Raw genomic sequence first — 72,089 nt, 5'->3', positions numbered from 1 at the left:
TCGTACTTATTATTTGACTTAACGGTATCATGGCTGGAACACAGAAGTCTGACCAGTGGAGGTGGACTGCAGAGGTTTTGTGGCAACATCTACAACCAGACTGCTTAGAGACCTGGGAATTAAGGGCCAGAGCCAGCGTTCGGCAATCAGAGCTGTATCGGAGGCGGCAGAAGGCAGCAGTCAGTGGCTCTGGATGAAGAGGAAAGACCCCAGCTGGGCCCCAAAGTGAGAGGGCCAGGAGGTATGCAGTCAACAATGCTTGACTCAGGGAGGAGGACGCCCCTGCCATGCATAGTCCCAACAAGGCAACTCCTATGACTAATTGGGAATGGGACGCAAGCATAGGATTGATCACCCTGTCGCTGGCCGCCTTTGGGGAGGGTGTATAGTATGAAAGGCCGAAACACCCTAGGAACCAAAGGTTCACTACTGACGATGCGCTCCCCAAATTTCACCAGGCTCACTGTTCATGAACTCTTGGAAGTGCTTGCACAAAGGATAGTAACATCTCATCCTGTGTTCTTTGAAATCTGAATTTGACTTAGCCTGTTATTATTTTATCTGATATCCCAGGGCTAGGGAATTAGTTTTTTTTTGGCTTAGGAGCGACCCTGACTGCCATAATTATTTTTTGATGCTTCGGCCCGGCTGCGTAGAAAATTATTAAAGGGAAATAATGTCAGTATGGAATTAACAAATGTGGATTCACGGCCCCCTGGTGCAGACTGTAGTCTGGTTTACAATTGGAGCGAGGATAGATAATGTTTGCTTAACCTTCATGGCTAAGTTGGTAACTTGTATAACTAATATGGCTCCAAAACCCGTCTGTGCTTTGTTGTTGCCAATGCTATTTTTTTTAGCCGTTAAGAATATAATTATATATTCCTCGTGGCGCCTGTTTTTTTTGTATTGTGAGGGCCTTTTGAAGTGTGGGTGTTATCCTAACCCCCGCTTGCAATTCCCCCCCCCCCCTTTTTTCTCTTGTGAAATTCGGGGAGGTTTTATGACATTTGATGGCTGTCTCTTTCATGCTTTCTGGCCTTTGAAGCGGGGTGTGCACGCATCTGTGGTGGAAGTTGGGAAACGGGTTTTCGCTCGTCTTTGTTTGCTCCCAAGTTGCCCCGTGTCTATTAAAAAAAAATATGTTGGCAGAATTATTCTTAATATTAATTTAAAAAAGGGGTATAGATACAACAACGGGCTGGGTTCTAACATCACAGGCTTGGTTCTAGAATCATGGGCTGGGTTCTAGTATCACAACCTGGGTTATAATATCACAGGCTTGGTTCTAGTATCACGGGCTGGGTTCTAGTATCACAGCCTGGGTTCTAACATCACAGGCTGGTTTCTAGTATCACAGGCTGGGTTCTAGTATCACAGGCTGGGTTCTAGTATCACAGTCTGGGTTCTAGTATCACAGGCTGGGTTCTAACATCACAGGCTGGGTTCTAGTCTCACAGGCTGGGTTCTAGTATCACAGGCTGGGTTCTAGTATCACAGCCTGGGTTCTAGTATCACAGGCTGGGTTCTAACATCACAGGCTGGGTTCTAGTCTCACAGGCTGGGTTCTAGTATCACAGGCTGGGTTCTAACATCACTGGCTGGGTTCTAGTATCACAGGCTGGGTTCTAACATCATAGGCTGGGTTCTAGTATCATAGGCTGGGTTCTAGTATCACGGGCTGGGTTCTAGTATCACAGGCTGGGTTCTAGTATCACAAGCTGGGTTCTAACATCACGGCATGGGTTCTAGTATCACAGGCTGGGTTCTAACATCACAGGCTGGGTTCTAGTATCACAAGCTGGGTTCTAACATCACAGGCTGGGTTCTAGTATCACGGGCTGGGTTCTAACATCACAGGCTGGGTTCTAACATCACGGCATGGGTTCTAGTATCACAAGCTGGGTTCTAGTATCACAAGCTGGGTTCTAACATCACAGGCTGGGTTCTAGTATCACAAGCTGGGTTCTAACATCACAGGCTGGGTTCTAGTATCACAGGCTGGGTTCTAATATCACAGGCTGGGTTCTAACATCACGGCATGGGTTCTAGTATCACAGGCTGGGTTCTAACATCACAGGCTGGGTTCTAGTATCACAAGCTGGGTTCTAACATCACAGGCTGGGTTCTAGTATCACGGGCTGGGTTCTAACATCACAGGATGGGTTCTAACATCACGGGCTGGGTTCTAACATCACGGACTGGGTTCTAGTATCACAGGCTGGGTTCTAGTATCACAGGCTGGGTTCTAACATCACAGGCTGGGTTTTAGTATCACGGGCTGGGTTCTAACATCACAGGCTGGGTTCTAACATCACGGGCTGGGTTCTAACATCACGGGCTGGGTTTTAACATCATGGGCTGGATTTCGACTTAAAGCTTTCGTGACTGCAGGGATTCATCTTCTTGGTTCTTTCGGTAAAGTCACGTAGAAGGGAAGTAATAAAATAATAAAAATAAGACATAATAAAATAATTCTCACGACGTTTCGGCCACAACGCAAGCAGCCGTCCTCATAGGCCGCTGTACGTGAGCTGTATCGTTCAGTTTCGTTCCGACAAACGGGGCACTACTTTTTATTTTGCTCAATATGTTCAACGTTAATAAAAGGTATCCAAGCAAAAAGTTCTCCACACATTATCCTGCAGTTGATGAGAAAAGTGTTTCAACCAATCAGCATCGAAAATGTAAATAGGTCTGAGCCAAAATCAAGCCAATATCACTACGCACATGTAAACATGGAGGACGTAAGCAGTGCAGCTTCATCTGATAGTGGCGATCAAGCTCGATTTAGGTGAGTTCCACACAGCCATGTCCTTTATGGCAGTGATAGGCAAACGTTTCAAAGAAGCAGGACTACAGGATATGCTGATTGAATCAAATGTGGTAGCTGTTGGTTCAATAAATGGAGTCATTAGTGGACATCACTACAACCGTAGCATTCGTGCACACAAACTCCTATTTGAGGCAATGCATATTTTGCGGTTGAGGTCATTTTTTCAGTCCCTTCCTGAGCAACAGCACACTCGTTACATATCAGCCATGGAAGATCTAGTACGAGAGTACAAGTCTGAGGCAGGATTTTCATCTAACTCAGTGTCTGATATATTATCAGATATGCTGTCCTGCTATGATAGATATGTACATGAGATGAACTCTGTTAATCCCACCTTTGGACTTTGGAGCTCATACATTGAAATGGTTCAACTGTTACTGAGTTTCATCAGAGCAACCAGAGACTCTGACTGGAGCCTTCACTTAGCAACAGTGAGACATATGCTGGCATGGTATTTTGCATATGACCGCCAAAATTATGCAAGGTACCTATCAGCATATTGGGTCGAGATGATCAATCTTCCAAAGACTCATCCACACTGCTATGAAGAAGTTACTGCAAAAGGAAACTGGACAGTACAGCGTAAGGATGCTAACAGGTTCTTATCCATAGCTTGTGACCAAGCAATAGAACAAACCTGCAACCGTGATTCAAAGACCAAAGGCGGCATAACTGAGATAACATTGAACAGAGGTGCCGTCCAGCGATGGATACTGTCTCATCCTTAACGTTCTGCAATCACAAGGCAGTGTGAAATGATGGCTGGAATGCAACATGAAGAGAGGGGTCATAAAGAGTTGGATGCAACAAGAATTGCAAAAGACAATGCCGCTGTTATATCTTTGGTTTCAGCGGTTGAGTTTATGATCAATCCCTTCCTGCCTCGTGAAGATCTTGTATGTATTAGCTCTGGTGTTGTTGCTACAAAGACTGTCAGAGATGACATACAAAGTGCTTGTGATAAAGGTGAAACAGCTGTGAAAATTTTCATCCAAGATCGAGTCCAGTCATCAAAAACAGACTTCTTCTCTCCAATAAAGTCCTTGAAGCTCACTACGTTTGGGGATCAACTGAAGAAACCATACAAGACAAAAGATGGAAATCAAGTCATTCTAAAAAATTACAGGAGACTCTTTGCACGACTGTTAGTGATAAGTCAATCCCGGTCTGTAAACTTGAAAGAGATTCTGACATATACACTTGGCAATATCTCATCCCCGCTAGCAAGCACTGATGGTTCATTAGCCAAAACAAATAAGGCTGCTCTTCTAGCTTGTTTAGAATGAAAGAACAAGGACTGTCATGTGAACAAGACTATTGGTGATAATGGTGCCCTACTGATAGATGGCATGGCATTGATCAGGAGTCTCAAGAATATACCAGACACATTCGGTGAGCTTGCTGATGATCTTCTTCAACTTATGATTAAGATGGGTAGAAAGTTCAGTTGTCCAAGGGTCGATTTTGTCATTGATCGCTACCCGGCAGTGAGCATCAAAAATGCTGAACTATCAAGACGTGCTGTTGCTGGACAACAATTACTGCAAATATACAGCATCAAGCAGAAGACTCCAAGTCAGTGGACCAAGTTTCTAGCCAGTGGTGAAAATAAAGAAGCCTTGACAGACTTTCTCTTTGAGACATGGAGAACTGTGCCTTTACAAGCAGCTGGAAAAAACATCGCTATCTTTTTGGCACACAGAAATGTATGTCATCAACTCACTCTAAAAGATGGCATTATGTCTGTCAAAGAGGTAGAATCTTTGACTTGTGACCATGAAGAAGCTGACACGAGGCTCTTACTTCATGCAAAACATGCCTGGAGTGAACTTTATAACAAGATACTCAGCCAGAGTCCTGACACTGATGTTGCTATCATTTCACTTTCAATAATGGCTAAGCTTCCCTCAGCAAAGATGTACTTTCTGACAGGAACAAAAGACAGGCAAAGAATGTTAGTTCTCCAGGCTATTGGTTCTGCTTTGGGTCCTTCACTAACAGAGGCACTGATAGGACTACACACATGCACTGGCTGTGACTCATCTAGTTCCTTTTATGGGAAAGGAAAAGAGAAACCACTAAATATAGTGTCTGGAAATGCAGAGCACATCAGTGCATTTGTTGCTCTTGGGAGGCAATTTGAAATGGACAGCACCACATTTGTGACCATAGAACGTTTTGTGTGTGAGCTGTATGGAGAAAAGGTATCAGATGTTAATTTGGCCAGATACAATAGGCTCTGTGTCCAGGCCTCTTCCGAACAGGCATTACCTCCAACAAAAGATGCACTTACAGAACATTTGAAGCGTGCTAACTACCAAGCTGCAATCCACAGGAGAGCATTGGATCCTTTTATAAATGCTCCCAGTCCAGACGGCTTTGGATGGATTTTCAAGGATGGTGATCTTATCATATCATGGATGACTTAAGATCCAGCTCCTCAACAGATTTTGGGGTCACTCCACTGTGGGTGTAAGTCTGGTACTTGTACAGGTGGAAGGTGCTCATGCCACAAGGCTGGCCTGGCCTGCACTGACCTATGTAAATGTGTTCATTGTGACAATGTGAGATTAACTGAGGATATTGTTTCATGTGAATCTGATAGTGAGGACAGTGATCTTGATATTTAGTGATGTGTATATGATAATAAAATTAATATAGGACATATATATTCAATATAAATCAATCAAAATTAAATCTTGTTTACAATAATCATTCCTGTGAATATGTACATGTAGTGCAGTTACTGCTCGTGTATGCGAATTGACAATTCACCATTAAATGTGTTATTTTGGGTTCTAGTATCACAGGCTGGTATAAATAGCTGTACCGGGGGAATTTCCATCTGGTACAGATACAGGCCGCTGTCGGTAGCCTAAAAGAGGCCTAGAAATAGGGTTTCGTTCCACCATTTGGGGCACTACCTACTTTTTTCATATTTAACATCAAAAATATATAGAGATTCCTTAGGAAAAAGTTCTCCGCACACAACCTTGCAGTTTTTGATAAAATGATGCTAAAGGTGCCCATTTAGAAAAAAAGGGAAACCATAGGGAATTTTGCACTTTCAAACCTGTTTATCATATAAACCCAAAAATGCAGAATTACCACTTGAAGTACAAAATAAACCAGTTTGAAATGTGTGATATACCTGAAGTTGCTATCTATGCACAGTAAACATAAGAGTATCAAGAAAACTTCTACTGTAGCATTAACATCCCAATTACTTATGATTATGTTGTTCCAATTCAAAGGTAATATTTGAGGTAAAATCTGAATAACAAATAGAATTAATCCAAAATATAATATATTAAAAAAACACTTTTCAAAATAACACATTTAATGGTGAATTGTCAATTCGCATACACGAGCAGTAACTGCACTACATGTACATATTCACAGAAATGATTATTGTAAACAAGATTTAATTTTGATTGATTTATATTAAATATATATGTCCAATATTAAGTTTATTATCATATACACATCACTAAATATCAAGATCACTGTCCTCACTATCAGATTCACATGAAACAATATCCTCAGTTAATCTCACATTATCACAATGAACACATTTACATAGGTCAGTGCAGGCCAGGCCAGCCTTGTGGCATGAGCACCTTCCACCTGTACAAGTACCAGACTTACACCCACAGTGGAGTGACCCCAAAATCTGTTGAGGAGCTGGATCTTTAGTCATCCATGATATGATGAGATCACCATCCTTGACAATCCATCCAAAGCCGTCTGGACTGGGAGCATTTATAAAAGGATCCAATGCTCTCCTGTGGATTGCAGCTTGGTAGTTAGCACGCTTGAAGTGCTCTGTAAGTGCATCTTTTGTTGGAGGTAATGCCTGTTCGGAAGAGGCCTGGACACAGAACCTATTGTATCTGGCCAAATTAACATCTGATACCTTTTCTCCATACAGCTCACACACAAAACGTTCTATGGTCACAAATGTGGTGCTGTCCATTTCAAATTGCCTCCCAAGAGCAACAAATGCACTGATGTACTCTGCATTTCCAGACACTATATTTAGTGGTTTCTCTTTTCCTTTCCCATAAAAGGAACTAGTTGAGTCACAGCCAGTGAATGTGTGTAGTCCTATCAGTGCCTCTGTTAGTGAAGGACCCAAAGCAGAACCAATAGCCTGGAGATCTAACATTCTTTGCCTGTCTTTTGTTCCTGTCAGAAAGTACATCTTTGCTGAGGGAAGCTTAGCCATTATTGAAAGTGAAATTATAGCAACATCAGTGTCAGGACTCTGGATGATTATCTTATTATAAAGTTCACTCCAGGCATGTTTTGCATGAAGTAGGAGCCTCGTGTCAGCTTCTTCATGGTCACAAGTCAAAGATTCTACCTCTTTGACAGACATAATGCCATCTTTAAGAGTGAGTTGATGACATACATTTCTGTGTGCCACAAATATAGCTATGTCTTTTCCAGCTGCTTGTAAAGGCACAGTTCTCCATGTCTCAAAGAGAAAGTCTGTCAAGGCTTCTTTATTTTCACTACTGGCTAGAAACTTGGTCCACTGACTTGGAGTCTTCTGCTTGATGCTGTATATTTGCAGTAATTGTTGTCCAGTAACAGCATGTCTTGATCGTTCAGCATTTTGATGCTCACTGCCGGGTAGCGATCAATGACAAAATCGACCCTTGGACAACTGAACTTTCTACCCATCTTAATCATAAGTTGAAGAAGATCATCAGCAAGCTCACCGAATGTGTCTGGTATATTCTTGAGACTCCTGATCAATGCCATGCCATCTATCAGTAGGGCACCATTATCACCAACAGTCTTGTTCACATGACAGTCCTTGTTCTTTGATTCTAAACAAGCTAGAAGAGCAGCCTTATTTGTTTTGACTAATGAACCATCAGTGCTTGCTTGCGGGGATGAGATATTGCCAAGTGAATATGTCAGAATCTCTTTCAAGTTTACAGACCGGGATTGACTTATTACTAATAGTCGTGCAAAGAGTCTCCTGTCATTTTTTAGAATGACTTGATTTCCATCTTTAGTCTTGGATGATTTCTTCATTTGATCCCCAAAAGTAGTGAGCTTCAAGGACTTTATTGGAGAGAAGAAGTCTGTTTTTGATGACTGGACTCGATCTTGGATGAAAATTTTCAGAGCTGTTTCACCTTTATCACAAGCACTTTGTATGTCATCTCTGACAGTCTTTGTAGCAACAACACCAGAGCTAATACATAGAAGATCTTCACGAGGCAGGAAGGGATTGATCATAGACTCAACCGCTGAAACCAAAGATATAACAGCAGCATTGTCTTTTGCAATTCTTGTTGCATCCAACTCTTTATGACCCCTCTCTTCATGTTGCATTCCAGCCATCATTTCACACTGCCTTGTGATTGCAGAACGTTCAGAATGAGACAGTATCCATCACTGGACGGCACCTCTGTTCAATGTTATCCCAGCTATGCCGCTTTTGGTCTTTGAATCACGGTTGCAGGTTTGTTCTATTGCTTGGTCACAAGCTATGGATGAGAACCTGTTAGCATCCTTACGCTGTACTGTCCAGTTTCCTTTTGCAGTAACTTCTTCATAGCAGTGTGGATGAGTCTTTGGAAGATTGATCATCTCGACCCAACATGCTGATAGGTACCTTGCATAATTTTGGCGGTCATATGCAAAATACCATGCCAGCATACGTCTCACTGTTGCTAAGTGAAGGCTCCAGTCAGAGTCTCTGGTTGCTCTAATGAAACTCAGTAACAGTTGAACCATTTCAATGTGTAGGGGTGTTAGAGAGAGAGCCGTTATGCATGGCAGCTTATGGGAAACAAACACAGTGGGCGGGGCTACGTGAGTGCACGGGGGGGGGGGGTGCTCTCAACGACGTCCGCACCAGGCAGCCCGGGGCCCCACCCCTCAGCGGGGGTTGAGTATAAAGGCGAATGTGTCAGAGGGCTCGGGGCAGAATGTTAAAGCTAAACCAGTGAAGACCGAAGATCGTCTAGCTAGAGCCCTGGACTCCCCTGGGACGCCGCCCTTGTCAGGGCCGCGCAGGACCGAGCCAGCGGCGTGGTCCCGAGAACCAGAGCTAGTGCTCTGGGACTCCGGGTACCGTAGCCCGACTTACCAGTGTCGGGCCAGACAGCCTCCCCTAGCCCGTTAGTGGAGGACTAGGAGGTAGGTCAGAGATAGCTAGCAGTGTATTCCCAGCTAGCCGGGTGAGGGGGCCGATACCCCCTCCAGTATTGTATGTCCGCGGTTGTGACAACTGTTGCGGAATAAATACGTGTGCCTCAACCCCGGGTGTCCAAGAGTCCTCAACGGTATTACATCTGGTGTCAGAAGTAAAAATCTATGAACATGGACACGCGCCGGTCAGCTCGGGTCAGGATACCGGGGGCGGAGGACACCACTGCAGTTGGAGAGCCCGGGACGGGTGAAGAGAGCACGGAGCAGTCGGGGCCAGATACGGCTACGCCGCAGCAACAGGAGGGTGGAGAGGTGTCGGCAGAGGGGCTGAGGCAGGTGCACGCCAAGCTGATGGAGCTGCTGCATGCCGCTGCCAGCATGCTGGACCACATCACTCAGCTGGGGGCTGCTGGACCGCCACGGGGCGACGAAAGCCGACGACCACAGCGCCTTCCCGCCATTTCGGCAGAACACCAATTTGAAAATCCCGCCATCACCGCAGCTGCAGTTGAGGGCGTGGCCGGCCTGAGCATCGCGTCCAACGGCGGGCATAGAGTACCTGCCGCGTCATCGCCAACGGACGGGACGTCACCACGGGTGCGACCGGCGATGCCATCGGTCGTGCGCGCCGAAGCAGAGCCGGGTGAGGGGGACGAGGAAGGGCGACCTTCTGCGGCAGCCGCTGCGCTACATCAGCGACTGCCTCCACTCAAAGAATTTGTGGGCGAGGAAGGCGACTGGGGCGGCTTCCAGCGGCGCTTCCTCGCTCACCAGGAGATGGCGAAGTGGACGGACGCCGAGGCTCTCCGCGCGCTGCCAGCACTCCTCGACAGCGACGCCCTCGCCACTTTAACATCGGCACCGAAGGAGAGGCGCTCTACGCTGCAGACGGCGATGCAGGTGCTGGCTGCAGTTTACGGTCCGCCGTCAGACTGTCGCCAACTCTTCTACGATCGCCAGCGGGGGGCAAAGGAGTCGCCTCTGGCGTACCGCACAAGCCTCCTGGCACTGGCATGGTTACAGAGAAGATACTCCTGCTGGCGGACGACTTGGAGATCGTCATCGTCGCACAGGACGACGCGGAGATGTGCTCCCTCCAAGCAGCACGACTCCTCCACGCAAACCTGCTCGCGCAACGACGCAAGGCCAGCAAGGCGGCGAGCGGGCGTACCGTGGCCGCAGCCACCCTCCCGGCGGAGGAGATCTGCGCCATCGACCAACAACGGCGGCAGGGAGCGGGAGTACAGGCGGACCGGGGCGGCTCGAGCCATCCCGATCATCCGTCGTCGTCACCAGCGCTCCCGCGCTGCTACAACTGCGGCATCCGGGGCCATGTTGCCTCGGGGTGCCGCTCTCCTCGGCAGCGCGGGACGACACCTCGACGGGACGCCGGCCCTCTTCCCAAGCTCCATCATCATAACCCGGCGAGTCGCGGCACCTCACATGTTTGGCCCACGCACACACCCGCCACACACTCATACACCGCACCGATTGGGGGGCCAATATCGCGCACCATCGCACCAACACGCACCACTCTGGGTACTCAAATTGAACCCAGCCAGTGGTCCGTGTTGGCCCATCGTGTTGTAGCCGCGTCGTCGGGGTCGTCGGCCGTTGTGGAGCACATCGACGGGGTCGAGGTGCGCATCCTGGTCGATACGGGAGCATCGGCGACCATTATTTCGGAGTTAATTTACAATATTCTCTCTGCCCAGAGCCGTCCTTTGATGCCTGTTAATGTGCCATTCTTTGCTGCTAACGGGGGCTCACTTGGCATCATCGGACAGATTCGAGCCCTAATTTGTATCGGGGATATTAAATTGTCTGGGCCGATTTTAGTTTCCTCCTCGCTGGCGGTTCCGTGCCTGCTGGGGACAGACTTCCTGGCCAAAATGCCGATTAGGATATTAATCGACCAGGGATGCATTGAGCTCCCGTCGGGCCGACGCATGGCGTTTCTGCCATCCCCCGGTACGAGTCGGACGGCGTTCGCAACGGTGCCGGCGTTTGTAGATAGAACGGTGCGCGTTCCTCCGGGGGCACAAATGTTGGTTCCTTTGAAACTTCGGCGGCCCTTCGCTAAGGGCATTGGGGCCCAAGGGGTTCTGCTGGGGCCATCTAGGGCCGGGGTTAGTGGACCTCATTTACTTCCGGCCCAGACCATAGTAAGAGGGGACGGAGACCCCTTCATCGCGGTCCTCAATGTGGGCTCGCAGACGGTGGTGGTCCCGCAGGGGACCGTGCTTGCTCACGCAACGCCGGTGCCCTGTGAGGAACCCGTCGCGAATCACGTGAGTGCTGTCCCTGCGCCGCGACCACATTCGGACAGCGATGAAGGGTGGCTCGAGGCGCTTTGTGCGGGATCGACGGACCTGTCAAATTCAGAGCGTCAACAGCTTAAAACGCTACTGCGGGAATTTTCCGACGTTTTCAGTCGGGACAAATACGATTTGGGTTGCACTCATCTGCTGCGTCACCATATTGATACAGGTGACAGCGCGCCAATACGCCAGAATCCGTTTCGGTTAAGTCCCGCCGAAAAGGACCATGTCAAATCGGCTATTGATGACATGTTAGCCGCCGACATCATTTCTCCTTCCACCAGCCCTTGGGGAGCGCCGATCGTCCTGGTTAAAAAGCAGGACGGCTCGTTGCGGTTTTGCGTTGATTTTCGGCGCCTTAACAAAATTTCGGTTGCCGACGCATACCCGCTCCCACGGATGGACGAATCGCTGGACGCCTTGGCGGGAGCGCGATTCTTCTCCACATTGGATTTACTTTCGGGATTCTGGCAGCTTCCTCTGGACGATGATTCAAAGCCTAAAACTGCTTTCCGTACACCGCACGGCCTGTTCGAATTCAACCGGTTGCCGATGGGACTCCACTCAGCGCCGGCAACTTTCCAGCGTTTGATGGAATTGGTTTTGGCTGGATTGCAATGGGATTCGTGCCTGATTTATTTGGATGACATTATCGTCTTTAGTAAAACTTTTGACGAACATCTCCAGAGGTTGCGGGCGGTTTTCCTAAAGATGCGGGCTGCTAATTTGAAATTCAAACCCCAAAAATGTCATCTGTTACGCGATTCGGTGCGTTATTTGGGACACATCGTGGGGCGCTCAGGTATTGCTACCAATCCCGCCAAAACACAGTGCGTCAGCTCCTGGCCGACTCCCACCTCGGTGGGAGAGGTCAGGAGTTTTATTGGCTTCGCGTCGTATTACCGACGTTTCGTCGCAGATTTTGCGACGATTGCGAAACCCCTACACGCTTTAACATCAAAAGGGGTTCGGTTCCACTGGGGTCAGGAGGAGGAGGCTGCTTTCTGCTCCCTTCGGGACGCCCTGGTAAAAGCTCCTCCCTTGAGTTACCCCGATTTTTCTAAGCCTTTTTTGCTCGACAACGATGCGAGCAACACAGGTATTGGGGGCGTGCTTTCCCAGGTGGTTGACGGCGTGGAACGGGTGGTTGCGTACGGCAGTCGGGTGTTGTCTCCGGCGGAGCAAAGATATTGTGTCACCCGTCGGGAACTGTTGGCAATCGTCTATTTCATCCAACAGTATCGCCCATATCTGTACGGTCGGCATTTCACCGTCCGCACAGATCATGCGGCACTGCAGTACGCCCTGCGAGTTCAACAGCCATCGGGACAATTGTCCCGATGGTTGGAGATCCTCCAGGACTTTGATTTTGAAACCACCTACCGTAAGGGCGTTCGCCACACAAATGCTGACGCTCTGTCGCGCATGCCAACCACCTCCGAATGTGCATGCCTCCTGGGGTCGGGACGTTGCAGGCCAGCAGGGGACATACCGGTTCCGGCCCTGGCGGCTGCCGGCCACGACGAAACATTGGTTCCAAATTCAATCGCACAACAGGAAAAAGATTCCCTGTTGGGGATGCCCGTCAATGAATGGGGGCGCCTCCAGATGGAGGATACCTCTCTCCTCGGGTTGCGTCGTCGCGTCGGCTGTGCTGGGCAGGGCAGGGGTGATGCCGACGCATGGGAATTGGTGCATGGTCTGCTGATGCACTGGGACGGAAAATCCCATCGACATCGGCTGGTGGTCCCTTCGGGGTTGCGGGGCAAGGCGGTGTGGGCCGCACATGAGCGCCTCCTACACCTGGGGACCCAAAAGACCCTCGCCTTACTCCAACTCGATTATTTTTGGCCAGGCATGACGAAGGATGTCGGGGATTTACTGGGGTCATGCCCTCGGTGCGCGCAACGAAAACCGCCAGCACGTGTGTCTAACCCACCCTTGCAGTCAATCAAAGTGTCCAGAGTTAACGAACTCGTCGCGCTGGATATTTTGGGCCCATTCCCCACCACACCCAGGGGCAATAGATATTTGTTAACTGGTGTGGAGTATTTTACACGCTGGCCTATGGCCTGGCCCCTTGCCAACCAGTCGGCAGCAGCCATCGTGGAGGCCTTTGTTCAGGGTTATGTCCTGGACAAAGGTGCTCCAGAGCGGCTGCTGACCGACCAGGGCAAACATTTTTCCGGTAAATTGCTCAAAGAAGTCTGTGAGCTCCTGGGCACGAAGAAAATTCGTACCTCCCCGTATCACCCGCAGACTGACGGGATGGTCGAGCGTCTGCATCGGACCATCGCGTCAATGTTGTCACAGCAGGTGTCGGACTCACAGACCGATTGGGACTTGCAAATTCAAGGGGTATTGGCAGCGTACCGGATGGCCCCCCACGCAGCTACGGGATTTTCACCCTTCTACCTCATGTACGGCCGCGAACCTGACCCGCCTGTTCGTGCCCAGCTGCAGATCCCCGCGCCTCAGGGAAAAACTAAATTGGCTGACCATGTAAAATTTAATTTGGCCAAATTGACAGAGGCACGGGATGCTGCCATGCAAAACTCTGACCTCCGTCAGAAAGCGAATGAGCGGCTCAGACTGGGTCGGGCGCACATGCTGCAGTGGAAGCCGGGGGACAAGGCATGGCTGCACTGTCCCCAGGTGCCACTCGCAACCTCCTCTAAGCTGGTGCGGCCGTGGCGGGGTCCTGTGGAGGTGGTCGAGGTTTTGCGACCGCAGTGCGTGCGCATCAAATGGGGGAAGCGGCGGTGGTTCGTCCACCCCTCTAGATTAAAACCCTTCGTTGCGGTACACATCCCCACTTCACACACGCGTGGCCAAACATGTGGGGGGTCGACCGACTCACTGGGTCCGTCTCCGTCGCGCTCACCTAATGCCTTGCCGGCTGTGCCACCTCCAGGTGCATCAGGAATGACGGGCTCACGCCCGATCACCCCTCCTGGGGATGCCAAGGGTCACGCGGCGTCGGATGAGGACTCACTCCGAGACAGTTGCCACCTGACGGTCCACCACCCGGGGTTACCCCGTGTGAGGGGCCCGCTGCACGGACACGCGCTAAAATGCGCAGACTGTTGTGAGGCTGGAAGATGTGTACATAGGTTGTGTTCATTGCGTGTTGTGTGTGTGGTGGGTTCCCTGCAAATTGTGTATAGACTGTTTTTACGGAATTCGTATTTAATCGGGGGGGGTGCGTCGGGTTGTTTTCTCTTCTTGCTGTTGCGTTCTTGTTGTGTTGTTCTTGTTATTGTTGAAAAATAGTGAGGCACACGCGCGGTCAGGGGGTAAATGCGCTTTTATTGTCGTTTTTTTTGTATGTTGGCAGCCGGGACGGCTGCAAGCTATGCGGGGGGGGGGGGGGGGGGGGGTGATGTAGGGGTGTTAGAGAGAGAGCTGTTATGCATGGCAGCTTATGGGAAACAAACACAGTGGGCGGGGCTATGTGAGTGCACGGGGGGGGTGCTCTCAACGACGTCCGCACCAGGCAGCCCGGGGCCCCACCCCTCAGCGGGGGTTGAGTATAAAGGGGGATGTGTCAGAGGGCTCGGGGCAGAATGTTAAAGCTAAACCAGTGAAGACCGAAGATTGTCTAGCTAGAGCCCTGGACTCCCCTGGGACACCGCCCTTGTCAGGGCCGCGCAGGACCGAGCCAGCGGCGTGGTCCCGAGAACCAGAGCTAGTGCTCTGGGACTCCGGGTACCGTAGCCCGACTTACCAGTGTCGGGCCAGACAGCCTCCCCTAGCCCGTTAGTGGAGGACTAGGAGGTAGGTCAGAGATAGCTAGCAGTGTATTCCCAGCTAGCCGGGTGAGGGGGCCGATACCCCCTCCAGTATTGTATGTCCGCGGTTGTGACAACTGTTGCGGAATAAATACGTGTGCCTCAACCCCGGGTGTCCAAGAGTCCTCAACGGTATTACAAATGTATGAGCTCCAAAGTCCAAAGGTGGGATTAACAGAGTTCATCTCATGTACATAACTATCATAGCAGGACAGCATATCTGATAATATATCAGACACTGAGTTAGATGAAAATCCTGCCTCAGACTTGTACTCTCGTACTTGATCTTCCATGGCTGATATGTAACGTGTGTGCTGTTGCTCAGGAAGGGACTGAAGAAATGACCTCAACCGCAAGAAATGCATTGCCTCCAATAGGAGTTTGTGTGCACGAATGCTACGGTTGTAGTGATGCCCACTAATGACTCCATTTATTGAACCAACAGCTACCACATTTGATTCAATCAGCATATCCTGTAGTCCTGCTTCTTTGAAACGTTTTCCTATCACTGCCATAAAGGACATGGCTGTGTGGAACTCACCTAGTCTTGGGATGATACGCTGCTTCAGATTCCCACCATCTTTTCCGACATGAAGAATACACTTTACGGGTGTTAATCGAGCTTGATCGCCACTATCAGATGAAGCTGCGCTGCTTACGTCCTCCTCCATGTTTACATGTGCGTAGTGATATTGGCTTGATTTTGGCTCTGACCTACTTACATTTTCGATGCTGATTGGTTGAAAATCTAGCTCAACAGTTTTATATGTCTCAATACGCAGTCAATATAGTGCGCCAATAAATTACACTTTTCTCATTAACTGCAGGATAATGCGTGGAGAACTTTTTGCTTGGATACCTTTTATTAACGTTGAACATATTGAGCAAAAGAAAAAGTAGTGCCCCGTTTGTCGGAACGAAACTGAACGATACAGCTCACGTACAGCAGCCTATGATTAGTAGGCCGTAAGGTGAAGACGTTTTACGTTTAATCCCGTTCCCATATATGGGGCACTAAATTATTTTCATTCTAATAAAAAGATCTATTGCTGTTGGCCGTGAAAATAAAAGTTCTCCATGTCTAATCCTGCAGATTATTTTTTATTATTGTTTAAAGTCGGCAATACTTCTTTCCTCGCGTAATAATATTTTGATCATCAGTGATGAGGCTTTGCGTCACGTGCTTCCCGCTAGACCAATAAGGTGGCTGCTTTTTGGGACGAGAGGTAAACATTAGTCCAAGATGTCTGCGCCCTTGTTGTCAATGTCGAGTAGTGAAGAGGAGGAAATTACGGCCAGACCTCCTTCAAAAGTCCGTAAAAAGTATTTTAAACAATGCTACATGCATCTCACATCCATAAAGAAAGAAGAAACAAAGGATTTTACACGGACACGGTGGGATACATTCAGAAACTGCGTCAAACGGTGGCTTTTTTTGCAAGGTGAGAATCGGAGAATAGCAGAAACATACAAACATTGTCTAGAAATCGAGTTTGACAATGTTCCCGAAGACGCTGGGTTTCACTCCACTTGCTACAGGCGTTTCATTGACAAAAAGCGCTTGGATGCGGCCGAGAAACGGGCCACACAGCGTCCTGATGCTCAAGATCAAGGCCAGTCTGTGCCATCGGGTAGTAACGTTAGTATCGCTGCAGTTGATTGTCCCGCAAAAAAACTTAGGTCCAGGACCGGCCTGCCAGTAGCTTGTGCTGGTCCTGTGCTTTCTGCCTTGTGCATAATTTGTAAGAAAACGGACAAGTACATTACTGTGGGAGGCAAACGCCAGAAGGACCATCTTTCACAGGCAGAAACGTCAGCACGTAGGTAAAAACAAAACACACACAAACACACGTTTGAACTTTTATTCCCTTATGCTGGGTACCATGGCTAACTTTCAATTACAATTACATAATGTATGTAATGTTTACAGTCAGACAGATTTGCATTGTTTTGCATACAGCTACAGCCAGAACACTCAATATTGTTTAACTCTTAACACAGTTTTTTATTAGTTGAATTAGTTTTATTTATTTATTTACAGGCAATTTGCTGAAAGCTGCTGAGATGAAGGAAGACACTAGCATTCTTGTGCATATTCGAGACAAAGACTGTGTGTCTCTGGAGGTGCGATACCACAGGTTCTTGACAAAGTCTAGTGCATCAGTTACTGTGACCTCAGAAGAACAGTGAGTTAGCAATATTTTATATTAATAAATATTAATGAATAATTTCCTCACATTTTCACATTTCAAAAGTAGGAGGTTGGCCCGTGATTTCCCCCAGCTGGTGTTTCACTCCCTCAAGAAGCGCAACATAAGTGAGATGGTTTTCGTTGAGACATTGTCTGCAGATAAGCTGATAGACAGGCTACCTCATCCATCAAGTACAGAAACAACAGAGTCAACTGAGGTAACTAGCGAAATGACTGAAAACAGGGCTAGTGCAAAAGCTGGTCCACAAAGACCAAGTTCAATGGCCTCCATCAATACTGCAGAGGACACGAGGACACTTTACAGTGCGGCATTAATATTAAAGATGCTTCTGTGTGACTCTCCCGGTATGAAATGCCCGTGGCTACCCACATCAGATGACCTAAATGTGAGCGAGGCAAAATCTGTTGTTCCAATTGAACTGTACAATCTGATTTCCTGGATTATTGGTGCAACTGAGGAACCAACACTGGCCCATTATGTTGATATTCCAGATGATTTGAACCTAAAATGATATGTATCTGTCAAGACATTGTGTATCTTGCATCTAAGGGTCGGAGGCAGACCCCTAAATCATTGTGTCTTGGTCTAACGGTTCGCCATTTAACAGGTTCATCACAAATTGTGTCACTTCTAAAAGGACTAGGACATTGTGCAGCATGGGACACAGTTGTCAGTCTGGACACTAGCCTTGCCCAACTTCAACTAGTAGAGGGCAGAGACAAAATACCAAAGGGATTCTCAAAGAAGGTTACTACAGTACTTGTGTGGGACAATATTGACTTTGGGGAGGAGACACTGTCAGGTCGTGGAACTACCCACCACACAAATGGGATTATGCTGCAAAGTTCTGTAGTTGAACCTGTGTCAACAACAGACAACCACTACAGAAGGGAAAAACCTCATTGAAAGTACCCCCTAGCATCCCTGTCGAACAGTACCATCAGTCTAATAGACAAGGACCACAGAACTTGTTTCATAAGGAAAATGTTCCATTACAGGCGGACACATACAAATTGAACACGGTGTCTGCTGTACAAACTGAACTGGCATATGTTTTTGTAAAGTCCATAGATGCTGAAAGATGCACAATACCAAGCTGGACAGGTTTACATACATTACTTCGAGGTGATGGCACTCTGCAAAAGTCAGCACTGTATTATCTTCCAGTCAATGAGGCTTCACCGACAGAGATGTCAACAGTAAACACAATTCTGAAGCTAAGTGTCCAAATTTATAATCAGCTAGAACTGGACCATATAGTGTTAGTTTTTGAAAAAGCTATATATGCCAAAGCTCAGCAAATCCGCTGGAAAGATGATGACTTTACTCAGCGTAAAGCGATTAGATTAGGTGAATTTCACACATGCATGTCCTACCTGACCATTCTAGGAAAAAGGTTTGGAGATGCAGGACTGCAATACATAGTCATTGAGTCCAAAGTTGTTGCCCCAGGATCCATCAATGGAGTGATCAGTGGTCATCATTACAACCGCAGCATGAGGGCACACAAACTTCTGTATGAGAGTCTGCAACGCATGAGACTTCTCACCTTCTTAGATTCTCTGCCACAAGAGGAGAGATATGAGTGTCTGGATGTCATCAATGAGATCAAATGTGCATTCCCGGACAGAACAATGGTTGTTTTGTGTGCAAATGAAATATTTGACAAAATGTGTTCGAAATATGAAGACTTTGTTAAAATAAGAAATGCAGAAAACCCAACGTTTGCCTTCTGGAGTTCATACATCGACATGGTACAGATACTCCTTCTATTTGTGAGAGCAACACGAGAATCGGATTGGCAGCTTCACCTGTTAACAGTGCGCTTGATGATGGCATGGTTTTTTGCGTACGGTCGTGTAAATTATGCTAGGTATTTATCTTCTTACTGGCTGGAAATGATCAAATTGCCCCTCACACATCCTTCTTGCCACAGTGAGCTCAGTGTTAAAGGCCAGTGGACTGTCCAACGTCAAAGTGTCCATGGATTTGCCTCGATTGCTTGTGACCAGGCCATTGAGCAAACATGCAACATAGATTCCAAGACAAAGGGTGGTTGGACAGGGTTAACACAGAATCGGGCTGAAGTATATCGCTGGATATTGTCGCAACATGAAAGGGCTGCCATAGCAAGCCAATGTGAGGCAATGGCAGGTAAATCTCCCGATATAAGGAAACGAAAAGACCTTGACAGCAGACAAATTCATGCTGATGAAAGGGCTGTGACCAGAATAATTTCCACCCTAGATTCCATGCTGAATCCTTATGACACACACCAAGATGGCATTGTGTGTCTTAGCTCTGGGACAGTAGCAGCTGAAGAAATCATGTGGGATTTGCTCGCAGCTCCGGAAAAAGGGGGGAAATGCTGTCAAAGAGTTTATGGACCAAAGACTGTTATCACCATCAGTTGACATAGTTGCTCCCATCAAAACACAAAAACTGAAGACCTTTAGTGATCAAGCAAAGACAAAGAAGAAATCTGCAGCAGGCAAGGAAGTGATTCTACGTGCCGACAAGAAACTATTCTCCAGATTACTCGTCATAGGTCAAAGTAGAAAAATTTACCTGCGGGAAATTCTGTCTTACTCCTTGGGAACTGTGTCATATCCTTTAGGCAGTGCTGGCATCGTCAGCTTTTCCAGAACTATCCATGCCCCTTACAAGTGACGCCCTGTACCAACACTGCAAAAGGGCAAACTACCAAGCAGCCATAATGAGACATTCTCTGAAAAGGTATAATGTGTGCCCCTTCACCCGTTGGCAATGGATGGCACCTCGAGGATGGTGAGTTAACAGTGACCTGGATGACTAGAAATCCTGCCCCTGAAAGTGTGTTGCAGGCAGTCCACTGCAGTTGCAAGCATAGCAAATATGAGACTGGAAGATGTTCCTGTATGTCTGCAAGACTGTCTTGTACTGATTTATGTCGGTGCCAAAATTGTGCAAATGTTTCACAGGAAACAGAAGAAAAACCTACATGGGACGATGGCTCTGATAGTGATAGGGATGATACCGATGAGTAAACATGCGCTGTGTTATAATTTAAGGTGATTTTGAGCTGTAAAGAATCTGTGGTAGAATTGTAATTTTTTTTGGCAGCATTCCAAAACAAGGGAACAGTGTAGCATTTCGAGTCATTTCAGCCAACTTGGGCCAAAGTGTGCTTATATTTGTATCTTTCTGTGATTACACAGTACCTACTGAATATTTTGATGTACAAAACATCACAGTTTTGCTAAATTTAAAATGTTTATGTTTAATTTTGCTTAGTGCCAATCCGTGAAGTTGAAGCATATTTTCTACAAATTTGCCATATTTCATGGTCTACATTCACACTTGAGTATATAATGCACCAAAACCTGTCTCAAGTGTTTAGGTACATGTATAAGTGTCAGTTTGAGAGATATTTTGTGTTGCTAAAATGTATATAAATAAAGTTACAAACAAAACCAGCAGCATAAGATTTTCGTTTTTTCCAATTCACAATTATATACATTTATGGATTTTGAAAAAAAACTGCAGGATATTTTGCGGAGAACTTTTAACATAAAGTCGAAAATGGTTTTGTCTATGAAAAAATTCATTTAAAAAGTAGTTCCCAGGTGTGGGAACGAAAATCATTTTCTAGCCACTTTTCCCTAGTTCACGGTACGGCCTATAGTAGTAGGAGAGGGCTTTCGCGACCAATATCCATAATAGAGGGTTTTTTGTGTCGTTAAAAACCTCCACCACCCGACACAGCCAACTAGTAAGGGTTGTCACGTAAACAGAACGTGCCAATTCGTCACTAGTACAGCACACCGGTTTGTGTTGGAGAGCCAAGCCACAAGGGGCCGTCCATAAATGACGTCACGCGATTTTGGGCGATTTTTGACCCCCCTCCCCCCCTCGTCAGAAGGCATCACAAAAAGTCAGACCCCCCTCAAATGACGTCACAAAGCTCTGCCCCTCCCCCCACAAAACCATATTTACATTTTAAAAATAAAACATTCTTCAAATCACTTTAAGCTATTGTCATTGTAGTGCGTATGTAATGTGGCGCTGCACTGATGTAGGTCTGTAGGAGAAAACACGTATTAAAAAGGCGTTGGAGAGCTGAAATTTAGCATAAAATTCACTTGAAAATATTCAACGTCTAACTAAAACTGCAGATGTTCAGAATATCATATTGAAATTATCTTATAATTATAAAATATTAAAAGTAATTATAACTATCAAAAAATACTTGAAACTTTGTAGTAGAACGAAGTAAAATGGAGATTATAATTCTAACAATCACATATTCATTCCACAGAATGAAAAGCCCTCGTAGAATCATTAGAATCAAAATGTTTAATAACAATCATTAATTTTTCTTGCAAAATGTATGCTTCTCCATTCTCCTATGGAGAAGCAAAATGCTCCTTCATGGAATAAATAAAAGCTGACCGTAGTAAATTTAAATAATCAAATAGTTAATCATGAAAATTAATCAAAATTAGTGTTGTTATAACAATCATATTTAATTAAGTTTATTTAAAGTTGCGCATTTTTATGTCACTTCACATTTCTCAAACCCCTCCCCCCCCCCCTCGTCACACATCGTCACAAATGTCTAACCCCCTCCCCCACCAGGTGCGTGACGTCATTTATGGACGGCCCCCAACATTGAACAAATTGAGTACGACGTTTCGCCAGTAATTGCAACTAGCTTCATCAGGCGACAGCCAGACTTGTGGAGAAGTCCACCTGTTTCGTTCCTTATATAGAGGCTGTCATTTACTGCAGCGCACCGCACTACGACCTTGGAGACCCGAGTTCGATTCAAGCTCATGGCCAACACCAGTAACGATTATCTAAACCGGTCCTGGGCCTCCCCTAGGTCGACTCAGCCTCAAATGAGTATCTAGTGCGATGTGGAAACACCACCACTGGGGAGACAAAGGCGGTGATGCGTGGTCCTGGCCACCCTCCCCCTCGTGTGCTGTGCCGGCTTTCTTAGGTGCTCCTCGCGAACAGCACTTGCCCCACCAGTCTGTTCGGACTACACGGGGGATCTTTGTCACTGCTTCTTGTCATTGTTTGAACCGTCGTATCCGCCGAGACGCTGACACCCAATGTAGGGAACTCGCATTCCCCACGTGGCAAGACTGAATTAATGACGGAGCAAGAATCATCTCACCTGGCACAGACTGGTCGCATGATTGACCTGCAGATGAACTTTAGCCACGTGACGTCAGGCTGCTCGCCCCCTGCGCTGCTTCAGCAGTGACGGCACGAATCGAGTCAACTCGCCGGCCCAGTTTGGTATTGGCACCACTCCTAGAGCAGTGCGAGAGGCTGTCGCGAAGCAAGAAGACGAAGCTGCTGTGCCAGAGAGATGGGATCATAGTTGGATACTGCGCCGTGCACCAAGGGAAATGCACTGACAAGTGTTTCTCGAGGGACAGTCACAAGTTCCTCTCTGGGCAGTGCTGTGGACGAACTTACCGAGTGTGTGCCCGTGTCACGTGTGTGCCCTGCCAACGCAGCACCGCAAACCACTGCGCTCAGTTCCCGCGACTCATGCAGCGAGTCGGGCACGGCAGTCTCGTGCGGGGGACAGCGGGGCCACGGCCGGCCGCATCTCACTCCTCTGGACCCCGACAATCATTCTCCTGGCGGTCTCCCCACGCGTGTGCCGGGCTCGGTGACGACGATGGCGTGGTCGGCCTCTCTCTCAAACACGCGGTGACCTCATTGTTGTCGTCACCAAGGGCGGAGCCTCCAGGGGGCGGGGCGTGGACAAACACGCGGTGACGTCTTGTTGTCGTCACCAAGGGCGGAGCCTCCAGGGAGCGGGGCGTGGACAAACACGCGGTGACGCCCCGTCCCCTGGAGGCTCCACCCCTGGAGGCTCCGCCCTTGGTGACAACAATGACGTCACCGCGTGTTTGTCCACGCCCCGCCCCCTGGAGGCTCCGCCCTTGTAGTGTACACAGTGTGTATAGAGTACATACAGTGTGTGAATACAGTGTGTGTAGTGTACACAGTGTGTGTGTGTAGTGTACACAATGTGTAGTGTACACAATGTGTAGTGTACACAGTGTGTAGTGTACACAGGGTGTGTAAATACAGTGTGTAGTGTACACAGTGTGTAGTGTACACACAGCGTGTGTGTGTAGTGTACACAGCATGTAGTGTACACAGTGTGTAGTGTACACAGGGTGTGTAAATACAGTGTGTAGTGTACACAGTGTGTAGTGTACACACAGCGTGTGTGTGTAGTGTACACAGCATGTAGTGTACACAGGGTGTGTAAATACAGTGTGTATAGTGTACACAGTGTAAATACAGTGTAGTGTACACACAGCGTGTGTGTATAGTGTACATATGTAGTGACATCGCACCGACTGCTGTCCAGCAGCGGCAACTGTGGTGGACAGTTGGCGCACTGACGCCGTCGAGGATGTACACGCTGGGTGTGCCGGCAGGGCGGAGGAACTGGGGCAAGGGCCACGGAAGACCTCACCGGGAAACCCCTGGAACCCGCTCGTGGGTTCGAGAAGGGAGGCGGAGCCAGGGAGGAGCCAGGGAGGAGCCAGGGCGCTGCCAGGGCGCTGCCAGGGCGCTGCCAGGGAGGAGCCAGGGAGGAGCCAGGGAGGAGCCAGGGAGGAGCCAGGGAGGAGCCAGGGAGGAGCCAGGGAGGAGCCAGGGAGGAGCCAGGGAGGAGCCAGGGAGGAGCCAGGGAGGAGCCAGGGAGGAGCCAGGGAGGAGCCAGGGAGGAGCCAGGGAGGAGCCAGGGAGGAGCCAGGGAGGAGCCAGGGAGGAGCCAGGGAGGAGCCAGGGAGGAGCCAGGGAGGAGCCAGGGAGGAGCCAGGGAGGAGCCAGGGAGGAGCCAGGGAGGAGCCAGGGAGGAGCCAGGGAGGAGCCAGGGAGGAGCCAGGGAGGAGCCAGGGAGGAGCCAGGGAGGAGCCAGGGAGGAGCCAGGGAGGAGCCAGGGAGGAGCCAGGGAGGAGCCAGGGAGGAGCCAGGGAGGAGCCAGGGAGGAGCCAGGGAGGAGCCAGGGAGGAGCCAGGGAGGAGCCAGGGAGGAGCCAGGGAGGAGCCAGGGAGGAGCCAGGGAGGATAAAAGCAGCAGAGAGCTCTGGGCTGCCGGTTCTGGGAGTGGACTCGTCTCGTCATCGTCGTCGCCGCCGCCTTCACTCGATAATTGCGCAGCCGGAGAGTTCATCTTCTTGGTTCTTTCGCTAAAGTCACGTAGACGTTCCAGCCACAACGCAAGCAGCCATCCTCAGGTGGAGAACAGGTCTGTCGAGAAGACAGCGTCTGAATGACACACCCCAGGCTTGGAGTGACTATTTAAGCTGAGATGGAGGGGGGAAGAGGAGCGCAAGAACCAAGAAGATGAATCCCTGCAGTCATGAAAGCTTTAAATCGAAATTTAACTGCCACTACGGGGTGGGATTCCACAAAACTTTAAGATCTTTCAACAAACTCCGGGATAAGAAGGCTCAGCTAATCGAGTCTCTCACCTTTCTGAAGAGATGCCGCGACTCTAAGGTAATACCAATCGCATTTACACTAACCTCTGCTGCTTGATATGCAAATTCTTTTGTCAAGGCGCTCCTCTTCCCCCCTCCATCCCAGCTTAAATAGTCGCTCCAAGCCTGGGGTGTGTCATTCAGACTCTGTCTTCTCGACAGACCTGTTCTCCACCTGAGGACGGCTGCTTGCGTTGTGGCCGAAACGTCGTGAGAATTATTTTATTGTTTTATTTTTATTATTTCCATTCTATGTGACTTTACCGCAAGAACCAAGAAGATGAATCCCTGCAGTCATGAAAGCTTTAAATCGAAATTTAGCCGGAGAGTTGTTGGCTGTCTCGGTCGACGCCATCAGCGTAACGCGTTTAGGGTTGTGCCAAGGCTGGGCTGTACGACATCGAGAAGGAACTCGGCGAACCTGTTGAATCTAAAGAGTGTTAATAACGGTGCCACCTGCAACTACCTCGTCTCCGACTTGTGCTACACCACACATACAGTGTGTGTGTATACACACTGTGTACACTACATACACTGTGTGTGTGGTGTACATACTGTGTGTACACAGTGTACACTACATACAGTGTGTGTAATCTACATACATTGTGTGGTGTACATACAGTGTGTGTACACTACATACACTGTGTGTGTGGTGTACATACAGTGTGTGTGGTGTACATATAGTGTATGTGTGTGGTGTACATACAGTGTATGTGTGTGGTGTACATACACTGTGTGTGTGTGTACATACACTGTGAATGTAGTGTACATACACTGTGTATGTAGTGTACATACAGTGTGTATGTAGTGTACATACATTGTGTGGTGTACATACACTGTGTGTGGTGTACATATGTAGGGCTGTTACGGAGGGGCTGTATGTGTAGGGCTGTATGCATGGGATCACACGGGAAACAAGCACAGGGGGCGGGGCTCCGTGAGTGCTAACGGGGAGGTGCCCGCAACGACGTCCGCACCGGGCAGCCTGGGGGGTTGCCCGGAGTTGTGATCCTCTGAGGGGTATAAAGGGGGATGAGCCGGAGAGATCGGGGCTCAGTATTAGGATGGAGAAGGAAGACTAAAGACCGTCTAGCTAGAAGCCCTGGACTCACCTGAGACGCCGCCCTTGTCAGGGCCGCGCAGGACCGAGCCAGTGGCGTGGTCCCGCGACCCAGAGTCAGTCTCTGGGACTCCGGGTACCGTAGGCCGGCTAACCAGTGTCGGCCCAGACAGCCTCCCCTAGCCCAGTAACTGGAGGACTACGAGGCAGATCAGGATAGCTAGCGAAGTATCCCCAGCTATCCGGGTGAGGGGGCCGATACCCCCTCTAGTGCTGTCCTGTTCTGACCGCTTACACGAATAAACATACGTGTGCCTCAACCTTGGTGTCAAGCGTCCTCAACGGTACTTCACATACACTGTGTGTGTACATACACAATGTATGTAGTGTACATACACAATGTATGTAGTATACATACATACACTTGTGTGTAGTGTACACATATGCACAGTGTGTGTGGTGTATGCACAGTGTGTGTGGTGTACACACATGCAGTGTGTGGTGTACATACATTGTGTGTGGTGTACATACACTGTGTGTGTAGTGTACATACACTGTGTGTATTTAGTGTGTGTAGTGTACATACACCGTGTGTGTACTTAGTGTGTGTGGTGTGCGTAGTTGTAAAGAGCTCCCGAGTCACTTGCACCTTCGCATTCCCCAGCAATGTCTGTGCAAGGCTACGTGGTCACGGAGACCACCCACAGCAGGAGGCACTGCCAACAGACTCGGGCAAGGGCTGCAGTATATGTTTAATGGAGCAATTAGCAAGCAGCGGGTTATACATGACAATCACGTCGACTTATAATGGTTAATGATCACTGTGAAGAAAATACTGAATGCCGTGTATAACTTTACTACCCGCCTTTGCCCAGGGGAAATTTTTCTTTAAAAACTTGTCTTCTGTTAAAAAAACATAACATATACATACACAAATAAGTTATTATAAAAGCCCGGAGTACGGCATGTCCATTTGTCCGTCAACAAAATTATAAGAGCCTTACAGAAGGCCTGAATCAACAAGATATCGAAAGTGGGAGGTAAACAGTTGATCTGAAATGTTTAAAAAAAATTGTCCTATGTGCTGAGTCTGCACTAGTATCTACTGACTATATATCTAGTGACTCGTAGTATCTACTATCATAGTATCTACCGAACATTGTAGTATCTACTGAGTCTACAGTAGTATCGACCGAGTCTGCAGTAGTATGACTATCGCAGTATCTAATTGGGGTGGGGTGAGAAGAGGACATCACACTGTTCAGGATGTACCTCAGCGTGTGGTTGTGCAGCAGCAGTAACTTCACTTGATTGTTTTATTTTTGGTATTTTTTAAGCGAAGGAGAATCCCCCCTCCCATCGCTGCTCGGCAAGCTTGTTTACATTGCTAGGGGCAACGAGTCAGCGTTTCCACGACATGGCAAGATGCGTGCTTTGGCGCCGGCGATCAGCGTAAATTGTTACGAAGAGTGATTTTATTAGTTTACATCGGACCAAGGGCAAGAACAAATAGCGAGTTTTCGTCCGGAGGATTAGTTTGTTGTATCTGTGTACTTAGTTAAATCGTAAACCCAACAGTTAGTCCATTAAAAAGCGTTACAAGGATAGGCGTACATAGACAGATAGACAGAATAAAAATTACGTTTATAGGTAAGATCCCTTCACCGCGAAGTCTACAACAGCACCTGGGAGGCTCTTGCGGAGTGGGAGGATGGAGCGTGACACACGGGGCTCACGCGAGGAGAAGAGGGGAGACGGCACGAAGCCAGCGAGGGACTGGGCACGAGGTCAGAGTTCCGAGTGAACCCGGCCGCGGGATTCTATTGGTTATGGCTCCTCCCAGGCAAGTGGTAGAGCTGGCGGGACGACCTCACCCTAACGCTTAACTTGAACCTAACGCCGTCTTCTACTGTTAATGAGCACGAGCCCAGGTTCTACTTTGTTTGATTGCGATGGTGCTAATCGAGGCCACCACGGCAGGCAGTGACGAGGAGCAGAGAGGCTCTCGGCCTTCTGGAGTCTGCAGCCCCGATGGTACCGCTGCTGCTGCCGCTGCTGCCGCTGCTCATCACGACTCGCCAGGGCTTCGTGGCCCTCGGAGCCGATGGCTCTTCCACGCCGAATTGTTCGTCGTCTCCGCTCCCCCACTGCTATCTACGGCCTCGCTCGTAGGCATCTGCAGCACAAATACAGTGGGGAACCCCCGCCGTGAACAGCAGCTAGGGCCGCTCTGCCGGATGGAATCGCGCATGTTTTGTTTACGTGACAAACCTTACTAGTTGGCTATGTTGGGTGGTGGGGGGTTTAACGATGCATTTATATTCACGCAATCTAACCCAAAAGCCTCATATGGATAATATTGGTGACGAAAGCTTCCACTACTACTACTACCGCTGCTGCTACCGCTACCACAGCTGCCGCTGCTGCTGCCGCTGCGTGTCAAACAGAATCATGACAACAAAGAGAAGGAACCCGGAGACGACCCAGAGACAAGAAGTTGATTGGGGCAGTGGATGGCCTCTTCACGTCCACAGGTGGCCATAGGCTACGGGCGTCTGAGAGCATTCGGTGTTGCCTGCAAGCAGCAGCATCACAGAGCCTGTGCCAGTGTGAGCGCCGGTGCTGGCCTCTGTAGGCCTCAAAGAAGCCACCGTCATCGTCTGCGGGCATGCAGTGTGAATGGCCATGCGTGTGTGAGTGTGTGAGTGAGTGTGTGCGTGTGTGAGTGTGTGCGTGTGTGAGTGAGTGTGTGCGTGTGTGAGTGAGTGTGTGAGTGTATGCGTGTGCGAGTGAATGTGGCTGTGGGCCCAAGCCCTGTTCAGGGTCCAGTACCCACGGCCGTCAGACGAGCCCAGTAGGCTGTGCAGGGTGTGGGTCACTGCATCACCTGTGTCACCTGTGTCCCCGGTGTGGCGTGAGTGGCTGTCAGAGAATGCAGGTGATGTTGTGGTAGAAAAGCCGTGGCATGGAGTTATCAGTGTCCAGTTAGACGTGTAGAGTTAGAGGTGTAGAGTTAGAGGTGTAGAGTTAGAGGTGTAGAGTTAGAGGTGTAGAGTTAGAGGTGTAGAGTTAGAGGTGTAGAGTTATCAGTGTGGAGTTAGAGGTGTGGAGTTAGAGGTATTCAAGTGCGCATGGCAGTCACTGGTGCTCGACTGCATTTAGGTGCAGTCCCGGTGTGTCTGGACGTACAGCATGTGGTTGTCATGTGTGTGGTTGTCATGTGTGTGGTGTGGTTGAGTTGTCCTGTGTGGCTGCCATGTGTGTGGTTGTCATCACGTGTGTGGTTGTCGTCACGTGTGAGGTTGTGCTGTGTTTGTGTGGTTGAGCTCCAATCAGCTGCTCTGTCCTCGACTCTGCCACCTGCAACAGCAGCAGCAGAGAAAGGTGCAGCGGAACGCCCTGTGAGAGCAGAGCACAGGCAGCGTGTGAGAGTGGTGATGAGTGGCGGTGGTGAGTGCACAGTGTGGTGAGTATGAGAGCAGTGGTGTTCACTGCATGGTGAATGTGTAGTAGTGCATGGTGAGTGTGGTGAGCGTGAGAGTGGTGGTGTTCACTGCGTGGTGAATGTGTGGTAGTGCACGGTGAGTGTGGTGAGTGTGAGAGCGGTGGTGTTCACTGCGTGGTGAATGTGTGGTAGTGCATGGTGAGTGTGGTGAGTGTGAGAGTGGTGGTGAGTGGACAGTGAACCTCATCAGTCCAGTTTCTCCACAGCATCCAGGAACTTGAGGAAGTCCTCCAGGCGGTGGAAGCCGCCCACTTCCCGTGCCACCATGGCAAAGAACTCCGGGGCCTGAGAACAGGAAGAGAAGATGTGAGACAAAGACATCGAGGAGGAGCTGGGTGAGGAGCTGGGTGAGGAGCTGGGTGAGGAGCTGGGTGAGGAGGTGAGGAGCCGCAGGGTTGGGGTCCCCACTGAGTTGTGGCGTCTGTGTCCATGAGCCTGACACGTGGTGCTGTGTGTGGTGACACCACGTGGTGCTGTGTGTGGTGCCCCCACGTGGTGCTGTGTGGTGCCCCACGTGGTGCTGTGTGTGGTGCCCCCACGTGGTGCCTTGTGTGGTGCCCCCACGTGGGGCTGTGTGGTGACACCACGTGGTGCTGTGTGGTGACACCACGTGGTGCTGTGTGGTGACCCCACGTGGTGCTGTGTGGTGACACCACGTGGTGTCCCCCGGTGTCCCCGTGCCACCTGCTGGCGGATCTCCAGGAGGGAGTGGAGGATGCGGCCGTCGATCTGCGTGAAGTTGGGGCAGTAGGCGCCCAGGCTGCTCTCCTCCAGCCAGGCCTGCACGTCACCCTCCTGCCACTTGGGGACGCCTGGGGACACGGCAAGCGGCGCACGCGGGGCAACAGACGTCGGCAACCACGGGAGACTCGGCGTGAGCAAGACGAGCAACTTGACAGGGAATTCTGCAACTCGGTGCATCAAACACCCAGCTGCTCCTGTGTCTCTTCTCATGTCCCCTGAACTAGAGGCCAGTCGAAACTGAATTTCTAGTTTCGGACGAAAACGAAACTAAACCGAAAGTAAACTTTTTGGCTTTGGCCGAAACAGAAACTTTGCCGAAAGAGGCCATTTGCCAACTTTCGGCGCCGAAACCGAAACCGAATTTCGGTCGACGTCTACCTTGAACTGCTATTACCAGGCTGCTGTTATCTCAAGGCTGCTGTTACCTAGGGGCTGCTGTTACCTAGGGGCTGCCGTTACCTGCGAGGCGAGCCTGCACCTCCGTGGACCTGGAGGAGGAGCAGCACGAGATGAAGCCCTTGACGGCGCGGAGCACGGCCTGAGGCACAGAGGGGGGGTGGGGGGGGCACGGGGGGGGGGGGGGTTGCATCACCGCACGCGCTGCACAAGCGTCGTGCTGGGGACACTGCTGGAGTAAAGAGGAGGAGGTGTAGAGGAGGTGGTGTAGAGGAGGAGGAGGTGTAGAGGAGGTGTAGAGGTGGAGGTGTAGAGGTGGAGGTGTAGAGGAGGTGGTGTAGAGGAGGTGGTGTAGAGGAGGAGGTGTAGAGGAGGAGGTGTAGAGGAGGAGGAGGGGGTGTAGAGGAGGAGGTGGAGGTCCTCACGCTGCCCCAGGAGCCGGCCGCTCTCTCCCTCAGCTGGTTCTGGTTCGTGCTCCATATGGGGCAGTGCAACTGTCCCTCTGAGACACACAAACACTCAGAGTCACACTCACCACTCACTCACCACTCACTTACTACACACATTCATCACTCACTCACCACTCACTCACTCACTCACCACTCACTCACTCACTCACCACTCACTCTCACCACTCACTCCACACTCACCATACACACACCACTCACTCACCATACACTCCTCACACTCACCACTCACTTATCACACACACTCACCACTCACTACACGCACTCGCCACTCTCACCAACACTCATACAAGTATATACAGCACAAACACATCAACACTCACTACACACAGCAGTGTATTGTGCAGTGTGTGTACATGTATCCTGGGTAAATCGATGCTCAGTGTGTAGCGCATGTGTAGTGGGTTCGTATTAGGTGCACACACACACACAGCTCGGAGGCAACACTATTTATTAAACGGTAAGTAATATAACACTGTACATGAGGTGGTGACCACCTTCCTCAACTCACTAACACTCTGGAATGCTACACAGAGTGGACCAGGCAGGCGACGGGCTGCCTGGTCCAGGCAGGCGACGGGCTGCCTGGTCCAGGACGACGACCCGGGACTAGAGGACCGATGATATCGTCTTCACTTCGGAGTACAACAGCCTCGCTCTCCGTTCACACCATGCTTATATCTGCTCTGGCGTGGCTGGCTCCGCCCAGGCCACGCCTCCCTTCCCAGGCCACGCCTCCCTTCCCCCACCTCACGGGAGGTCTGGGTCCCTCCACCACGTGACCCCCCAGGCACCCCCTTGGGGCCCCCAGCCCTCATACGGGCCGACATAGTAGTGACGTCCTATGTCACTACACATGTAGTGTATATATATACGCTATAGAGTGTATATATGTTGTGTATATATAGCGCATGTGTAGTGTATATATTGTAGATACATGTAGTATGTATAGTGTATATATTATATGTAGTGTGTATACTATTTAGTTCTTTCGGTAAAGTCACGTAGTGATAAAATATAATAAATCACGACGTTTCGGGCGCAACACAAGCGCCCGTCGTCAGTTGTGAAAGCGTTGTCTGCTGCTGATGCAGACTGTTGTAAAGGTTTGAAATGGGTGTAGCCCAAGGGTCATAAAGAAGTGGCCGGGGCTGGTGATGTTAATGTGATAAATTAAAGGGCATGGAAGTGGCGATGTTAATATGAGAGATTAGCATGAAATAACAGTTGACATAGGCAGGTATAGTTAGTATATGCAGTGTATATATATATAAAGTGTGTGTGTGTATATGGAGAGCCGCCCTCCTCCTGCTCCTCCTCCTCACCCTGCCTCATCTGGGAGCAGGTGCCGGGGTCCCAGCTGAGTCTGCTGAGCGTCGTCACCGCATGGAGCTTCTCCACGGAGCGGCCCTGCCTCAGGCTCTGCACCAGCGGAGCCACGGCGCCCGCCTCGTAGATCTGACGAGAAGCGGCACGGATCCCGCGAGGAGCGACGGTGAACCTCGGCGCAAGCGGGAAGCGGCTCGGAAGCCACAGATTCACGACTCGGGCGGCGCCGTCGACCGACCCGCGACGACGTCCCGGCGGGGAAACGACAATCGCGGCGCGCGACACCCAGAACAGCGCCCAGGGCCGACTCGGTGCCTTGTCGTTGGTGCGGTGCGAGCGCTCACCTTCCTGCGCACCGGCCAGCACACGGACAGCATGGCCAGAGACTCCAGCAGCTCCTCGCTCTGGGATATGATCTCACCCACCTGCTTGTATCGGCCGTACACGGTGGGCCTACTGATGATCTGGAGCAGCTCGTTAGTGGAGTCTGAAACGAGACGCGCAGTGACCATCACTCCTCAGCCCACCACGTGTCCCGTGTCACCCACTCAGCCCACCACGTGTCCCGTGTCACCCACTCACCCCACCACGTGTCCCGTGTCACCCACACAGCCCACCACGTATCACCCACACAGCCCACCACGTGTCACCCACACCCACACAGCCCACCACGTGTCACCCACAGCCCACCACGTGTTCCGTGTCACCCACACAGCCCACCACGTGTCACCCACACAGCCCACCACGTGTCACCCACACCCACACCGCCCACCACGTGTCCCGTGTCACCCACACCGACACAGCCCAGCGGTAGCACCTTCGCCGCTTGGTGCGGAGGTTTACGGTTCAAATCCAGCGGCCGCCCTGGTTATTACTGTGGTGTAATAACCGGAATAAAATGCCCCGCCTACTTCACCGTTAAAGATCCTGCGATGTAATCACAAGAGTTGGGTTGCGGTCCAAATTTGCCATTCGAAAATCACCCACGTGTGGATTATACAAATGTGACATTGTGAGTGTGGGGTACGAGATATAAGCGTGTGGTTTAACAGCTATTGCTATGACTCTGTGTGTATGCATGGTGTTATGTGTGTAGAGCTATTGCTATGACTCTGTGTGTACGCGTGGTGTTATGTGTGTACAGCTATTGCTATGACTGTGTGTACGCATGGTGTTATGTCTGTACAGCTATTGCTATGACTCTGTGTGTACGCGTGGTGTTATGTGTGTAGAGCTGTTGTGCCAGCTATGCTTTATTGTGTTTAAACTACAGCCATACCTCCTATTACGCTCAGGATGCGTTCTCGGTAAAGTGAGCACTATACGAAACAGCGCTATAGGAGGTCGCTATCACATGGTTCCAATGGAGATGCGTTACCGACAGCTATTATTTACCTTTGAACAATATATGTGAGAGTTTCATTGGGGTATCAGTAATAGCCTTAATAATGATACTGTACACATGATAAATGTATTAAAGCATTTTATCAATAAAATTTACTTTTATTGCTAACATAAACAAATACGCAGTAAGTTACGTACTCATCAGAGCTTGTGTAAAATTAACCACCATCTGCTATTAAAACACGTTCTGCGGGAAGCTATACTAACCAATGGGATTAGTCGATCCATGTATCCCAAAATGAATCGACACAGTGATTAACTCTCGATGAATGGATACTCGATACAACAGACACCTCGATTCTGGTTTCCACAAGACCATGTTGGTGAAGATGGCGCCGATGATGGCAGCCTCGGCCAGTTGGTGCACCCTGTTTTGTCTTGTTTTGTCTGTTAATTCAGTGTTCTGCCAAGTTTTTCGGAGTTCTCTAACAAGAGACGAACTTGTAAACATCAGGGAAACAACTTCTGTGGATTTATTTCCCACTTTTCTGCTTCCAGCGGCAGAATTAGTGGGCATTCTAGTCAAAGCCGCGCTAGGCTTTGCTCAAGCAGTGAAACGCCACCGAAGGGGTAAACGGTCGGGGGCTCTAGTGCGGCTACGCAGACGCGGGATCCGAACAGTGCTTCCAAGCTTTTTCCTCTCCAATGTACGTTCACTGTGCAACAAAATGGACGACCTTCAGCTACTGATGGTGAAAAACAGAGACTTTCTTTCATCTTCTGTCTTGTGCTTCACGGAGACATGGCTGTGTGATTTGATCCCGGACACTGCGTTACAACTGGCAGGCTTCCAACTCGTAAGATCGGATCAGGATATAGCACTCTCCGGCAAGACGAGGGGCGGTGGTATTTGTTTTTACACTAACAGTGGCTGGTGTGTAGATGTAACAGTGATTCTGCAACATTGTTCTCCGGACCTGGAATCATTTTTTATAAACTGTAAACCTTTTTACTCGCCTTGCGAGTTCACGTCGCTCATTTTGGTCGGAGTTTATTTGCCGCCGGGTCCTCAGGTTAAAGAGGCCCAACGCATGCTCAAAGACCAGATTCTGAGTGTGGAGCGAGCAAATCCGGATTCCCTGGTTATCGTACTCGGCGACTTTAACAAAGGTAATCTCAGCCACGAACTCCCCAAATACAGACAATTCATGAAATGCCCTACCAGAGAAGGTACCACTCTGGATCACTGCTACACTATAGTCAGTGGAGCCTACCACGCCGTCCCCCGAGCAGCACTGGGACACTCTAACCATGCCATGGTCCACCTGATTCCTGCATACAGGCAGAAACTAAAGCTCTGTAAACCTGCTGTGAGGACATCTAAACAGTGGACCAGTGAGGGTATGGAGGATCTGCGGGCGTGCTTGGACTGTACTGACTGGGATATGTTCACGACTGCTACCAATAGCCTGGATGAACTCACAGAGGCTGTGACGTCGTACATCAGCTTCTGTGAGGACTGCTATATTCCAACACGCACCAGGGTGAACTTCAACAACAACAACAAGCCCTGGTTCTCAGGAAAGCTCAGAAGGTTGAGGTTGGAGAAGGAGGAAGCGTTTAGGAGTGGGGATAGAGACAGATTCAGAGAGTCGAAGAACAGGTTTAGCAAGGCGGTGAGAGAGGCTAAACGACTGTACTCAGAGAGACTAAAACATCAGTTCTCTGCTAACGACTCTGCTTCTGTCTGGAGAGGGCTCAGGCAGATCACCAACTACAAGCCCAGAGCCCCCCACACCACTAACGACTCCCGCCTGGCGAACGACCTGAACGAGTTCTACTGTAGATTTGAAAGACAATTGGACTGTCCTGAACTACCCCTTCCCACCCAAGAGGCCTCCCCCCTCCCCCCCACTACAAAGATGACTCTCTCAATTCAGGAGGGAGAGGTTAACAGACTTTTCAAGAGGCAGAACCCCCGCAAAGCAGCTGGGCCAGACTCTGTCTCTCCAGCGACCCTCAAGCACTGCGCTGACCAGCTGTCTCCGGTGTTCACCAACATCTTCAACACCTCTCTGGAGATATGCCATGTACCAGCCTGTCTCAAGTCCTCCACCATCATCTCTGTGCCCAAAAAGCCAAGGCCAACAGGACTTAATGATTACAGACCTGTCGCCCTAACCTCTGTGGTAATGAAGTCTTTTGAGCGTCTGGTGCTAGAACATTTCAAAGCTATCACAGACCCTCTCCTGGACCCCCTGCAGTTTGCCTACAGAGCCAACAGGTCTGTGGATGACGCAGTAAACATGGCCCTCCACTTCACCCTACAGCACCTGGACTCCCCAGCATCCTACGCCAGGATCCTGTTTGTGGACTTCAGCTCTGCTTTCAACACCATCATCCCTGCCCTGCTTCAGGACAAGCTCTCCCAGCTGAACGTGCCCGACTCCACCTGCAGGTGGATCACAGACTTCCTGTCTGACAGGAAGCAGTGCGTTAGGCTGGGAACACAAGTCTCTGACTCCCGGTCCATCAGCACCGGATCTCCTCAGGGCTGCGTCCTTTCCCCTCTGCTCTTCTTCCTGTACACCAACAGCTGCACCTCCAGTCATCCGTCCGTCAAACTCTTGAAGTTTGCGGATGACACCACCCTCATTGGGCTCATCTCTGGTGGGGATGAGTCTGACTATAGGTGGGAAGTTGACAACCTGGTGACCTGGTGTGGCCAGAACAACTTAGAGCTTAATGCTCTTAAGACAGTGGAGATGGTTGTGGACTTCAGGAAGAATACAGCCCAACTCACTCCCATCACCCTGTGAGACTCCCCAGTCAACACTGTGGAGTCCTTCCGCTTCCTGGGCACTATCCTCTCCCAGGACCTCAAGTGGGAACTGAACATCAGCTCCCACATAAAGAGAGCACAACAGAGGATGTACTTCCTATGGCAGCTGAAGAAATTAGACCTGCCAAAGACAATGATGGTACACTTCTACATAGCCATCATTGAGTCCATCCTCAGCTCCTCCATCACCATCTGGTACGCTGCTACCACTGCCAAGGACAAGAGCAGACTGCAGCGTATCATCCGCACTGCTGAGAAGGTGATTGGCTGCAATCTGCCTACCCTCGAGGACCTGCACACCTCGAGGACCCTGAGGCGAGCGAGGAAGATTGTGGCCGACTCCTCCCACCCTGGACACTCTCTGTTCCAGCTACTCCCCTCCGGCAGAAGGCTGCGGTCCATCAGGACCAAAACCTCACGCAACAAAAACAGTTTCTTCCCATCCGCTGCTGGCCTCTTCAACAAGGCCAGGGGCTCAAACTGACTTTAACGCTCAAACTGACTTTAACACAATATCTGCACAATGACACCCTGCCATATTTGCACTGTTATCCTATTTGCATTTTTGTAATTTTATATTGTATATTATAGCTATTGTATATTTTAGATTATATTTTATTCAATTTTTACATACTTTAGCTCCTTAGTATTAGTTAGACTTTGTACCTTTAGTATTCTTCTTCTTGAGGTGCTTGGACATCTTAAAGGATCGTCCAAACGGTCTCAAGAGACACTTCTGACACCAATGTAATAAAACTCGTTGAGGCGACTTCTGGAATCTGTCTCTTATTCAACTTGTATTACAGCTTTCCTTCACGCTGCTGACAGGCAGCGTGAGAGGGACAGATAGAGAGAGAGACACACTGCCACGTGGCAACCCGGAGCCCCGCTCCCGCGTGGCCCCCTTCCTTTGTTCGTTCCCGTTCTGACCACGTGTCGCTCGTCTCCACCCCTATTTAATACCCGGGTCACGTGGTACGTTTCCGCCAATCCTCATTAGCCTCCATGGTATATTCCAGGCCCCCTCGTAAGCTCCCGGGACCACGCCCCTGACTCCTCTCCCCATTGGCTGTGGCCAAAGCCAGCAGAACCAATCCTTACAGCTGTCACCTTGCCATTACGTCAGGGCCACGCCCCTAGGCTTCCCCCCATTGGCTATAAACCAGGACCGGCAGAGCCAATCATCATGACGAGTTGTGATACGTCAGTGAGCTGGATATATCTTCACATTACACTTGTACACCACTTATTTAAGATTTAAGATTCCTATTTGTTGAATCTATGCACCTTACTGCCAAAGTAAATTCCTTGTCTGTGCAAACTTTCATGGCAAATAAAACCCTTTCTGATTCTGATGTTAGAGTATTGGGCTGCTATAAATGTCCATGTGATAAGCCGCTTGGTTGAGCTGTCATTTGTGGTGGCCACGTCGCTTCTAAACAACGTCCACATCGCTCAGTGGGGCCCTACCCGGTAACATAAAATGTTTTTATTTTTAAATAAGCCAATCACCATACCCAGCGCCGCGCCCATCCACCTCCTCGTATGCCACGCCAGTATTCACAGCTGATCGTGAACAGCACTTGGCCAAACAGTCTGTTGAGGGCTATGCGGGGGATCTTCTTCTTTAGACTCCCGTGTGCCACGTGTCACCGTCTTCTTTAATGCGTAAACGGTGACGTCTACACCCCTCGTCTGACTAAAGCCACGTGAGGGAGGTGAGCGGTGGGTGAGCGAGTGCCGAGTCCTGCAGGCGAGGAGCGGTCCGTGCGGGTGCCGTGAGAGTTGCTTACTCGTCTCTCCCAGGGGGTCGCAGTCGCTCTCCTCCAGTATGTGGGCGATGACCAGCAGGGCAGTCATCCTGAACTCCACGTCATCCTTCTTGAGCAGTTCCTGCATCACGGGCACCGCGTTGCTCTGGCGGAAGCAGGCGCGGTTCTCTGGCACGCGGGAGAGGTTCGCCAGCAGAGTGACGGTGAAGACCAGCAGCCTGCGTATGGTCTGGAGACACACGGAGAGAGACGCACGGGGAAAGACACACGGGGAGAAACGCACGGGGAGAGACACACGGGGAGAGACACGGGGAGAGACACGGGGAGAGACACACGAGGTGAGAGACACGGAGATGTCACCGCCTTCATGTCCCTTCATCAACCAGCGCTCCACGCTGCCACGGGGACACACTCATGTGTTTACATGCTTATTTACATGTGTTTACATGCTTGGTACATATGTTTACATGTGTGTTCACATGCTTATTTACGTGTTTACATTCGTGTTTCATGTTTATATACGTGTTTGTGTTCACGTAATTCTTTACGTGATTACATTCGTGTTTACATTCTTGTTTACGTCCGTGTTCACATTCTTATTTATGTGTTTACATTCGTGTTTACATGTTTATTTACACGTGCTTACATTCATGTTTAATGCTTATTTATGTGTTTACATTCGTGTTCACATGCTTGTTTGTGTTAGATTTGTGTTTACATGTTTGTTTACACGTGTTTACAACTTGATTTGAAGCTTTCGTGACTGCAGGAATCCATACTCTTTGGTTCTTTTGGTAAAGTCACGTAGGTAGAAAATTAATAGATCACGACGTTTCGATCTCAACACAAGCAATCGTCATCAGGTGGGACAACCACAGCAATAAAAAACTACTGAAGTAGGCGAGAAATCTGCCGTGGCACGAGTTATATAGGCCTCGGCAGCAAGGGGGGAGAGAAGGGGGGGAAGAAGGTGGGGTAGAACGTGGACCCTGCGGCAGCCCCGGGTCACTGGAGTAAAGTGGACCACCGCGGCAGCACTGGAGAGGTCAGTTGCAGGGGGGGAAAGAGAAGGGGGGGGGGAGGCAGGGCAGAAAGTGGACCCTGCAGTAGCACCCGGGTCACTGGAGTAAAGTGGACCACCGCGGCAGCAATGGAGAGATCGGCTGCAGGGGGGGGGGGGAGGGAGAAGGGGGGGGGGGGGAGTAGGGCAGAAAGTGGACCCTCACTGGAGTAGAAATCGGAGAGAGATGCACAGAGAGAGAGTGAAAGACACACATAGAGTCGGAAATAACAGCTGACATGGGCAGGTAGGATGGAAACATCACAGTCAGTTAATACTTTACCTGGTTAATAAAGTTCTTCCAATGATTGCTCAGTTTGTACCAATCTTCTTGGTTTAAGTTGTGTCTGTGTTTATATATCTATCTGGACGGCTTCATGAACAAATCTCTGATAATAGCCGGTGGGATTGCAGAGTAAATTCGTCTTGGAAAAGTCAATTTCGTGTCAGCCCATTGCGTTAAAACAATTATCAGCAATGGCAGAAGTATTGGTCCTACCGTGTTTAAGATCTGCCTTGTGTTCGCGAACGCGGTCCGAGATATGTCGTTTCGTTTCCCCAATGTAACTGCTGCCGCAGCCACAACTCAGTTTGTAGACACCCGGGTATTGCATATCAGGAATCACTTACTACACCTAGATTGGTACATTCTACAAACAAAATTAGGGTACCCCAATGGGTTCTCCCTTATCGGCAGTGGTAGCGAATGATTTCATGGAGAAATTTGAGAAACATGCCATCCAGACATCCACCCTACGTCCTTCCTTGTGGAAGAGATACGTAGATGACACGTTCATCATCTGGCCACATGACCTGCCAGCACTGAACCAATTTCTCAACCACATCAATTCCATACAGCCATCTATCAAATTTACCATGGAAGTGGAAAATGATGGCAATCTACCATTCCTGGATGTTTTGATCGAGAAGAGACCTGATGGCTCGCTGGGACACTGTCTACAGGAAAGCCACCCACACGGATGTCTATCTAAAGCCTGACTCCCACCACCATCCAGCCCAGAAGAATTCCTTCATGAAAACACTACACCATAGGGCGTGTTGCATCTCCGACCAGCATCACCTAGCCAGTGAGCTGGAGCACGTACACCAAGCCCTCAGGATGAACGGATATTCTGACCGTACAATCCGCAAAGCTGTCTCCCCTGCCATGGTTCACGCGCGCGGACAACGCCGCGCCGGCGAGCCGAGCCCGGACGGCGGAGGCCGCCAGGAAGGTCCTACGACGAGTTCCGAGGACTCGAGAAGCGATCAATGAAACCGGCGCCTCGGCCATACGCCTCCGAGAGCGCTGACTCCGTCTTCCGCCGGAGCGATGGCCACACCGCTAAAACGGTGAACGCCGACTCCGCGGAACAGCGCCGCCGCCCCCCCGGTACCGAGGAGCTCCCGTCCAGTGCCACCACCGCCACCTCCAGCGAGCCACAGGAGCACCCGAGGGGCACGAGGAAGGCGGCTCGCTGACAAGCAGCAAACAACGCGGGGCGCCGGCTCTCATGTCAACCGCGACGATGACGAATCGACACGGCGCTGCGTTGTGAACATCATCTACTACTCGCCATCATCTACTACTCACTATCATCTACTACCCGCCATCATTTACTACCCGCCATCATCTACTACTCACCATCATCTACTACCCGCCATCATCTACTACTCGCCATCATCTACTTGCCATCATCTACTACTCACCATCATCTATTACCCATCATCATCTACTACTCACCATCATCTACTACTCGCCATCATCTACTACTCACCATCATCTACTACCCCCCACTGGTCAACAGTGCCGACACTCTTGCTCGGTTGCGCTGGTTATGCTCTCAATGGTGAAAGAAACAAGAAAAAAAAGTTACGAAAAACAAAAGACGAACTTCACGACTCGTGGCTTCTGCTGATGCAGCTCCCTATCCCGGAGCCTGCCGCTCGCAGAACTTAGTTGCATGATCTGTGTCCTTGCTTATATGTGAAATTCTCTCCCCTCTGCCCGCCTTCTCACAAAGGACTGGGATTCCTTTGATTTCGCTCTTTGCTGTGGGGGCAGTTGTTTGTCCGGTGTGTGTGTATGTGTAGGGGTGTTACGGGAGGGCAAACAAACACACAAGGGGTGTTTGCGCCCGCACGCGTAAGGGTGCCTACATCCACGTCCGCAACGGTTAGCCCTGGGGGGCTGTGACGGCGCTGTGATCCCCCACGGCCCCACCCGTCGGGGGGGAGTTGCTATAAAAGGAGGGGAGCCGGTGGGCTCGGGGTGGAGTATTACAGCTTAACCAGCGAAGAGTGCAGACCAGCAGGATAGGCCCTGGGACTCCCCTGGCTCGCTGTCCTTCTAAGGACCGACCAGGGCAAGCCAGCGGCGCGGCCTTGAGAGCCCAGAACCGATGCTCTTGTAAGAGCCGGTCTGGTTGGCTAAGGGTGCCGAGATCCTAGCTTGGCCAGAGCTGGATCAGCTAGCCTCCCCTAGCTCTCTAGTGGAGGACCTGGGAGCAGACTAGCCGGGCTAGTGCTAAGGGTGTCTCCCTGTTAGACGGGTGAAGGGGCCGTTACCCCTTCAAGTATTGTGTTCTGCCCTTTGGTTGAATAAATAAGTGTGCCTCTGACTACGTCGTCTACGTCTCCTTGAACTCACTACATATGTTCTGATTTATTAAGCAATCTGTTAAGTCTTACCCTTGCCTGGTTCCTGTCCCCCTCCTCAAGCCACCCCGCCATCAATGGAAACAGATGCTCCAAATTGCCCCCAAGTGCATTTCCCAGTTTTTCAACTTCTGTAATAATTAATCTGGAAGGAGGGAGGGGTTCCTTTTGTCCAGTTGCATTCTCCCCCCCCCTTCTTCCCTCCCAACTGGGGTGTTACATTATTTTGTCTCTCCCAAAGAGGGGCGCCGTCTCTTGAAGTGTGACCTCCTGTACCGGTTGGAAGTAAAAAATATTATTTTACCTCTAATAGCTTGATACCGTACCACTTTTTGCAGTTTTGACTATGTAAGTGACTAAAGGTATGTTTGGAGCAGTGTTTACAGTACTTTCATCGTGGTTTGGAATTCCTTCATGGTGTTTGATATCTCAAGGGGAGGCGCCCTCCCTGCATTTGCGATTTATTGCTACCACGTGCATCTGGAAGACAAAGGCGGTGGGGAGGCTCTATGGGATACATTTTATCTTGGTCGTGTGTGATTGACCTATTTCGCTTGTATCTCATCTGGATGACCCTTGGTCTAATACGTCCCAAGTATTATTTGGTTCATATTTATCCAATATTTCTGATTTATCATCGTTATTACCACATGTATTCCTAGGGTTGTATTAACCTTTGTTCCCCGTCTGTATGCAGGGATCCGTGCTGTTTATCCTCGAGTTATATTTTGATATCCTGAGGTTGGAGATATAACTAAGTTTTCACTATAAACTTTCTTGACTGCTGGAATTAATATTCCTTGGTTCTTTTGGTAAAGTCACATAGATAGAAAGATACAATAAGAAACGATATATGAGGTGAATAAGAGTAAAAAAGGTAAGTAATAATAAAAGCCACTAATGTGGACTGCAGTCTGGTTCTTAATCTGAGTGAGTGTGTTGGCAGTCTATGATGTCGACTTATTCTTGTCGCTAAGTTCCGAACTTTTACCGTTGTATTAAGAGAAACAACAAAAAACAGTTGTCTGTTCAGTCACCCCTCGTCCGGCCCGCTATTTTGGGTATATGTGTGTGTGTTTGTTCTAATTTTATTGGAGTGATAAGTTGTTTAATCAAGGCCTGGTTCCTGTCTCCTTCCTCAAGCCACTCTGCCATTAATGGAAACAGATGCTTCAAATTGTCCCTAGATGTTTTCCCAGTTGTCAACTTCTGCAATAATTAATCTGGAAGGAGGAAGGGGTTCCCCCTGTCCGGTTGCGTTCTCCACCCTCTTCCTTCACGGTCGGGGTGTTACATTTTTTTGTCTCTCTCAAAGAGGGGCGCCGTCTCTTGAAGTGTGACCTCCTGTACCATGTTTCCAGTTCACTCTTATGGGTTTTTACAAACATTAATTTCCACCCCTTATCTTAGTGTTTATACTATTATGTGGTGTTGACTCTGTAAGTGACTCAAGGTATGTTTCGAGCAGTGTTTACAGTATGTCCATCATAGTTTGGACTTTTCATGGTGTTTGATATCTCAAGTGGAGGCGCCCTCCCTGCATTTGTGATTTATTGCTACCACGTGCTTCTGCAAGACAAAGGCGGTTGGGAGGGCTCTCTCTATGGAACGCATTATCTTGGTCGTGTGTGATTGACCTCTTTCGCATTGTATTCTTCTGGATGACCCTCATAATTATTATTTGGCTCATGTTTGACCCCCCCCACCCTCTCTAACCCTGGCTCCTCCCCCTCCCTAATCTATATAACCCCTTGTTACAAGCTGCTCTTTTGCCCACTTCAGCAATTGTTTCTTGCTGCGGTTGTCCCACCTGATGACGGATGCTTGTGTTGCGCCCGAAACGTCGTGATTTCATTTATTTTATACCTACGTGACTTTACCGAGAGAACCAGAGTATGGTTCATGTTTATCCAAGATTTGTGATTTATCATCGTTATTACCACATGTATTCCTAGGGTTTTATTAACCTTTGTTCCTCATCTGTATCCAGTGATCCGTGCTGTTTATTCTTGAGTTATATTTTGATATCCTGAGGTTGGAGATTTGACTAAGTTTTCACTTAAGCTTTCTTGACTGCTGGAAGTCACGTAGATAGAAAGATGCCATAACTAACAATATATATGGTGAATAAGAGTAAAATAAGGTAAGTAATAATAACAGCCACTCATGTAGACTGCAGTCTGGTTCTTAATCTGGGTGAGTGTGTTGGCATGATGTCGACTTATTCTTGTCGCTCAGTTCCGTTAACTAAATTCAACTACAATGAAAAACGTGTCTGTTCGGTTCTCGTGGCGCCTGTTGTGTGTACATGCTTTGAGGCGGTCTTTGAAGGTGTGTAGAGATTTCCCCAGAATCTCATTAGCAAACCCCTCTCTCGCCTTTTTACACCGGGGTTTTTAAAAATTACCTTTAATGGCTACTTCTTTGCCTGGTGTGGTATGTGGAAGGCAGCTGCTGTGAGGGGTGAGGGTGGTTGTTACATTTTTCTTGGGCCGCTTGCTACACCCAGATTGATTATTATTACAAATATATTGGAAGAATTATTCTTAATATCAATTTTGGAAAAAGGCGTATATATACAACAATCTACTACTCGCCATCATCTACTACTCGCCATCATCTACTACTCACCATCATCTACTACTCACCATCATCTACTACTCACCATCATCTACTACTCACCATCATCTACTACTCGCCATCATCTACTACCCGCCATCATCTACTACCCGCCATCATCTACTACTCGCCATCATCTACTACTCGCCATCATCTACTACCCGTCATCATCTACTACTCGCCATCATCTACTACTCACCATCATCTATTACTCGCCATCATCTACTACCCGCCATCATCTACTACTCGTCATCATCTACTACTCACCATCATCTACTACCCGCCATCATCTACTACTCACCATCATCTACTACTCACCATCATCTACTACCCGCCATCATCTACTACCCACCATCATCTACTACCCGCCATCATCTACTACCCGCCATCATCTACTACTCGCCATCATCTACTACTTGCCATCATCTACTACCCACCATCATCTACTACCCGCCATCATCTACTACTCGCCATCATCTACTACTCACCATCATCTACTACTTGCCATCATCTACTACCCACCATCATCTACTACTCACCATCATCTACTACTCACCATCATCTACTACCCGCCATCATCTACTACTCACCTTCATCTACTACCCACCATCATCTACTACTCACCATCATCTACTACTCACCATCATCTACTACTCGCCATCATCTACTACTCGCCATCATCTACTACTCGCCATCATCTACTACTCACCATCATCTACTACTCACCATCATCTACTACTCGCCATCATCTACTACTCACCATCATCTACTACTCACCATCATCTACTACTCGCCATCATCTACTACCTGCCATCATCTACTACCCGCCATCATCTACTACCCACCATCATCTACTACTCGCCATCATCTACTACTCGCCATCATCTACTCACCCCATGTATCTCCCCGTGTTTCCCCGCATCTCCCTGCGTCTCCCCGTGTCTCCCCGTGTGTCTCCCCGCGTCTCCCCGTGTCTTTCCGTGTCTTTCCGTGGATCCCCATGTCTCCCCGTGTCTCCCTGTGTGTGTACCCGCGTCTCCCCGCGTCTCTCCGTGTCTCCCCGCATCTCCCCATGTGTCCCCGTGTCTCCCCACGTCTCCCCGTGTCTCCCCGTGTGTCCCCATGTCTCCCCACGTCTCCCCGTGTCTTCCCGTGTCTCCCTGTGTGTCCCAGTGTCTCCCCGTGTCTCCCCGCGTCTCCCCGTGTGTCCCCGTACCGGCTCAGTGTTGCTGCGCTCCCACAGTGGCTGGTGCTTTAGGATGTCCAGGAGATGTTTGATGGTGCCGCACTGACTCACCGCACGGCCTGACACAACCACATCAACAACCACAACAACAACCAAATCAACAACCACGCAACCACGAACACCACCAACACCAACCACCAGCACCGCTACCACCACTCACAGCACCACCACCACGACAATCACCCTAGAAACCACCACCACTAGCACGACGACAAGCACCAGCACCACTCGCACCAGCACCACTAGCGCTGTGGTAACCACCACCACTAACACAACCACTAGCACCACTCAACTCTCACAGCACCACCATGACAACCACCATTCTCTCTACTCTAACACCACTCTCTACTCTACTCTACCACCACTATCACCACTCTCTACTCTACCACCACTACCACCACTCTCTACTCGCTCCGTGCTACTCACCCAGTGCTGGGCTGAAGTCCGTGTATGCGCAGAGAACCCACATAGTGGCGTTGATGGGTCTGAAGTTTGCGTCGGGCACCGGGGAGTCCTTGTCAGACAGAGATGTGAGAGCCTGGGCCAGCAGCTCTGTGTGGAGACAGAGACACACGGAGACGTGGGGACACAGACACACCCACTCGTAGACACACGGACACAAACACACCCACTCGTAGACACATGGACACACAAAGGCACCACTCACAGACACACAGACACACAGAGCCACCCACTCACAGACACACGGACACACAGACACACCCACTCACAGACACACGGACACACAGACACACCCACTCACAGACACACGGACACACAGACACACCCACTCACAGACACACGGACACACAGACACACCCACTCACAGACACACGGACACACAGACACACCCACTCACAGACACACGGACACACAGAAACACCCACTCACAGACACACGGACACACAGATACACCCACTCACAGACACACGGACACACAGACACACCCACTCACAGACACACGGACACACAGACACACCCACTCACAGACACACATCCACACAGACACACCCACTCACAGACACACGGACACACAGACACACCCACTCACAGACACACGGACACACAGACACACCCACTCACAGACACACGGACACACAGAGCCACCACTCACAGACACACGGACACACAGACACACCCACTCACAGACACACGGACACACAGACACACCCACTCACAGACACACGGACACACAGAGTCACCACTCGTAGACACACAGACACACCCACTCACAGACACACTGACATGAGAGCACCACGTGTGGAGGCACGTCGCTGTGTACGTGCCTGTAGGTGACTGTGTGTGCCTGCACATGCGTGTGCTGTTTGTGCGCGTGAGTGTGGCGTCTGTGTAAGCTGACCACCCGTCTGCTTGCTTTTCAGCTGAGACTGATGTCGATGTGAACGTGCTCTACGTGTGAGCTGTGTGTGCTGTTTGTGTGAGCTGCGTGTGCCGTTTACAAGCTGTGAGTGAGCTGTGTGTGAGTGAGCTGTGAGTGAGAGTGAGCTGTGAGTGAGAGTGAACTGTGAGTGAGAGTGAGCTGTGAGAGTGAGCTGTGAGTGAGAGTGAGCTGTGAGTGAGAGTGAGTTGTGTGTGAGAGTGAGCTGTGAGTGAGAGTGAGCTGTGAGAGTGAGCTGTGAGTGAGCTGTGAGAGTGAGTTGTGTGTGAGAGTGAGCTGTGAGTGAGAGTGAGCTGTGAGAGTGAGCTGTGAGTGAGCTGTGAGAGTGAGCTGTGAGTGAGCTGTATCACTGACCAGCTGCTCCCTGCTGTACCATCACGTCCGCCACATCCTCACTGAGGCTCTTGGGCAGCCTCCTGAGCTTCTCATTCAGATCATTGATCTTCTGCATGGGAGGGATGAAGGTGGCCACCTGGTACCTGCACAGCGCAGGGACGCAGCGTGGCACTCGCATGGTGACTGCTGTTCACTCTCACACCATGGTAACCGTTGTTAACTCTCACACCATGGTAACTGTTAAGTCTCACACCATGGTAACTGTTAACTCTCACACCATGGTAACTGTTGTAACTTTCACACCATGGTAACTGTTGTTAAGTCTCACACCATGGTAACTGTTGTTAACTCTCACACCATGGTAACTGTTGTCAACTCTCACACCATGGTAACTGATGTTAACTTTTACACCAAGGTAACTGATGTTAACTCTCACACCATGGTGGGGGTAGAGGGGTAGTGGAAGGGGTCGTGGAGGGGGTCGTGGAGGGGGGGTGGAAGGGGTCGTGGTGGGGGTGGTGGTTTACACACCGCACCAGATACTCATTTTGAGATAAAATCGACCTAAGGAAGGCCCATGACCAGTTCAGATAATCGTCAGCAGCGTTGGCCGTGGTCAGGAATCGAACTCGGGTCTCTGGGTTCACAGCGCGGCGTCGACCACTACGCCGCCGCTTCACTAGCCCAGCGGCGTGCACAGTGACGCACTGCGTGGCGGTGCAGTGACGCACTGCGTGGCGGTGCACAGTGACGCACTGCGTGGCGGTGCAGTGACGCACTGCGTGGCGGTGCAGTGACGCACTGCGTGGCGGTGCACAGTGACACACTGCGTGGCGGTGCACCGTGACACACTGCGTGGTGGTGCACAGTGACACGTGGAGTTGGGCACTGCCGCTCTCCACGCGTCACCTCGCACAGCTCAGACGCACGGAGAGAACCCCGTCGCTGACGCCCACTGAGTCACTGAGCCCCCCCTTGTGTGTGGGATCACGTCCTCGTGCTCAGGAGAGGAATGATTGCGCAATCCTCGCTGCGTCTCTCACCTGCTGCCGCCGTCGAGCTTCTTGATATCGTCGAGGCATCGTCGCAGCAGCAGCTTGTGGGCCTCCACTTCCGCTGCCATCGTCTCCTGAGGCACAAGCGACACCGCGGACAGCTCGCACCCCCCTCTCGACCCTCCTCTAGACCCCCCTCTAGACCCCCCTCTAGACCCCCCTCTAGACCCTCCTCTAGGCCCTCCGTTCCACGTCGAAGTAACAGCGGAGTGACGAGAGCGTGGCCAGTTTACCACACAGCCTGTCGTGACCAACATGACCCGTCATAGAGGTGTTCTGGGTGAGCGTCAATTCACGCGATCTCACCCAGAACACCTCTCGTGGGTAGCGCGGCCATCGGACTCCGTTGGTGACTTTGCCACAGCAGCTCAAGTGAGGAGGGGAAATGTTAGAAGAGATGAGTGCAGTGATCTGTGTTTAATGAATTCACCACGAGTGGAATGTGCACAGTCTACTTGGCTAAATAAATAAATAAAGTTTAATGACTTCATCTGTCCCTGCGCCCTTCCCTCTTATCAGCCGTAGGCCGCCTTCACCTAAACGCGGCCCTGGTCACGCCAAACAGCGCATCACCCTGATGCACGATGCACACAGCGTGACACCGCTAGCGCTGTGCATGTATCACCATCGTCACCATCGTCACTATGTGGGAAAAGACGTTCCCTGTCTCGATGACCTGGGTCCAGTGCGTGAGAGAGAGGGGACAGGGCGGTGAGAGGGGGGCGGTGAGAGAGGCGGGCGGTGAGAGGGGGGCGGTGAGGGGGGGTGAGAGGGGGGCGGGGAGAGGGGGGTGGTGAGAGGGGGGAGGTGAGAGAGTGAGAGGGGGGCATGAAACAGAGAAGAGAGTAAAACAGAGAGAGGAGAGGGAAGGTGAGAAGGGTAGTGACAGAGAGGGAGATTGAGACGGCAAAGTGGGAGCTGGGGGTGATGAGAGCGAGGGTGAGAGACCCACAGGGAGGTGGGAGAGTGGCGTGGGTGAGATGCAGGGAGGGAGGAGAGGGGACGGAGGAAGTGAGAAACAGACGGAGACGAGGCGAGACACGGAGACACTTTGTGTGTCCAGCACAGGCAGCAGGAAGGAGAGAGACGAGAGAGCGAGCGAGCGGTGGGGGTTTACATAAATCAAAGTTTAAAAAAAAAATACGAAATGATGAATGAAGCAAAGTGCCGACTACACCGAGCATCTTCTTGTTTCCACTGACCGTAAAAAAAGACGGGGCTCAGGAGGAGACACGTTTTGCCGGCTGGCTCCGTGCAGCTTCTGCGCCAAACGCATTGGAAATCCCCTTCACCAGGCCACCAATCAGAGCGTGGGACGAGCCCCGTGCCTCGCGGCGATTGGCTGTCATCATTTCTCCTTCGCTCCGATTGGTCGCCTTGTGGTGGGGGAATTCCGAGCGTCACGTGACCGCGTGAGACGCGAGACTACTCCACTCAAGCACTCACTAATTTACTACTCACTTAACTACTCACTACTTAACTACTCGTGAGTTAACTACTGACTAATATTCTTGGTTCTTTCGGTAAAGTCACGTAGAAGGGAAATAAAAAAACAGAAAACAAAAAAAACTAATCATTATTTTATTATTTCCCTTCTACGTAACTTTATCAAAAGAACCAAGAATATGAATCCCTGCAGTCACGAAAGCTTTAAATCAAAATGTAACTACTCACTACTTAACTACTTTTGATTTAAAGCTTTCGTGACTGCAGGGATTCATCTTCTTGGTTCTTTCGGTAAAGTCACGTAGAAGGGAAGTAATAAAATAATAAAAATAAAACATAATTAAATTATTCTCACGACGTTTCGGCCAGTGCCGGCCCGAGCCTCTTGGGGGCCCTAAGCAGAATTTGATTTGGGGGCCCCCCTCCCACCACGCAGACTCATCTGTGCTAGAAGATTATTGACACAAATGTCACACTATAATGTTATAGCGAATATTATAAACGAATACAGTGAGGTTATGTATTAATAAAAAATAAAAACAACACTTAAAATACTTCACTCTTTTATTAAAACTTCTGAATACAAACGGTCACAAAAAACATATTAAATAAATTATTTGCAAATGTGCATTAAATGTGCAATCTTTTAAATAAAACCAAAATAGACAAACATTAATCTAATCAAAAATAGAATGTTACAAAAAAAAAGATACTTAAATAATGAAAGCAAACATAAGAACAGCAAGGGTTCAACAATGTGCTGCTGCTGCACAAAACATACTGTAAATAATAATGCAAACATACCTTTATCTCGCTCTTTTTTCTCCTCCTCGGTCCTTTTCTTTTTTCTTTTTTCGGCACCAGAGGGATACGTCCTTTTTTGTGACATGGCTTAGGCGTATTTATTATCGTGACGTACAATTGCGCGCACCTGCCCGCGCCCGCGCCCGCGCCCACGCGAATTGTCAATGAGCCGTGACATCCGTGAGCCGTGACAAAGCAGCAGTTGTCGACAGAATTTTCTTGTCTTGAATCATTTATTCATTCATTCATTAATTCATTTATATCACTTGTTTAAGTTATTTAATTGTAAAAAAAAACGATTCGGGGGCCCCCTGGTGGCCAGGGGGCCCCAAGCAGCCGCTTAGTTCGCTTATGCCTCGGGCCGGCCCTGGTTTCGGCCACAACGCAAGCAGCCGTCCTCAGGTGAAAACCAGGTCCGTCGAGGCGACAGAGTCTGAAGCTTCCGTCGAGGCGACAGAGTCTGAAACTTCAGACTCTGTCGCCTCGACGGACCTGGTTTTCACCTGAGGACGGCTGCTTGCGTTGTGGCCGAAACGTCGTGAGAGTCTGAAGCTTCAGACTCTGTCGCCTCGACAGACCTGGTTTTCACCTGAGGACGGCTGCTTGCGTTGTGGCCGAAACGTCGTGAGAATAATTTTATTATGTTTTATTTTTATTATTTTATTACTTCCCTTCTACGTGACTTTACTTAACTACTCACTAGCTTCTCACGAGTTAACTACTCACTACTTAACTACTCACGAGTTAACTGCACACTCATTACTTTTTCATTACTGAGCACGATTTACTAATTAACTTGGCACTCACTGGGTCTGTTTCTTGCTGGGTCTCTGTGTCTCTGTGTGTCTCTACGTCTCTCTCTGTCTCTGTGTCTCTGTGTCTCAGTGTCTCACCACGCCAGTCTCCCATTGGCTGCCTCCAGCCCCTGTGGGCGTGTCTGTGCCGTGACGTCACCGCCCCTGGGCGGCGCCGCCCCCGGGGCCATCCCAACGCGGGACGAGCCCTGCTGCTGCCCCGCTCTTCTCATTGGTCGCCGTCGTCTCGCTCCTCCCCTCCCATTGGTCGCCTCGCGGTGGTGGATTCCAAGTCGGGATGGGACTCAAACTAAACTCTCAACTATTTTGACTTCGTGACTGCAGCAATTAATATTCTTGGTTCTTTCGGTAAAGTCACGTAGATAGAAAATACAAATAATACAATAGAATTAAAACATATATAGATTGAAAACAATAAAAGCAAAAAACCCACGACGTTTCGATGGCAACACCCGCGGTGGTGCTGATGACATTCGCCATCGATGTTGACTACTGAACAAGACGACTGAGAACTCACGACGACATTTCCCAGGGTGCACCACGCCACTGGAGCAGCTCGTCTGCTGAGACGGGCAGCAGCAGCCAACTACTCATAATTCTACTACGCAACACGTCACTATTTAACTCACTCACTATTTAACTCAATCACTATGTCACTATTTAACTAACTGTTTAACTAACTCACTATTTAACTCATTCACTATTTAACTCACTCACTATTTAACTCACTAGTGAACTCACTGACTAGTTAACTCACTCACTATTTAACTCACTCACTATTTAACTCACTATTAAACTCACTCACTATTCAACTACCGCTCTGCTCGGGGCTCAGAGAGCCCGAGACCAGAACCCGTGTCCTCCCCCCCCTGTCCCCCCCTCTGTCCCCGTGCCCCCCCCCCCCTGTCCCCGTGCCCCCCCCTGTCCCTGTGTTCCCCCCTGTCCCCGTGTCCCCCTGTCCCCCTGTCCCCCCCCTCACCTGGTGGTGTCTCTGTGCTCTCGGGGTCTTCGCCTCTTGCCTCCTCTCGCTGCGCAGCTTCTGACAAGAAACAGAAGCCGCATCTGTCACTCAACTAGCACGCCCCGCCCCCTGCTCCTCCTACACCCCCCCGCCCCCTTCACTTCACCCCGCCCCCCACAACCAATAACCCCACAGCCCCCCCCCACAACCCCCCCGCCCCCCCTCCCCCCACAACGCCCCTCCCCCCACAACGCCCCCTCCCCCCACAACGCCCCTCCCCCCACAACGCCCCCTCCCCCAACCCCCGTGCACCCCACCGCCACAACCACCCAGCCCCCCCCACAACCCCCGCGCGCTCCGCCCCGTACACCTCCCCCGCCCTCTCCCCTCTGCGCCGTGAACGACATCGCGCTGGAAACCCCCTTGAGCAGCAGGCGACCAATCGGGGCGCGGGACGAGGCCTGCCCCGCTCCGATTGGCCGCGCTCCGATCGCTCGCGCGCTCTGATTGGTCGCCTTGCGGCGGCGGTTTCCCAGTGGCTGTGCCGCTCGGAGCCGGCACCGTGGATTTGGCGGCGACGTCGCTCGGTTCAGTTTCATTTGTTACCCCACGAGCTTCACTCGCCGGCTTGGCCGAGACTCGGACTCTCGTCTTGGATTAACACGCGGCCTACGCGGAGGGTGGGGGGGGGGGATGCGTGACGTCAGGCACACTGCGTGACATGACAAAGTTGTGACGTCACCGCTCACTTGCCGTGCAAAATATATCCATTATTGCGCCCCCCCCCCCCCAAATACAAAAGTCTATTTTTATATTTGTTGCATGGTGTACAGTCTGGAAGTTACCCACATGCCAAATTTCAAGTTTGGTGCATGTCGGGAAGTATGCTAAACATTTAGAACAGACACATTCACAAACTTCCCCTTTTATATGTACAGATAACCCCGTGAGCCATGCGGCTCTTGACCCCAGTTCCATTCCCGCTCACGGCCAACACACCGCACCAGCTACCCATTTGAGGCTGAATCGACCTAGGGGAGGCCCAGGACCGGTTCAAATATTCGTCACCATTGTCTGCCGTGAGTGGGAATCGAACCCGGGTAGCCGGGTTCGTTGCGCAGCGTGCTACCGCTACACTACCCGCTCTATATACACACCACGCATGCAGCGCGGTGTGCGTGCGTGATAGTGATAATGACATCCCGACGTGATGGGCGCGTGCTCTGTGTGCTGCCGCTCTTGCAGAGGAGCTGCCTGGAGGACGCGCGCCGGGTGCCGGGTGAAAATCCTCCAAGCGGGCGTGGGCGAGGTGAGCGTCGCCGCGGTGGCGTCGATGTGTAGTAAACATCGCCACCAGGGACTAAACATTTGTTTTTTTATACAGTATTTATACTCTTTTTTTTAACTAATTATTTTAGTTCTAAATACGTGACTTTACAGAAAGAATCAAGGAGTATGGATTCCTGCAGTCACGAAAGCTTCACATCAAGATTATCCAGTGTGATATGTAACTACTTCTCTTTTAAAATAACTATATTTTGCCTTCACCAGGGACTATAAGTTAGTTTTTTGAATTTTTTTTGTAGACATTGTTTGCATTGCATTCACATATAAGAAAGAATGGTTGCTTAATATCTTCATGGTCATTTTTGTTATTTGCCTAATTGATGGTATATTACCATTATTTGATTAGAATATCTTGCAATATAAAAAAAATGTATACTGTATTATCACAGTGGCTGACGAGCATTTAGTATTAAATCTAACCTATATAATTCATTTTTTGTCTGTCTGTCTGTCCGTCCGTCTGCGTACGCTCGCTTCCGGGGGATTTAGCTCTCGGATCGTGGGGTTCTGTTGTGTATATGCCCCCTTTTTATTTTTTTTATATTATTTTTTTAAAGAATTATTCTGCCAACATATATAATATCGTTTTTTAATAGACACGGGGCAACGTGGAACGAACACGCCCCCACACTTCCACAGATGCGCGCATACCTCATTTCAAAGGAAAGAGGGCATGAAAGAGGGCAATCAAGGTCATAAAAACTCCCCGAATTTCACACAAGAGGAACAAGAGAGGGGAGAATTGCAGGCGGGGGGGGGGGGGTTAGAATGACACCCTTTCGTTAAAAAGCCTTACAAAACCAGGCACCACGGAGGAAGAGATAATTATATTCTTAACAAAGAAACAGCATTGACGACAAAAAGCACAGACGGGTCTTTGAACCATGTTAGATACACAAAGTTACCAACTTAGCCATGAAGTAAGCAAACAGTATCCATCCTCACTCCAATTGAAAACCAGACTACAGTCTGCACCAGAGTCGCGATTCATCAATTGTTAATTAAATACGGACATGATTTACCTTAAATAATTTGTACGCGGCCGGGCCGAAGCATCAAAGAATAATTATGGCATATATTTCGCTCCAAAACAAAATTCCTAGCCGGGATATCAGATTAAATAATCACAAGAAGTCAAATGATGAGTACGGAATTAAAGTGGATATCCTAGAGGAGCTAAGGGCGGAGAAGCCTCTCAAAATTAACCAAACACAACACCCCATGGGAAGCGAGCAACACGGCGGTCTTTGTCTTTCCGAGAGGATCTCCACACGCAGGCACAAAGCCAGGAAATTGCCCCAATAAAGGTTGGAACACATGCCTCCGAAGATAATAAATAAGCGCATGCGCCGGGTGCTTCCACCGTGGAAACAACCGTCTTTGTCTCCTCGCAACACGGACAGCAAAAATTGCACACGCGAGCAAATAACATTTCCATGGGAGATCAGGTCACGATGAAACATCGTGAACACGGTTTCGGCATAACTTGGGCATAATGGAAATAAGTCGCATTTCAACTTCCAAACCAAAAACAACTTAAGCTGTGTGAGACAAAAGATATGATCCCCGAGCAAGGGGGGGAATAATTAAGCTCGCTTAACGCGTAGGTTTTCGCGACAAATATTATTCAGTAACAAAAACATGGATTCGAATATTTTTTTATATATATAACTCGACGCGAATCATCGGGCTGATTAATGGATAACTTAGGTGGCGCCGTCACGAGGCCCCCCCTCCACCCCTTCTTCCAGAACGACACACAGCTGTGTCTTCAAAGCTAATAAACACACGGACAAACACGCACGCGAAACACACGGACAGACACGCACACGACACACACACGGATGCAGATGGTTCACACCCACAGGAATGTTTTATGACAGACTTTGAACAACTCGGGAAACTGAGTGGAATTTCCAGATATAAGCCAAAGGAAAATCCATCCAAAGCAGATCGTCCGGGCCACGGGCCCCACCAGAGATCATCAAGAAGTTTTCGTCATCCAGAATGACGAGGTTCGCGGAGTAGCGACGTGCAGCTACAAGCCGAGGTCTGCACCACCTGAGAAGAATCGCTACCCTGAGTCGCCGAGCTGCGAGTGAAGCCAACAAAGACGCCAACGTCCACCCTGCCACGAACGAAGCATCGCTCCTCGTCAGAGTGACGACCAGCGAACAACCCGCAGGAAAGGCGGAGATCGCCACCGAGCGCCACCGAGCGCCACCGAGCGCCACCGAGCGCCACCGAGCGCCACCGAGCGCCACCGAGCGCCACCGAGCGCCACCGAGCGACACCGAGCGACACCGAGCGACACCGAGCGACACCCAGATCGACCAGCATCAACCAAAACCGACTCGTCATCCCGCCATGGAGAAAGAGAGTCAAAGTCTTCCATCGCGCCGTCAGCTACCAAGTACAACCAAGCGCCGCCGCTCACCTCACCGCGGAGAAAGTCTCGGCTGCAACCCGCACGGACAGAGGTCGTATCGCTCCCCACATCCAGACTCAAGGAAGCACAGAGAAAATCTTGTCAAACCAGTTTCCTTTGTCATAGAGTCTCGCCAAAGCATTAATTAAAACAGAGCCAGATTCGCTCTCCCACACACACGCCCTCACCCACCATTATATCAAACATTCCGTTAAAAGGATTTTATACTTGCCGATGAATCTATTGACATACACTTTCGCCTCTGGGATACAATAAGTGCTTTTTATTACCGCAAAATGAAGTGTTTCATGCTTGTTTTCAAACTCGGCCAGTCGCCGATTGTGATCGATACAAAAACGAACTAATGAGATGCCTGGTGGAAAGGTAGAGGTTACGATTGTTAGGAGGGTTTTAGCCATTCAGTTCGTTAAATGCACAATATCGCAAATGCATAAGAGTTTTGAGTTATTCAATTTAGTAAATGCATAGTCTCGCAAATGCATAAGTGTTTATTCATTCATTTTAGTTAAATGCATAGTCTCGCAAATGAAGAAGTATTTTTAGTTATCCATGTTCGTTAATTGCATAATCTTGCTCATGAATTATGGACGCATGTTTAACCTGCATGATAGAATGTCACATGCTTGTTAGAATAAAATTGTTATCACAGAAGCATATCGAGTGTTCCTTCCAAGTCCATGCAAAACTATCATATTCTTGATAACTGTATCCTGTGATGAGATATGAAAATGGAGGCCTAAAATATCATAACACACACTAGGATAATCGGTAAACGTTTAATCGATGATAATCGTGTTATCCTGATTGATAACTCTGGATAAACGAAGCTGAGCCTAATTATCATAACTGCACACATTAACATAATCGCAAGCATCCGCATAATTTACTACGATTATCTCCGTGATTATAATAATTCATGCATATAATTACTCACATTATCATAATTTATGCATATTAACTCACACATTAACATAATTAATGCGATTTGCGCATTTTTCGGAAAATTATTAATTTGTATTATTTTCATCAAAATTTCATAACCCGACACATACAACAGTTCGCCGAGATTAAATTTTGCAGGTGGGCACGCCCCGGCCCCGCGGTAAACTTAGGCATTTCTGATTTTTCGTCTCTAAACTTTAAATCGGACCGATTATCGATTTAGTGCGATTTCTCTTTATTTATTTATTTACTATTGCCGACCGGCACGTAACGAAGCACGCCGTTGCGCATGCGCGAAGGCGGTTGCCCCTGGCAATGGGCGGTTGGCCCCTAGCAACGGGCGGTTGGCCCCTGGCAACGGGCAGCAAAGCCGTCGCTGCGCGGTGGACGCCATTTTTAATTCCCGTTAAAAATATGCGCACGCATTAACACGCGACGCTGAGGTAAATTCATCAAAGTTTCATGTCCTCTTCACTCCCCCCCCACCCCAATGTGTGCAATTACTATCATAGGGTCGGTAGATAATACAATTATAGCGATTAGACAGTATTATTGTAGCGCGGGGGGGGGGGGGGGGTAACGGCCACAGCACCCAGCCTCGGCCGGGTGGGCAATCTAGGCGAGGCCGGAGGCTCTGCACGGTACTAGGCCTCGACACCCCACACGTCTCAGGCGACGACTTTGTGGTATAAACTCGATATACCCAGCGTTGCCCGGGGGAAAATCATAACATACCAATGAAAATACAACTGTGTAATTTAAAATGTAAAACCGACCGCGCCAAGAATCGATTCTCTGAATCGTGCAAAGGAATCGAAGGTTGTAGATTCCTTTAGGATCGCCCTATTCCCATTTAATATACTTACGTGTCGCCACGTTTGCTTAACATTTCCGACACACACATTCACACATTTAGCATTTACATTTAACATACAAAACGTCAGCATGTACTGCTGTCATCATAAGCAAAAAATGTTTACACCCTCAACACTCTCCCTCACCACTCTCCCTCACTCATCATCACCACTCACCCTCACCACTCACTATCACTCACCACTCACTATCACTGACCACTCACCACTCACACTCACCCAAACCACTTACCCTCACAACTCACCCTCACCACTATTCCTCACTACTTACCCTCACCACTCTCCCTCACCAATCACCAATCACCCTCAAGCATACTTGGCGACACGTAAGTAAGTTTTTAAAACGGGAATAGGGTGAGTGGTGGTGGTGAGGGTGAGTGTTGAGGGTGAGTGGTGAGTGGTTAAGGTGAGAAGTGAGGGTGAGTGGTGAGCGTGAGTGGTGAGTGGTGAGCGTGACTGGTGTGGGTGAGTGGTGAGGGAGAGTGGTGAGGGAGAGTGGTGAGGGAGAGTGGTGAGGGAGAGTGGTGGGGGAGAGTGGTGAGGGAGAGTGGTGAGGGAGAGTGGTGAGGAAGAGTGGTGAGGGTGAGTGGGGAGGGTGAGTAGTGAGTGGTGAGGGTGATTGGTAAGTGGTGAGGGTGAGTGGTGATTGGTGAGGGTGAGTGGTGAGGGTGAGTGGGGAGGGTGAGTGGCGGTTGTTAGTGGTGATTAGTGAGGGGTGAGGGTGAGCGTGAGTGGAGAGGGTGAGGTTCAGTGGTGAGCAGTGAGGGTGAGCAGTGAGGGTGAGTGGTGATTGGTGAGGGTGTGATTGGTGAGGATGAGTGGTGAGGATGAGTGGTGAGGGTGAGTAGTGAGGGTGAGTGGTTGTTGTGAGGGTGAGTGGTTGTTGTGAGGGTGAGTGGTGAGGGTGAGTGGTAAGAGTGAGTGGTGAGGGTGAGTGACGGTTGTGAGAGGTGATTAGTGAGTAGTGAGGGTGAGTGGTGAGGGTTAGTGGTGAGCATGAGTGGTGAGGGTGAGTGTTGAGCGTGAGTGGTGAGGGTGAGTGGTGATTGTTGAGGGTGTGATTGGTGAGGATGAGTGGTGAGTAGTGAGGGTGAGTGGTGAGGGTGAGTGGTGAGGGTGAGTGGTGAGGGTGAGTGGCGGTTGTGAGTGGTGATTAGTGAGGGGTGAGTGGTGAGGGTGAGCGTGAGTGGTGAGGGTGAGTGGTGAGGGTGAGCAGTGAGGGTGAGCAGTGAGGGTGAGTGCTGATTGGTGATTGGTGAGGGTGTGATTGGTGAGGATGAGTGGTGAGTGGTCAGGGTGAGTGGTGAGGTTGAGTGGTGAGGGTGAGTGTTGAGGGTGAGTGGTGAGTAGTGAGGGTGAGTGGTGAGCATGACTGGTGAGTGGTGAGGGTGAGTGGTGAGGGAGAGTGGTGAGGGAGAGTGGTGAGGGTGAGTAGTGAGTGGTGAGGGTGAGTGGTGAGGGTGAGTGGTGATTGGTGAGGGTGAGTGGTGAGGGTGAGTGGGGAGGGTGAGTGGCAGTTGTGAGTGGTGATTAGTGAGGGGTAAGTGGTGAGGGTGAGCGTGAGTGGTGAGGGTGAGGTTGAGTGATGAGCGGTGAGGGTGAGCAGTGAGGGTGAGTGGTGATTGGTGAGGGTGTGATTGGTGAGGATGAGTGGTGAGGGTGAGTAGTGAGGGTGAGTGGTTGTTGTGAGGGTGAGTGGTGAGGGTGAGTGATGAGGGTGAGTGGTAAGAGTGAGTGGTGAGGGTGAGTGACGGTTGTGAGAGGTGATTAGTGAGTGGTGAGGGTGAGTGGTGAGGGTTAGTGGTGAGCATGAGTGGTGAGGGTGAGTGTTGAGCGTGAGTGGTGAGGGTGAGTGGTGATTGTTGAGGGTGTGATTGGTGAGGATGAGTGGTGAGTAGTGAGGGTGAGTGGTGAGGGTGACTGGTGAGGGTGAGTGGTGAGGGTGAGTGGCGGTTGTGAGTGGTGATTAGTGAGGGGTGAGTGGTGAGGGTGAGCGTGAGTGGTGAGTGGTGAGGGTGATTGGTGAAGGTGAGCAGTGAGGGTGAGCAGTGAGGGCGAGTGGTGATAGGTGAGGGTGTGATTGGTGAGGATGAGTGGTGAGTGGTCAGGGTGAGTGGTGAGGGTGAGTGGTGAGGGTGAGTGGTGAGTAGTGAGGGTGAGTGTTGAGGGTGAGTGGTGAGTAGTGAGGGTGAGTGGTGAGCGTGACTGGTGAGTGGTGAGGGAGAGTGGTGAGGGTGAATGGTGAGGGTGAGTGGTGAGGGTGAGTGGCAAGTGGTGAGGGTGAGTGGTGATTGGTGAGGGTGTGATTGGTGAGGATGATTGGTGAGGATGAGTGGTGAGTGGTGAGGGTGAGTAGTGAGGGTGAGTGGTGAGCGGTGAGGGTGAGTGGTTGTTGTGAGGGTGAGTGGTGAGTGGTGAGAGTGAGTGGTGAGGGTGAGTGGTGAGGGTGAGTGGTGATTGTTGAGGGTGTGATTGGTGAGGATGAGTGGTGAGTAGTGAGGGTGAGTGGTGAGGGTGAGTGGTGAGGGTGAGTGTTGAGGGTGAGTGGTGAGTGGTGAGGGTGAGTGGCGGTTATGAGTGGTGATTAGTGAGGGGTGAGTGGTGAGGGTGAGCGTGAGTGGTGAGGGTGAGCAGTGCGGGTGAGTGGTGATTGGTGAGGGTGTGATTGGTGAGGATGAGTGGTGAGTGGTCAGGGTGAGTGGTGAGGGTGAGTGGTGAGCGGTGAGGGTGAGTGGTTGTTGTGAGGGTGAGTGGTGAGGATGAGTGGTGAGGGTGAGTGGCGGTTGTGAGTGGTGATGGGTGAGCGGTGAGGGCTGAGTGGTGAGCGTGAGTGGTGAGGGTGAGTGGTGAGGGTGAGTGGTGAGGGTGAGTGCTGATTGGTGAGGGTGAGTGGTGAGAGAGTGGTTAGTTTTGAGGGTGAGTGGTGAGGTTGAGTGGTGAGGGTTAGTGGAGAGTGGTGAGTGGTGATTGGTCAGTGGTGATTGGTGAGGATGAATGGTGAGTAGTGAGGGTGAGGTTGAGTGGTGAGGGTGAGTGGTGGTTGTGACGGTGAGTGGTGAGGGTGAGTGGTGAGGGTGAGTGGTGAGGCTGAATGGTGAGGGTGAATGGTGAAAGTGAGTGGTGAGTGGTGAGGGAGAGTGGTGAGGGTTAGTGGTGAGGGTTAGTGGTGAGAGTGAGTGGTGAGGGTGAGTGGTGATTGGTGAGTGGTGAGGGTGAGTGGTGAGGGTGAGTGGTAAGGGTGAGTAGTGAGGGAGATTGGTGAGGGAGATTGGTGAGTGGTGAGTTGTGAGGGTGAATGGTGAATAGTGGAGTGGGAGTGGTGAGTTGTGAGGATGAGTGGTAAGGGTGAGTTGTGAGTGGTGAATGGTGAGGGTGAATGATGAGTACAGTCAATATGCACTGCTGTTATCATACCAGGTACCACCACCACCACAATATGTACTCCTCTCATCATAGCAGATACCACCACAGCAGTATGCACTGCTGTAATCATAGCAGGTACCAACACAGCAGTATGCACTGCTGTAATCATAGCAGGTACCACCAGTCAGTATGCACTGCTGTAGTGATAGCAGGTACCACCTCAGTCGGTATACACTGCTGTAGTGATAGTAGATACTGCTATCGAGTTGGTAGATACCGTTATAGTAAATACTAAAACAGTCAGTATATACCACTACAGTCAGTAAATACGGCTACAGTCAGTATATACTACTATACAGTCAGTACATACTACCACGGTGAGTAGCTACTAGAGTCAGTAGATACTATTATAGAGTGAGTAGATACTGCTATAGAGTTAGTAGTTACTACTATAGTCAGTGGATACTACTATAGTCAGCAGATACTATACAGTTAGTCGTTACGACTATATAGTCGGTAGATACTACTGTAGGCCCAGTAAATACTACTATGGTCAGTAGTTACTACAGTCACTAAATACTACTACACAATCAGTAGCTACTACTGGCTCAGTAGATACTACGGTACAGTCAGTAGATACTACTACAGAGTCAATAGATACTACTTCCTCTGTTGTATGTAAGGTGTGTAGGTATATATACCTACGAGGGGTAAATATATTTTTTGAGGAGGGGGGGGGTCCACAATTTTCGGAAACCTTTTACATCAACTATTTACCCCACACTTTCTACAACTTTTTGGACTCATGCAAGCCTCTTATATATTTGTTGGTATAGAAATGTACAAACGGCCCACCAGGCTTTGACAATACTTTAGTATCTGTGTAAATATATGTAAGGTTTTTAAGAAATATATTTTTCACCCGGGCAACGCCGGGTACTTCTGCTAGTAGTAAATAAATAAATAAAGAGAAATCGCACAAAATCGATAATCGGACCACTTTAAAGGCGACGGACGAAAAAATGGAAATGCCTATTCCCACCGCGGGGCACGGGACGTGTCTCCCGGCAAATTTTTTTCGTCCTAAACCCCACGGCCCGAGCGCCAAATCCCTCGCAAGCGAGCGTACACAGACAGACAGACAGACGGACAGACAGACAGACAGACAAAAAGTGACGTTTATAGGTAAGATGCGATCTAAACCCAAAAACGTTGATTATGAATAATCAGTTTAACACGTAGGCTTTCGCGACCAATATTGTTCATAATCAACGATTTTTGGGTTTAGATCGCGTTATTTATAAATGTGTCGTAACCCTCCACCACCCGACACGGCCAATCAGTAAAAAAAGTGTCACGTTGACAAAAGACAAATAGTTCACTGCTTTAGCCCACCGGTGTGTTGAAGCGTGAAACCACAACATTTACAATTTGAGTACGACGTTTCGCTGGTAATTGCATCCAGCATCATCGGGCAATTCGCCAGAATGGTGAGGCTCTGCTGTGTCTCCCGTTCTTATATAGAGCAGCAGCAGGGTGACGTCATCATTAACTCATTAACTCATCAGGTGCAAAGATTTGAGGGGGGGGGGTTATTGTAATTATATACTTGATTAGTAATAAGGCTATTGTTACGATGCGAGTTGTAGATTAGTAATCATTTGGAATGTGTTCTATTGTGATTATGCTACATTAATAATCAGTTAGTGCTTGTTTCCCTTATAAGGAATTGTAATGCATCTTATTTAATAATACGCTTCCAGGCCGCACTAAGCCTGTAGCTGTCTGAGCGATTAAAGTTATTTCTGTTTCTCTCAATCTCAATGGATTCTCTAATTAGTCTTTGCCAGTAGTAACTAGTTTTACACAACACTTCAACGTTGTCAAAATCAATTGAGTGTCCCTGTTGACAAGCATGTTCTGCCACTGCCGACAGTTGTGTTTGCGATAGTTTAATATTTCTCTGGTGTTCTTTTAGTCTTACACTAACGTTACGCCCTGTCTGTCCAATATAGCATCTGCCACATACACAATTAATCCGATATACACCTTCTGTTGATAATTTAGGTAATTCGTCTTTAGTGCACGTTACTAATTGTTGAATTTTGTGTACTGTACCAAATCTTACTGTAATGTTTTGCTTTTGCAAAACACGGGCTAATTTGTCAGTTACTCCTGAGATAAATGGTATTTTTATTGTTTTAATAATCTGATCGCTTTCAGCAGTGTTGCTTTGCGATCGTGATTTGGCATTTAGTGCTCTGTTAATTTGAGCATTATATTGGTCGCGAAAGCCTACGTGTTAAACTGACTAACCTCTATGGGGAGGATACTTTTCTTAAAACCAGAAAATTGGAGAAGCTCCGCATTAAGCGGATGAAATTGATATCTTCATTGGCGTTCCTCAAAAGGTGCAGAGATTCGAAGGTAATACCAAACGCAGTTAAAATAACACATCACATAAAGTCTTCTAAAGCTAACAAAATACTACACAAAGCTAGCGAATTATTATTAATAGAGAGAATACAACACAACAGGAGTGAATTATCCAGCATTTCTGAATCGCTAAAGCATTTACATTTAAATATAAGCAATAGTGTGTCCATGCATGATTGGAATATAATCGATACTATAACACAACAATCGGCTGATAATGTGTTTAATCTAACAAATGCTAACCAAATTAACAAATTTTCTAGACTTTACAATAAACAAATCCCTATTAAAAACGAACAATTTAAAAACAAAACCGTAATGAACTTGACTAACACTAATTTAACCACTGACATGATTTCTGTCCTTTCTAAAGGCCTTAACTTTGCCGTTACCCCACGCACAATTCCAGTGGATGAGATAATTGCTGAGGTAGAATCAGCAGTAAGACTTCTTCCACATAATGAGGCAGAGATGACTAGACACGAGGTTGCCAAAATAATTGAGAATAGTAAAATACCGAAAGTAAATATTAGCTCGAACGAGGCAAAAGCCTTAAGAGAGCTTCGTCTAAATAAAGATATTCAAATCCTAGCAGCGGATAAGGGCCGCACTACTGTAGTGATGTCACGAGCCGATTATGATAATAAAATTAAAGATTTATTAGAGAAAAGTACCTACATTAAAATTAAACGAGATCCAACTAATACTCTGGAACGTAAGACTACTGCAATCATTGCAAATTCATTAATCCCAAAAAATGAGCAATTCCTAATTAAGCCAAGGGCTTCAAAACCACCTAGACTGTATGGGCTACCAAAGATCCATAAAATCGGCATCCCTTTACGACCCATAGTCAGTACAATTGGCTCTGCCACATATAAATTAGCAAAATATGTAACTAAACAAATACAGCCCTACATCGGTAGGACATCATCATTCATAAGAAATTCAGAACATCTTGTGAATATGATCAAAGATATTAAGCTTAACCCTAATGATATTTTGGTGAGTTTTGATGTGATTTCGCTATTCACTAAGGTTCCAGTGAGCGAGTCGCTTAAATTACTTGATACACTGGTAAAGAATACAGATTTACCAAAAGATATTCCGAAACTCGCTGACCATTGTTTAAATAACACTTACTTCTTATGGAGAGGTGAATTCTTTAAACAAAGGGAGGGAGCAGCAATGGGCTCTCCTTTATCTCCTGCTATAGCAAATTTGTACATGGAAAACTTTGAAACCAGAGCACTTGCCTCGAGCACATTAAAACCATCCTTTTGGTTTAGATATGTGGATGACACTTTGGTTGTCTGGCCACATGGTAAAGATACACTTAACGATTTTCTAAATCATCTCAATGCACAAAACCCGGCCATTCAGTTCACCATGGAAATGGAGGTGAATAACACACTCCCGTTCCTGGATATTTTACTTGGGCATGGCCTAAATGGCAAAATAACACACAGCGTTTACAGAAAGCAAACGCACACTGATGCCTATCTGAATGCGAAATCGCATCATCACCCAGCTCAGAAATCCTCTCTAATCAAGACGCTCATACATCGGGCTAAAACAGTGTCAGATGATGAAAGTCTAGTGAGAGAGATTAAACATGTTAAAGAAGCACTAAGACAGAATGGCTACAATAATGCTCAAATTAACAGAGCACTAAATGCCAAATCACGATCGCAAAGCAACACTGCTGAAAGCGATCAGATTATTAAAACAATAAAAATACCATTTATCTCAGGAGTAACTGACAAATTAGCCCGTGTTTTGCAAAAGCAAAACATTACAGTAAGATTTGGTACAGTACACAAAATTCAACAATTAGTAACGTGCACTAAAGACGAATTACCTAAATTATCAACAGAAGGTGTATATCGGATTAATTGTGTATGTGGCAGATGCTATATTGGACAGACAGGGCGTAACGTTAGTGTAAGACTAAAAGAACACCAGAGAAATATTAAACTATCGCAAACACAACTGTCCGCAGTGGCAGAACATGCTTGTCAACAGGGACACTCAATTGATTTTGACAACGTTGAAGTGTTGTGTAAAACTAGTTACTACTGGCAAAGACTAATTAGAGAATCCATTGAGATTGAGAGAAACAGAAATAACTTTAATCGCTCAGACAGCTACAGGCTTAGTGCGGCCTGGAAGCGTATTATTAAATAAGATGCATTACAATTCCTTATAAGGGAAACAAGCACTAACTGATTATTAATGTAGCATAATCACAATAGAACACATTCCAAATGATTACTAATCTACAACTCGCATCGTAACAATAGCCTTATTACTAATCAAGTATATAATTACAATAACCCCCCCCCTCAAATCTTTGCACCTGATGAGTTAATGAGTTAATGATGACGTCACCCTGCTGCTGCTCTATATAAGAACGGGAGACACAGCAGAGCCTCACCATTCTGGCGAATTGCCCGATGATGCTGGATGCAATTACCAGCGAAACGTCGTACTCAAATTGTAAATGTTGTGGTTTCACGCTTCAACACACCGGTGGGCTAAAGCAGTGAACTATTTGTCTTTTGTCAACGTGACACTTTTTTTTACTGATTGGCCGTGTCGGGTGGTGGAGGGTTACGACACATTTATAAATAACGCGATCTAAACCCAAAAATCGTTGATTATGATTATGAATAATATTGGTCGTGAAAGCCTACGTGTTAAATTTAATTATATACTGCATTACTATACACCACCTTAGACTATACATTGTAATATTTCACTATGTATTATTCTACCCACCCTACTGTATACCACACTGCTGTATATTCACTATACAATTAGGATACTATATATTACCTTATACATTATATTAAACATTACACTTTTATACTATTTATTATTATACAATCTGCTATACACTTCAAGTTCAAGTTCAAGTTCAAGTTCAAGTTCATTTATTAGGTATAGCCCTGTGAGCCATTCAGCTCTTGAATCGGGTGCAACCGCAACAAACAAAAAACAAAAACATGAACAAAAAAACATCTTAAAGTGAATATGTGACTAAGTGCAAACAGAAAATCCAAGAAAAGACAGCAAAATATTGCAGAAAAAACACCGTACACCAACGCTGTGTGCAAAAATCCCAGTGGGATGCAAGTCAAACAACAACAACAACAACCACAAGACAGCTTAAATTAAGGTCATCAGTCTAACTCTGTACTACAACAAACAAACATGGCTAAATCAATAAACTTTTCGAAATCACCAAAATAAAGCCATGAAAGCAATGAAAAAGCAATCATAGGAACTGTGACAGAATTTTCACAATAAATGGCATAAACAACATGTACTACCAAAACCCTGCAGCCATAGCTGGCTGCATGAGTCACTCCACCTTTAAGATCAGCACACTAAATCAAAACACAGGTCATACTTTGTAGCGATCATCCGGAGCGAAACATTTTATTTTAGGTCACTGAATAGCACTGGCAGCTAGGGGTGTACAACTCCTCTAGAGCAGTTTTGAGTGAAGATCTCATAGGTAGTGACTCAAGTTTCAATTTATTGGCAACAGCATTCCAGACCCTGGGGGCATCAATAGCAAAGGCCCTTCCTCCAGTATATGTACGGCAATAGGGAATATTAAGCTGGTAAATGAGTGTAGACCTTAGGTCAAATTTGTTCTTTGAAACAGAGATGAGATCCAGCAGGTAATCTGCAGATTCTTTTGCAAGTACATCATGAATAAATAAGATCTGGTGCACAAGCCGTCGAACATTCAGAGATGTTAAGTTTGACCCAATGTAGAGGTCACAGTGGTGAGTCCTATATGGGCAGTTCAATGCAAATCTTATACCAGGGGTCGGCAACCTGCGGCTCCGGAGCCGCATGCGGCTCTTTTGAACCTTGACCGCGGCTCCGGGGCGGATGCTAGCGAGGGGAGGAGACGCACTGTGACACCTGCTCTGGCGTTGCCGCTGCTGACAGGTCGCCGCTCCGCTCCACACTGCCCGCCCGGTGACAGGCAATAACGTTGCCGTTGCTTTGTCACATGTTTGGAAGAAGTAAAAACCTTCCTGGGCAGCAAAGAGCTCACCTTTGCTGAGCTGGAACAGCCAGAGTGGCTGGAAAAATTACATTTTATGGTAGACATGACAGCACATCTAAACACGCTAAATACAACCCTTCAGGGGAAAGGAGGCACAGCCCTGCACATGCTGGAGGAGGTTTTGGCATTCGAGCGCAAGTTGACAGTGTTTGTCAAAGATTTACAGAGAGGTACACTGTCTCACTTTCCCTCTTTGAGAGAGTTCAAACAAAGTCATGATACGATAAATTTGGAATATTTCAAGTCTGCAATCACCACAATGCAAAGTTCGTTTGGGAAACGATTCTGTGAGTTCAGAGAGGAAAAAACGACATTATCCTTCCCTGTCACTCCCCTGGCGATCGATCCATCCCTATTGAATATGACTGCATTTGCAGGTGTAAGTCAACCTGATCTTGAGATGGAACTGGCCGATATAGCCGACAAAGATATATGGGTGTCCAAGTTCAAATGCTTGACCGCTACTCTTGAGGATGTTGCCCGTCAGAAGGCCATTCTGGCTCAGAATCATAAATGGAGTGATATTGAAAACCTTCCCAAACAGGACAAACTTGTATTCGAAACATGGAATGCCATCCCCAACACTTATATAAACATGAAAAAGTATGCATTTGGAGTCCTGTCGATCTTCGGCTCCACATATGTATGTGAGCAGGTCTTCTCCAACATGAACTATATTAAAAACAAACATCGATCACGCCTCACAGATGACAGCTTGCAAGCCTGTGTGAAAATGAAGGTGACGTCTTACAGCCCTGATGTGCAGACACTGTGCACTGAGGTTCAGGAGCAAAAATCCCATTAACCAGGTAATTTAGCTATTAATTTGCAAAAATATATTTTACATTGTTAAGTGAAAAAGTCATTTTTTTATTCAGATTGACAGCTGACTGCACGATCCTGTATATAGCAATAAGGTAAGAAACAATATATGCAGTGTTATATTTGTTTTAAATGTTGCAATGGTTTTGCGGCTCCCAGTTTATTTTTTCCTTCGGAAACGGGTCCAAGTGGCTCTTTATGTCTTAAAGGTTGCAGACCCCTGCACTATACCATTGACTGTCGCGTGAAAGGTGCTAAGAGGAAGCAACGAAATATGTCAATGGGAGAGTGGTGAAAGGAGACTTGCAGCGGAGCAAAGACTCCATTCCGTGCGGAGAATACAAAAGATATATAGTCAATGCCAGTGAGTGGACTACGGTCTGAACGTCACCGTAAACGTGAACACAATCAGTTAAGATCCGAAATGGTTTATTACGGCCTTGCAATGATTGCTGAGCCAGAATCCATCTTCTCAGTTGAAATTGTCTCTGTGTTTGTATATGTGGATCGCCTCATGAACGAATCTCTCATGGTAGCCAGATGGCTTGCAGAGAACCTCTGTCTTGGAGAAGTCAATGTCATGTGAGCCCACTGAATTGTAACAGTGATCTGCCACGGCTGAGGTGTTTGTCCTACCGTGTTTCAGGTCTGCTTTATGTTCACGGATGCGGTCCGAGACATGTCGTTTGGTTTCTCCAATGTAAATGGATTGTCAACCAACACCGGATACAACAACATGTGCACCTGTTGTTCTCTTTTAGCCCTGCCCACACCCCCCCCCCAATACGTTCCACTCATTGTCTACCACATTAAGATAAGCCCCTCCCCCCTGAACTTGTATTTAAGAGCTTTTCTCTTGGAATTTTACCTCACTTGATACAGTAAATCTAGCTGTGACTGTCCCACCTGATGACGGAGACTTGTGTTGCCTCCGAAACGTTGTGATTTATAGTTATATTTCTATTATTATTTCTATTTTTTTTTACCTACGTGACTTTACCGAAAAAACCTAAGAGTATGAATCATTGCAGTCACGAAAGCTTCAAATCTAGAATGATACATTGTATACATCAATCAACGATTGGTAAGCATGCATACAACATGGAAACGTTCTTCATCGGAAGATGATGAAGAAACTCGTTGCACCCAAATGTTCATCTTCAAATTGAGTCAAAATTCAAAACAAATAACTCACAACGCCTCCCCACATTCTGTGGGGAGAAGCTATGATACAAAAATGTAGTTTGATCTGCTTTTATCTTTTCATTTTCAACATTATTGGGAGTCAAACCATGGACCACTCGCTACCGTGAATTTAGCAAAATTAATTACGGAATCAAAATATAATTCGATGGGTTTCTTTGTGCACTCATTTGCAACGAGGCCGAGACCACTATGCTTGAGAACCCGGTTTAATCACTGTGGTTGGGCGGCTGTAACCCACATTCGATCCTGGCATCTCAGCATTGCTGGCACAGCATGTCTGACTGCTGGGGCACCTAGCCACCTCCCAGAATGCACTGATTTAATGTGCCATTTCCTTGACGTTCAGATCGCACTCTGAATAAAAACTCAACTCATTAATCAATAATGATACATTCAATATGGCAGAGCATCTAAAAGGTGACGTTTCAGGCAATGGTCCTTCACAGCAGAGAAGTCAAAGTAATATCCATTGCAGCGTTATTGACGAATATGTTGAGGTTTGTTATCTTTGCTTGTGTGCCACGCAGCTTCACAACGAGAACACATTATTTGGATCTTTTGTAGATTGAAAAATAATAAAAATAATAACAATATCACGACGTTTCGATCGCAACACAAGCAATCGTTATCAGGTGAAGAATATAGCGGGAGAGCTGCTGAGGCAGGACAATATATATGGCGGGAGCGCTGCTAAGGCAGGGAGTTATAAAGGTTTCAGATGGGTGTAGCTCAAGGGTCAGTGGGCGGGGCTCGATGAAATTTGCATGTAAATGTAAGATCGGAGAAATCTTGACAAACTAAGTTTCATTTTAGCCGCGCTCCGTGTAACAAGGGGACGGGGGTTGGCGGTGGCCACAGTACCTCCTCAGCATGGTTGTTGAGTTGGCCCAGCATCTCGTGGAGACTCTTATCTCTCTGGCTCAGTGCGCCACGCAGGGTGGCGAAGTGCGCTCGTGCCCTGCCCAGATTGCCCCGCAGGGTCGACACCTCCCGGGACAGCTGGTGCATTTCCTTCTCCGGCATTTCCAACTGCGACGGGAGCAAGGGCACATGGCACAGGCACGTTAGCTCCCAGCGTAAATCCTGCCTTCAATCGCATCGTGACGGACACCATTTGCCATCGGATGGTGGAGACAATACCATGGCACATGGCAAGTGAGGTGCCTCATACACAGGTAGACACACATAGGACAGATGGTCTGACACCCACACGCCAACGCAAAGGCAACGCCACGATTCCCTGCACAGCCTAAACAGTGTTAGAATGCGCAGCAGCGCTGGCCTAGGAAACGCACCCACACCATATTTGTTTACATTCGCTCAGCCAATGAGAGTGACGAATGCTCCGAGACAACCAGCATTCATGGCCATGAGTACTTTAAAAAAATCAATCATTTATGTTGGGACCCCGGGATCCCATAAGCCCCTGGCTCTCGCATAAACTGCGTTGCGATGTAATTTTATGTCTGTTGAAGGCGAACGAAACGGCAATCTATTCCTCTCGACGAGCTCTGCACGATGCGCTAATCAAAGTTTCAAAGTTTGGTTTCTTCCGCACATGACAACAGAATGATCCGCGCCAGGTAGGTCGCACCGTTTATGTGCGCGGTGGGACGGAGTCGCCAAAAAATAATTAATTACGATTTTGACTTCCGTTTATTCGGGACCTCGGGGTCCCGCCATAAGGTTAATTTGTTATTCAGTTTTATCAGTACGCTGAGCCACGCAGCGCTCGCCACTTTTTAAAAGACAAACTCGTCCTCCAACGTGTTTGCTCCTCCTTGGTCTCTGCCTTAGCCCCAAAATGTCTGGAAAGAGGCCTGCAAGTGTTAGTGCTGGAAATGAGACCAACACGTCAAGGAAAA

General features: G+C 48.7%; 1 protein-coding gene across 1 annotated transcript; it reads right to left on the bottom strand.

Moving 5' to 3' along the window:
* Nucleotides 1-26,632: 26,632 nt before the first annotated feature.
* LOC144720841 (uncharacterized) lies at nucleotides 26,633-52,793 on the bottom strand. The gene is made up of 13 exons (XM_078597932.1): nucleotides 52,716-52,793; nucleotides 48,660-48,745; nucleotides 47,635-47,759; nucleotides 46,308-46,433; nucleotides 45,852-45,940; nucleotides 38,320-38,527; nucleotides 32,685-32,827; nucleotides 32,337-32,469; nucleotides 30,970-31,046; nucleotides 30,608-30,686; nucleotides 30,089-30,216; nucleotides 29,587-29,689; nucleotides 26,633-29,259 (listed from the first exon to the last, which is right to left on the bottom strand). The coding sequence occupies exons 2-12, from the start codon at nucleotides 48,737-48,739 to the stop codon at nucleotides 29,591-29,593; spliced, it is 1,287 nt and encodes a 428-aa protein (XP_078454058.1). The 5' UTR covers nucleotides 48,740-48,745; nucleotides 52,716-52,793; the 3' UTR covers nucleotides 26,633-29,259; nucleotides 29,587-29,590.
* Between the last annotated feature and the right edge of the window lie 19,296 nt (nucleotides 52,794-72,089).

This window comes from Lampetra planeri, chromosome 1, assembly GCF_965212315.1.
Source record: "Lampetra planeri chromosome 1, kcLamPlan1.2.h2, whole genome shotgun sequence".
Lineage (NCBI taxonomy): Eukaryota > Metazoa > Chordata > Hyperoartia > Petromyzontiformes > Petromyzontidae > Lampetra > Lampetra planeri.
The sequence above is the reverse complement of the archived record's forward strand: the minus strand, read 5'-3'. Positions and strand labels throughout refer to the sequence as shown.

Excerpts from the sequence above, each read along its gene's own strand:
- LOC144720841 (XM_078597932.1), bottom strand. The coding sequence starts at position 48,739 with ATGGCAGCGGAAGTGGAGGCCCACAAGCTGCTGCTGCGACGATGCCTC. Across the intron at positions 32,828-38,319 it reads CGACCCCCTGGGAGAGACGA|ACTCCACTAACGAGCTGCTC; the intron begins GTAAGCAACTCT and ends GTCTCGTTTCAG. Across the intron at positions 32,470-32,684 it reads GCTGGCCGGTGCGCAGGAAG|ATCTACGAGGCGGGCGCCGT; the intron begins GTGAGCGCTCGC and ends GCTTCTCGTCAG.